The following is a 72089-nucleotide window of genomic DNA, read 5'->3' on the forward strand; positions in this document are numbered from 1 at the left end:
CGAACCAAATAGACCGCTTGTTGACTTGTTCGAGGATTAAAATCTGTAATATTGCCTAAGACACTACAGGGTTGCCCATGGCAACTGGCAACGCCATAACTTTTGACAGAGATGTCACATCGCTTAATGACATACCGCGTTTAAAGCGTCAGTCCAAGCAGATTTTTACCATGAACCAATACACCCGCTCTGAAATAGTTGAAATTTACATTCAACAGAAGAAGTCAATTGTGAAAACTCAACGTGCTTTTAAAACATTAAAAAATGTGAGATGTGCGCCTTCTAAGAACACCATTAAGCGTTTATACGAAAAATTTTCGACTGGTAAGGCTCTTTCTAATCCGAAGAGGCCATAAAAAAGTCGACCAAGGCGATCGGCCGAGAATATCACTGCCGTACGAGCCAGTGCTGAGATGTCCCCAAGAACATCCCAAAAACACCGTTCTCAGCAGTTGGGCATGGCTCGGTCCACTTTACAACGGATTATTCGCATTGATTTGCATTTGTTCCCGTACAAAATGGGCCCAAAAAAACATGGGCCCGTCGAATATGGGCATCCCTGTATATATCTAAAATACACGGATTTCGCCGAATCTTAATCCCAAACTTTTGAAAGTGTTGAAGAGCAGGGACCTTTTCCCCTCTATTTTGGTTACTTTTCGATCTACAATTTCAAAGAGACACAAGCAAAAACAGCTAAGTTCGGAATTTGAAAAAAATCAAAAAAATAAAAAAAATCCGTAGAAAATTACCTCTCAAATAAAACCTCAAATCCGTGATAAAAAATGCGGCAAAAGTCATCAAAATACCAAATATTGGGAGGTACAGTTATATACCAAAACGTGGGCCTATACATACAATGTTTCGCCACCGGAGCTAGAACACATCATGGCCAAAAAATTCTAATTTTTAGACGAATCCGTGAAAAAATGTGGCAAAAATCATCAAAATACCGAATATCGGGAGGTTCCGTTATATGGGAGCTACACCAAAACGTGGACCTATACATACAATGCTATTATAACCTACAATTACCGATTTTAGACAAATCCGTGAAAAATGTGGCAAAGATTATCAAAATACCGAATATCGGAAGGTACCGTTATATGGCGGCTATGCCAAAACGTGGACCTATACATACAATATTTCGCCACATGAGCAAGAACCTATTATGGCCTACAAATACCAATTTTTATACAAATCTGTGAACAAAACACCGAATATCGAAAGGTAACTTTTGAACAAAATTTGAAATAATTCCGGTAAATAATGATTAAGATCCCTTAAGATCTTCCAATACGGCATTTGAAACGATTTCGGTGAATAATGTTGCTGAAATCATCGAAATACCGACTATTGGCAGGTAACGTTATATGAGGGCTATACGAAAACGTGGACCGACATGGTCCACCGTTTACAAACTTAATCTGCCTACTGATAAACTATGCATGTATGCAAAATTTTAGCCTTCTATCTCAAGTTGTTCGAAAGTTCATAATTAAAACAGACAGACTGACATCACTGGATCGTCTTAGAACTTTACGCTGATCCAGAATATATATACTTTTAAGGGTCTATTATAAATATTTCTAGGAGTTATAAACGGAATGACAAAGAATTGTGGAGGTTATAAAAATATGAATAACTTAATGGGAATGATGTTTTTCTTTAGTAACGTTTAGTTACTAGTTAGTAACGTTTAGTAACGTTTTAGGGTCAAAGACGTACTTCATGTGAATTTTTGCCAAATTCTTCTACCAATCATAATTTTTGAAGTATGACAAAAAATACAATAATCTTGATTACAATGATCAATGAAAATTTTTCGAATATCATTATATACGAAGACACTAGTAAGGAAAAGTCAAAAGTCGGACTATATGCATAGTTCGCTTTAGAGCAGTCACTATTTGGTAAACGAATGTATGGGAGGCATATCCAATTCTGAATCGATTTTCACTAAATTAGACGGAGACATTTTAATCTTTAATACCAATTAACATTACTATAGAGTGCATGATATCGCATCGAGAAGTAAAGCAAATTCTATAGTCGTGTGTCACTCCATTCGGGTTGATATTAGCCATTATTTACGCAATTAACCTGAAATCGGATATCCAAATCTTAGCCCATCTCGACAGAAATTGGCTAATGTATATCCGAGCTGTGTCTAATATCTGGTACCAAATATCATTCTTGTGGAGTGCATATTACGAATGAGAGAAACTTAAGCACAAAATCGAAAAAAAAAACATATATATGGGAGCTAAAGCTATATCTGAACCGATTTCATCAAATTTGATATACTTGCTTCTAGACAGGATTTCATCGAATGTTCTAAAATCCAGTTTATTTGGACTGATATTGGTCATTTAGTGCATAATTAAGGTGAAATCGGTTGAAGATATATATGGGAGCTATATTTAAATTTTGAACCGATTCTCTCCAATTTCAATAGAGTTCGTCCTTGGGCCAAACTAATATTGTTTGGAAAACTCATCTAAAAAATAAGTGCGAACTGTATTTTGTTCACAAGAATACATGAACAGAGGGGCTGACATGCATAAATCGACTTAGAAAGTGATTCTATGAAGATCCTCAAAAGTAGCTGTGGGTCTATCTCGCTTCCTTCTCCATGTTACAAACAAATTCACAAAGACATAATAATACCTTTACCACTATTTTGTGCAGGGTATAACAAATCTAAACAATGTAGAAAAGGGGGAAAGTGTCTCGCTCTATTTAGGTTACCTTGTAATGTAAAATTTGGAAGAGCCGATAAACGTGCCTTCGATTTTTGGGTATATTTTCGTTACATACTGGGGTTTTCTTAGTTATATCGTGTGTCCTACATTAATGTGTCAGGCAGGTAGGGTATACCAACCCTACAACCGCTACAATCAAAACGAATTAAGATAAGATCTGTCTTTTGTTTGCAGGTAGGTCAAGTTCGAAGATGGGCTATATCGGTCCACGATATCGTATAGCCCCCTTATAACGGTACCTCCCGATATTTGGTATTTTGATGTTTTTAGCCACATTTTTCAATGGAATTGTCTGAAATTCTACACAAGGAGTTATTTATGAGTACCTTACCCCCTGAAAGAGAATTGTCTATATAGGTCCACGATATATAACGGTACCCCCCGATATTCGATATTTTGATGATTTTAGCCACATTTTCAATGGAATTGTCTGAAATTCTACACAAGGAGTTCTTTATGACTACTTTACCTCCTGAAAGATAATTGTCTATATAGGTCCACGATATAGAATATTCCCCATACAACGTCACCCCCTGATATTCGGTATTTTGATGATTTCAGACAATTTTTTTAGTGGAATTATCTGAAAATTCACACAAGAAGTTCCTTGTATGTATTTTATCCCCTAGAAGAGAATTGTCTATATAGGTCCACGATATCGTATAGCCCCCACATAAAGGTACACCCCGATATTCGGTATTTTGATGATTTCAGCAATATTATTCACCGGAATCGTTTCAAATTTCATATTGGAAGATCTTAATGGGTATTACAGCCTATGACAAAAAATTTCGTAAGCAGGTCACGTCTTCCTATAGCTCCCATATAACGGTTCCTCCTGATATTCGGTCTTTTCAAGATTTTAGTGACATTATTTACCGGAATTATTTCAAATTTCGTATTTAAACTTCGTAATGGGTACCACAGCCTATTACAAAACAAGTATGCAAAGGCTATTGGCGTGCGGGGCCGACCATGTGATATCCTACAACACTACAATATGTTAGAAGTCCATTTATGTCCAAATCCATTTTGGAAGATTTCGTTTTTGAATTTATGTCACGGAGCACTGACCAGATATTAACCTTTGCATTTTGAACATGGGCATTTGCCCAATATTTACACACTTCGTCATGCTGTTAGTTGTAGCTAAATAGAATCCAGTGGTCATCCAAATTGCTACAATTCTTCCCTCTCCTTAACTCTCTTCTTGGCTTCAATTGTGTGATCAGGAATCAATAGTGTTCTATTTTGGTTCTAGCCTCACCTCCATTCTAAATTTTGTGAAGATGGGGCCATAATTGCGACCTGTAGAGTGATTACATATTAACATGGACAGACGGACATACATAGCTAGATCGACTTAGCTCGGCGAGATAGGAAGATACTTTCCTATGTGGGAAAACAATATTTCGAAGTGTTACATAATTTTTGACCCAATCACACTTATAATAACCTCAACATATAGTGTTGTAGGGTATAAAAATCGTATGCAGGTTTACGTTTTCGTATATCCCCCATATAACGGTATCTCCCGATAGACGGTATTTTTAAGATTTGAGCAATATTCAATTCATCGGAATCGTTTCAAATTTCGTATTGGAAGATCTTAATGGGTACTACAGCCTACAACAACTTCGTACATTCCCCATATAACGGTTCTCATTTGAGTGGTAGTTTTCGTTTCTCTTTTTTATACCCTACACCACAAGGTGGTCAGGGTATTATGTCTTTGTGCATTTGTTTGTAACAGGCAGAAGGAAACGAGATAGACCCATAGATCCTTTTGATGATCTGCATAGAATCACATTCTGAGTCGATTTATGCATGTCCGTCCGTCCGTCTGTCCATGTATTTTTGTAAACAAAGTGCAGTTCGCATTTATTGCCCTATCCAGATGAAATTTTGCACAAATCATTTGTTTGGTCCAAGGACGAACCCTATTGAAATTGGAGATAATCGGTCAAAATTTAGATATAGCTCCCATATATATCTTCGTCCGATTTCCTTTTTATTGAGTACCAAACGTGTAATATCAGTCCGAATAGTATGGAATTTTGCACGTACGATCAGATTGGACCTCAAAATAAGTATGCCAAATTTGATCGAAATCGGTTCAGATATAGCTATGGCTTCCATATATATTGTTCATCCGATTTGTTATTTTTGTCCTCCGCAGCCGTAATATGCACTCTGTAACAACAATATTTGGGGAAATTTATCAAATACAGCTCAGAAATACATTTGCTAAATTTTATCGAGATCGGTTCAGATTTGGATATAGCTCCCATATATAACTTCGTCCGATTTAATTTGGATTGTGCACCAAACGTCTAATATTTGCCCAAATTGGATGAAATTTGCCACTTACGACCGAATTGAGTCTAGAAGTTAGTATGCCAAATTTGGTGAAGATCGGTTCAGATATAGCTATAGCTCCCATATATATTATTCATCCGATTTGTAATTTTTGTCCTCCGCAGACGTAATATGCACTCTGTAACTACAATATTTGGGGAAATATATCAAATACAGCTTAGAAATACATTTGCAAAATTTTATCGAGATCGGTTCAGATTTGGATATAGCTCCCATATATAACTTCGTCCGATTTACCTTTTACTGTACACCAAACGTCTAATATTTGCCCAAATAGGATGGAATTTGGCATATGCGACCGAATTGAGTCTAGAAGCTAGTATGACAAATTTGGTGAAGATCAGTTCAGATATAGCTATAGCTCCCATATATACTGTTCATCCGATTTGTCATATTTGTTACCCACAGCCGTAATATGCACTCCGTAAAACGATATTCAGGAAATATATCAAATACAGCTCAGAAATATCTTTGCCAAATTTTATCGAGATCGGTTCCGATTTGGATATAGCTCCCATATATATTTTTATCCGATTTCAAGTTAATTGTGCACCAAATGGGCAATACAAGTCCGAATTTAAAAGATACAAATGCTTCGGCATATTTAGTCCTTTGCACTTTAAATTATAATTATAATCATAGCGTGTATGATTGAATTCTCCCATAAAAACTGTTAATTGTTATGCGCAGCTCTACTAATTAGCAAAGTGGTGTAGGGTATCATAAAGACGGCCCCGCCCGACTTTAAGACTTTCTTTAATGTTTTTTTTTTTTTTTTGAAAATTCTCAAGTTCCTTCCAAATGGTGGAGGGTATTAAAAGATCGGCCCAGCTGAACTTAGCTGCTGTTTTACTCGTTCCTCCTTTTGTTTGAGATAAAGTTTTACATTAGCCAAGAATATTACCTACCTTAAATTGCCATCATTAAAACACATTGTTACTTGTAGCGAATACATTTATTACCATTAAATACGATTTAAGTTTTAAGTATTCTCTGAAGGCATTATGCATAAATGTTTAAAAGTATGTATGTTTTACATAAATAATGAATAATAAATAAATTAATACAATACGGACGTTGACACTTTGTATCCGGTTAATTTAATGCATAACTCCTCCTGCTTTGCAAAATCAATGAATTCGTTTGTATTCATCTCATTTTCTTAAAAGACATTAAATTGGATTAATGGAGTTTTGTAATAGCAAACATCATCTCTTAAGCATAATTATAACAAATAACAATAAATAGAAGTCTATAAATATTTCATGTTTTCTAAAAGCTCACAAAGGATCCATAATTTACATTCTACAGTTCAACATGGGTTGTTTGAAGGGATAGGAAAGGAGTTATCTAAACAATCTTGGAGTGTAATGAATAAATGCTAAAGTGGAATTACAATTAGGTATTTTGGTTTCTCTACTTCAAGTCCATACATACTTAACATTGGGAAATCCCATGTTCAACTGTAACATTATCTTTATCTCTGTCTTAACATTATTAAATAATTATTAAATTAAAAAAAAAAAAAACTATGAGATCTATGATATATATGTGTGTATATTTAAACATATTTGTTGCCATACATTTATCTCTCAGACTATAAATATAATTCATATAATTTGAAAAATAAATTAATGTAATGAGTTATACTTCTATCACCAATCATACGTTTCCACACAGTTTCTTAAAGGTATTGCGATTTTTCTAATTCGAGGTATTGAAAGTCTAAAGGTGCAAGTACGAAAAAAGCTTGAAGTCATGACTAGGCTAGGTCAAATTATTATGGAAAACGACGGGAGGATTTTAGTGCGGCTCTGTAATCCCTTTATGAAATATCACCAAATATTCCTAGCCATGACTTCAAGCTTGTTATGTACTTACACCTTAATTCATGAGGGACTCGAGTCTGCCAGAACTGGATTACCACTTTTAAGAATAGGTGTGTCTGGTTACCCTAAAATTTGTAACAATTGTTACAAATTCTTACTGGAAGTCGTCTGTTAACCCGAAAGAGAGCGGTTGGAGAGAGAAATTTTGACAGTTCTTTCAGTGAGAGTTTGCAAATTCTTGCTGGACGAATTTCTTCTTGCAATCTCTTGCAACTCTTCTTCTTCTCATTCATCGACATTCAATCAGATGTTTTCTATTGTTTATTTATTTCTTTTTGTGATTTTAATTTGAAAATATTGTTTTGGAATTAGCAAGACTAATTGTTTTTGGAAATGTTAATATGTAATAAGAAAATAAAAGACTATTTACATCATTTTTATTTAAAAAACTTGTAAAATTAGTATTGGTTCCTTTGTTTTAATTCTCCTTATGGGGGACAAATTTGTTTGTTTTGACAAATCAGCTGATTAGTTGCAAGCTTCTGCTGGAATAGCGTCTGTTTACTTTTCGCATTTTCCTTGCAAAAGAGAATAAAACTACCTTACTCTCTCAGAAAGAAGTTGCTGGACAATTCCTGCTGGAAAAGTAACCAGACACACCTAATATCAAAATTTCTGAACAGTTTGTAATTTACAAATACTTTGTACGTATTTTTGGGCAAGGTTGTGGCGCTGAGAAAACTCAATAATTAAAGCAAAAAATAAATCATACCATAGTTATTAATAATTTATTTAATTATTTCCAATAATTTCCAATTATGTTATAATTTAAATTCACATTTAGAACCTTGGAGGTGAATGAATTTTTGGATTTTCGGATGAAACTAAATGCTTATGATATTAGAAACATGATAACATGGAAAAATCCGGAACCTCAATTCATTTTTCAGGATTTCCTATTAAATTACGAAAAATTACGAAAAGGTATCAAATAAACATTTGTGGAATTTGCAATTTTGAATATCTTCTGAGTTGTGATTTTCCAATTTGGCCAACCTGTCATTTTCCAGATCTTTCCGAATTCAGTCATAATCTCTACACAATCTTCCCAAAGATATCGGATTTGGATACAAAACAGATACAAATGCTGTATGGCAGTCTCCTCTAATATCGGAAAGTAATGTCAAAGGAAATTCCAAAAAACAACACTGGAATTTTATACGAATATCGGTCAAAACTCGGAGAAAACCTATGAAGTTTTATGAAAAACTCTAAAATTAAGAAGTTAAAGTCATTTCAAACAAGCATACCTGTCTCTGTATTTTCTGTTTCTCAGATTTGTGTATTTACAAATGGATTGACAACATTTCATTGTCAAAATGTGTATTTATTTTGACAATGAGATGTTGTCGAACGAATAATTTTGAAAAAAATTGTTTGCATGGCTTTTATTTTTTGAGCTACAAAATAAGACACGTGTTTAGGCGTTTTAAAATTGACATCAAAATGTAAACAAATAGAGCTGAAAACCGCAAGTGGCTATCATTTGAGCACTCCAGCATTTAAATGTGAATAAATCTTTTGAGTCTCGTACCATCGCTCGTTACGGTGATACTAGTAGCTTGGTAGTGTAGCCAACGTCAAGAAAGCGGACTAAAGAAAACAGCAACATCAGCAGAAATAGTTCGAAAAGTAAAGAAGCGACTTGATCGAAACCCGCGTCGCAGTGGCCAAAAAATGGCTCAGGAGCTGAACGCAATATTCTATTCGGCAAATATTGAAAAATGAGCTCGGGGTGGAGCCATTGAAATTCCAAAAAGTGCAAGAACTTACACCGCAACAGAAAGAAAATAGACTCAAAAGAGCTTCTTCGCTTGGCCGAAAGTGGTGAACTGCCGAATTTGGTTTTCTCCGATGAGAAAACATTCGTTGTCCAGCAGTTTGTAAACAGACAAATTGATCGCGTTTACTTGCCAAAGAGGTCAGCTGAAAATGTGCACCTTCGGTTGGCCACGAGAACTTAAGCGCCAACCATGGTGATAGAGTGGGCCGCCATAACAGCCGATGGTCACTCTCCGCTCGTATTAATCGACCGTGGCATCAGAATAAAGGCCGAATATTATCGAATGGTTACAAAATGAGGTTCCTCACCTCATTTCCAGCGCACAATGGCCACCAAAATCTCCGGATACCAATCTGTTGGACTATTGTGTCTGGAGTATTTTGGAAAGCAAGGTTGGCACTAAAAAATACGAAAGTTTCGATAACATCAAGCAAGCGCTTCGCCGGGAATGAGCCAAAATACCGCAGAGCAACATTCGGTCAGCGTGTGACGGTTCCATTGGCCGTATGAAGGCCATAATTCGTGCCAAAGGTGACAAATCTAAACTTATTCTAAATCTTGATGCTATTTCCGACATTTTTTGCTTTTTTCAATAAAATTTCAAAAAAATGTGAAAATTATGGCGTTTGACTTTGTTGCAGTTTTTATCTCACCCTATATATGAATTCCTGATGATAAGATTTAGACTCTTGACGTCTTCCAGGACCTATAGTTGTTTTTTTATACAAATGATTTGGAAGAATATTTTGACATTTAAAAGAAGGTTTTAAAAGGTATTTAAAAAAAAGAACGCAAAAGATCCCTTTATTAACTCCTTTAGGGTTTGACTTTTTCTGTCGAAATCTTTGTCGTATTTTTATTTGCAATATTGCCGAAGACAGTATATACCTAAAATGTACGAATTCCGGGGAATCTTAACCCGAAAATGTCCAAAAGAGTTGAAAAGGGGGAAAATTGTCTCCTCAATTTGGGTTACATTTCGATGTAAACTTTCAAAACATCCAACACGTGTCTTCTTTTGTTAGCTCTACTTTCATAATCTGCTGGATTTTCCCCGAAATTATGTTTTGTGTTGCAAAGTGTAATTTTTCGGTAATTGTAAAATTTCTGGGAAAATCCAAAATAATTTCGAAATTTTTGGCATTTTATGCGGGTAAAGCTCGTGAGTCTTATACGAAATTTTTCGAAATTCTCAGTAATTTTAGAATTTGTTTGACTTATAGGCTCAGCTCACCTTTGAACTAGGACGCATATAGATTTCGTCAATGTCGTACCCAATCGTATATATTCTTATGATATAATCTTTTTTAGACGCTCTTGCTCTTATACTTTTGTTAAAACCAAAAGAAGGAAGAGTACACTGCAATAATGGTTTGACATAAATTATTATGTATTTTTACCCTCAGCCTAATGGCTATAGAGGGTATATATCATTTAAACCAGACGCCGAAAAACTCGCTAGAATTTGTTCAAAGAGAGAAAAAAATTGAGCAAACTCCATTTTTCAATGCTCGAATATGAGTGAGCATATTTCCTCGTTTTTGAGTGGGAGCGAAATTCTTTCAAAATTTGAGCAGATTCTACTCTTGCCGAGCACTCTTTTAATTTTTATTATAACGTTGTTGTGTATCTATGTATAAACTTTTTATGAAACTCGTACTCTTCAAGCACTCCCGTTCACGAGCAAGTTTCACTCCCAAGCAAAAACGAGCAAATCTGTGCTCTGGTTTTGAAAAATCAACTTCTATCTGCTTATCTCACTCTCCACGAAAAAAATTGCTGAAAAATTCTTGCCTGGAAAATATTTCCATTTCAACAACATTTCAACCTTATTTTCAGTCAATATCTCCCCGCTTTCATCTAAGCCTGAAACGATAATGGTGATTTTGCTATCCTATAATGTTTATGACGTTTTTTTTTTTTTTTTTTGAAATGAGAATCGTATTATATTTGAATATAGATTACCTTTTTTCTATGTGATCGCAGGTAGTTCGTGTGGAAGTTTAAGGGATTTACGTTCAAATACGATTTATACTACATATATATGTATGTAAGTTTGTAGGTGTGTGTAATTTCTTTGGGTATTCAAATCCAACAAAACAAGAGGTTAATGGGATGTTTTAAACGTTTCATATTCATTCAGTTTTTTTTTCTGTTATCGCCATGGGTATCTGATTTTATCAGGGACTTAAGCAATGTCTCATCTGCTTTCATTCCACGTGGGTGATTTCTTCAAAGAGATTTACATTTGATTTCGATTCCAATTGCCTTTCCAGCAAAAGAATGGTAAGCCACATACATCCACATTAACATCTTGTTTAAGCCGTTCCTAGTCTTGTCCAAATGCCAGAGATTGGGGAAATTGGGATTGGACGCCAGCGGCTGGGCCAAGTGTGGTTTGTTGCTGCTGCTGTTTACCCATTTGTGGCTGGGGCTGATGTTGCAGGGCTAGTTGCGGCTGCTGCTGTTGCACCCCCGCAGCAGCCATATTTGTTACAATGGTATATTGTGAGGGCAAGCTTTGTGGTTGCTGCTGCTGCTGCTGTTGTTGTTGCTGCTGCTGTTGCATGGCCAATTGTGGATTTAACATTACGGCATAACCCGACATTGCAGCTGTCGTCTGAACATTGGTATTAAACATTGAATGTTGTTGCTGAAAATGATGCGGATATCCATGTCCGCCCGAACCGCCGATGCCGCCCGCACCTGGTCCAAATGGGGAAGGCATGAAACCACTGGTTAGATTTATATAACCTTGCTGATTTATGGTCGTTGGCTGTATATAGAGCATGGGCTGTTGAGTGTGCACCATATCGATGGAGGGCGTCTGACGCATGGCCTTTTGAAATTTTTCATATTCCACATAGTGTTTCAGACGCAGTTCATCCTCTTCGATAAGTTGCCGTTGACGTAGCAAGAGTAGGCGTTGATGTTGTGTCGCTCCCAAACGGGTGCTGCACAATTGACTGACCAGTGAATCGAGGTTGTGTTTGATATCCGATTGTATAACCGTGGGCAAGAGATTGGGATGAGTGGCGGCCAGTGACATGGGTTCTTCCTGGGCTAGGGCTAGGCGCCCGGCCGATTCGACCAGATCTTGTGGTATATAGGGATAGGGATGAAGAGCTGTTGGTTGTTGCTGAATGGGTGTAACAAATGGCAAAGGTATTTGTGTGGTTGGGGCTAACTGTTGTTGTTGTTGTTGTTGCTGCTGCGGCTGTTGTTGGAGTTGGGATTGCTGCTGCTGTTGTTGGGACTGTTGATTTGTTTGACCTGCCGCCGTCGTTTGTTGACTGACAACATTGGCCATTGTTTGATTGAACAATTGTTGCTGCTGCTGCTGTTGTTGTTGTTGCAATTGTTGTTGTTGTAGCTGCAAATCAGCTTGTATGGCATTGGATCGTTGTATTTGTTGTTGTATCTGCTGTTGCAGTTGTTGCTGCAACTGGGCCGCCGGTTCCATGTTATAGACTGGAGCCGCAGTGGGGGCATGCGAAGGCACAACAACAGCGGCGGCAGCCCCTGCCGTGGCTGGTTTTTGTATTCCCACTGTCGAGCCCAAAGGCTGATAGTTTAGCGATGAGGGCGATAACAGTTCCGTGGGTGTATTATAGCTATTATTGGCTGTACTATTGGCGGCCTGTAAATCAATTGTGGGCCTTAGAATGGCCACTGTGACCGGCACCACAAATGGTTGTTCCTGTGTGGGTGTGGTATCCTGTTGTTCTTGTAATAGCTGTTGTTGTTGTTGTAATTGCTGCTGTTCGGCAGCTTGCTGCTCTTGTACCCGGCTTACACAAAAACGCGATACCTTGCGGGCATTCAGCTCCTGTTCAGTTCTCTGCTGTTCGTGAAAGACCTCATCGGTCATCTCAACATTCCTTAGGGCAGCCAATTTTTTCTCTAAATCTGCAATACTAGTTTGGCTTAGACCACACACCCGTTGGGTATTGGTGTTGGTGGTAATGGTGGAGTCAACACTGCCACCGGAGAGGGGTGGTAGTTGGGGTGTCTCCAAACTATTTTGTTTGGAGAGTTTTTGATGCAGCTCCATGTGTTCGAAAATATTGACAATGGGCTCAACACCGGCAGTTTGCAAGGGGAATTCTGAAAATTGTTGTTGCTGTTGTTGGGGCAAGAGCTGAGATGGTTGTTGTTGCTGCTGTAATATGGGCATTGTATTCTGCATGTCATTGCAGCCACTGTTGTCCAAAGAGGTACGCCTGGAATTGAAAGTGGAAGAGCTACGTGTGGAGCTGAGCGGGCCCGTGGGCGTATCATCATCTCCCTGCACATGTAGCTGTTGTTGTTGTAGCAGTGGTGTCAATTGCTGCTGCTGTGGTGGTTGTTGTTGCTGCTGATGTTCATTGTTGATTGAAGCCACAATGGCCGAGGCAAAGGCCTGGGCATGGGTTATATTTTCCAACTCAATTTTCAATTGTTCCAACGAATGATTCGTATTACCATTGGTGGCAGCCATGACAGCATTACTTGCCTCCTCTCCCGATGGAGTGACATAGAGAGGCACAGAAGCCGTTGTGCAACCTGTACCAGCCTTGGAACCACTGTGCTGCTGCTGTTCAATTTGTGTTGTACTCTTCGACTCCCCCAACGAATTACTATCCTCTGCAGCATTGGTGTTCGGCAAGACCACCGGATTTACAAAGAACCGGGAAATTTTACGCCCTGCCATACTATTTTCCGGGGTATTTGAATTGTTCGGTATGGAACCTCTGAAATCATAGGGCGGTGAGGAATTTTCTGTGGTACACTCATCACTGCTGATATTGCCCAAATCCTCCTTTTTAATGTCCTGCAACGAGTCCTTGATGATATTCACATTGGGATATTCATTTTGCAGGAAATCGACATACTGTGAGCGTGGTGGAAACACCGAATTAGGGGTAATGGTGTTTTCCGGTGAGTAATCCGATGTGATTGTGGTGTATTCCGAAGCGGTACTGGTCTTACGGGATGTGGAATCCGAATTGTTGGCATTCTCTTGATAACTGTTTGTCGACGATTCGGGGGCAATGGTGTTGGGTGGAAGTGCTTGGGTGGCAACTTCATTGTATTGGCTATTGGTCACCTGACCCGCGGTGGTGGTGGAGTTGTTAAGAGTTTCTTGATTTTCCAAAACACCATTGGAAATTGCATTCAATTTGGAATCCGTTGAGTTGGTTACATTGAGGGCTGGCATTCCATTGTTTATGGCCTCTGTAAATGTTGTCTGTGGTGGCTGGCCAGCCGACACCGGAGAGTCAACAACAGAGGTCTCTGGGAGGTTTTGAGAGGATTGAATATTTTGTTGTTGAAATATTTGCTGTTGTTGGGCTGGCGATTGTTGTTGTTGTTGCTGTGAGTCATATGGGATGTATTGCGTTTGGCCATTCATAATAAATTGTCCTGCAGAGGTGGTCGGAGCAGGTGTACCTCCCATTTGCATGGATTGTGTTTGATTTTGTTGGACATATTCCAATTGCTGTTGTTGCTGGGCTGTTGGCAGTGCCTGTTGACCACTGAAATCGATTTGGGTAGGCAATGTTTGTTGAACCTGTTGTTGTGGTTGCTGCTGTGAAGCTTGAGTTTGCTGGCCAACATATTCCACTTGAGAGATCTGTGACGCCGGAGTTTGCTGGGTTATGTATTCCACCTGTTGGGAAAGTTGTGATTGCTGCTGTGTTGCAGGACTTTGTTGGCTTATATATTCCATTTGGGTAGCAGGTTGTTGTTGTTGAGGGGCAGGACTTTGCTGGGTTATATATTCCAGCTGGGTAACCTGTGGTGTTTGTTGTTGCTGTGGCTGCGGAGCTGGACTTTGCTGCGTTATATATTCCATTTGTGGAGGGAGTTGTTGTTGCTGTTGTTGGCTTACATACTCCACTTGAGGCATTTGGGATTGTTGTTGTTGCTGTTGCTGCTGTGGAACCTGGCTTTGTTGGCTCATATATTCCACTTGACCAAGTTGGCTTGCCTGCTGGCTAGGTGTTTGAAAATCAGGCTGGATTTGTTGCTGTGGCGTCTGCTGGGCCGGTGGAGTTTGGATAGTAACAAAATCATGTTGTATTTGGGGCTGTTGTTGTTGTTGCTGCTGTTGTTGTTGTTGTTGTGGTATGAATTCAAGTTGGGTTTGAGCGATGTAAGTATTTTGTTGCGGTTGTGGCTGGCTAACCATTTGATTTTGTTGCGAGACAGTTTGATTGCTAATGAACTCAGTTTGACCAACATGTTGTATTGTCTGTTGGTTCGAAACGAACTCAGGCTGTGCAACTTGTTGGGTCTGAGCTGGTGGTGTTGTATGCTGTGGCTGCTGTTGCTGCTGAGCTACATATTCAATCGGCGTTGATGTTGCTGTTGAACCTGAACTTGTTGTATGTTGGAGCTTGTTGGGCTATAAACTCAACCTGTGGAATAAATTCCACTTGAGTTTGCTGTGGCTGTTGCGGGGCAACATATTCCCGGTTAATTTGATTTTGTTGTTGTATAGCTTGTGGTTGTTGTGGGTGGAGAAAATCAGGTTGGGTTTGATGTGCCTGTATCGGGGGAGTTTGATGTTGTGACACAAACTCCGGTTGGGTTTGATGTGTTTGTATGGGTGGAGTTTGTTGCTGTTGAGATACAAACTCGGGTTGGGTTTGTTGTGTTTGTATGGGAGGAGTTTGTTGCTGTTGTTGGGGTATAAACTCCGGTTGGGTTTGCTGCATTTGCATTGGAGGCGTTGGTTGGGGGACATATTCAATTGTGGGTTGTTGTTGTTGCTGTTGCTGTGTCATATATTCAATTTGTTGTTGCTGTTGTGGTTGGGTTATAACTTCCAACTGCCCCTGTTGGGGTTGCTGTTGAGTGACGTATTCAATTTGTCCTTGAGGTTGTTGTTGCACCAACTGTGCACTTTGTTGGCTTAAATATTCCACTTGAGCTTGTGATGGCTGCTGTTGAGTCACCTGTGGTTGTTGTTGTTGTGTCACAAAATCCATTTGTGATGGTTGCTGGTTTTGTTGAACCACCATTTCAGCCGCATTGCTTTGTCCAGCAGCTGTAAAGGTCATTTGTTGTTGTTGTACCTGTGGTTGGGAATAGCTCTGACCCGGCTGACTGGCCGGTTGTAATATGGCATTTAAAGAATTGGCCAATGAAATTTGACTAGAATTATAAAATTGCGGCTGTGTTGTGGGTGCCGTATTTGTGGTGGGTGATGTTATCTGATCCTCCTGTGACCCAGACGAAGATATGGGTGTCGATTGGAATTGTAAATATGTTTGAGGTCGGTTTGGATCATTCAGTGGCAACTGAGATTGCTGTTGATCCCCAACAAGCTGTGACGTTCCCGTTCCCGTATGCATATGATTCGATTGCTTTTGACTAGCCTTGGTGCCATCCTCATCTTCCTCCGAGTCCACTTCATCTTCTTCCTCTTCTTCTTCCACATTTTCCGGCAACATTTCACGTTGTTTCTGCAGAGCAATTTTCTCCAAACGGGATTTTTCATTTTGCAACTGGAACTGAGTTTGACGTTGGACCCGTTCTTTGAGCAGCGAAAATACTTGCACCTTCAACAAACGCACAATGGCTCGGGCATCTTCTTCGGTAATCAGGTTCTCCTGCATCATATCATCACAGACACGTTCACAATCGTCGTTGACCACATCGTATTCGAATTGTATGGCCTCGTTTTCTTTGTGTTTCGAGGAGCGTTTTTTCGGATCTAGGAAACGTAGACGAAATTCGATGACATTATTGTTGGGATTTTCCAAAAAGGCCTCAGTGGAGGTAGGTTCCACTCGAATGCCAATGTCCTCTTCAAAAAACTCAGAATTTAGCAGATCCTTGCATTTCGGACGATCCTCCTTTTTGAGTTCTATGCACTTCTCAATAATCTCCCTTACCTTGGGATCTTCCACCTTGGTTAAGGCCGCCGGTTTGATACCGGATATAACCTTCTTATAAATCTGGGCCGGACCCTTACACTCACTATAGGGATATTCGGAGACAGCCATTTCCAACATGCACATGCCAAAGGCATACACATCCACTGATTCGTCATAATGTTCCTCATACATTTCGGGTGCCATAAATTCCGGCGTGCCAATTACCGATTTGGCATGTGAACGATTCTTCAAAGTGGCCAGACCCAGATCACCGATTTTTACACTACCCGTGGTGCCGGTTATGAAAATGTTGTCACACTTCAAGTCACGATGTATAATGGGCAGGGGTCGGGTATGCAGAAAATGCAGACCCTTGAGTATTTGACGACACCATGACTTCAAGACTTTGGGATTGATTTTCTTGAAACGTTTCAAATAGGACTTCAGGGTGCCAGAAAGCATTAGCTCTGTGACCAAAACGATATTTTTCTTGCGGGCAACGCTAAACTCCCAATAGGTATAGAAACGTACGATATTGGGGTGTTGTAGCTTCTTCAACATATCGGCCTCTTCGCGAAAACGTTTCCTTTCGCTTTTCTTCACCTGTTTGTCGAGCAATTCACACCAGGCCACAGCCACACCAGTCTCAGTGTCCAGGCCACGGTAGACTGTCTTGAAACTTCCTCGACCCACTTCTTTGTCGTATTTAAAGAAACGACCACAAGGTGACATGGCCACCGGCTCATCGTCATCATCCTTTGTTGAAATTGTGGATGTGGTTGATGTTGAGACCGGCACAGGAGTAGCGGGAGCACTTGACGATGTTGTTGTTGTGGCTATTTTTGGTATTTGCAGATTATTTTTCTGTGAATCTGTTTGGGGACTTTCAGCATCAGCGACTGTGGTCTCCGAGGGCCCATCTGTTGTGGTAGTGGATGTTTCCGATTTCAGCTCTTGTCCCTTTTCTTCTTCTTCTACTCCTCCTTCCTTTTCCTTGGTTTGTTGTTGCTCATCTTGGGATTTTTCCTTCGATTTTTGTTTTTCTCGCTCCTCCGGGCCCACATCTTTCGCGCCACCATCTTCAACACGCGACAATTTCGAGGTACCTTTTGCCACTACACTACATTCAGCAACTTGTTCCTCCAGCTTCTCTTCAACCTTAAACCCTACACGTTTCGAGTGTTTTACACCGCGCGTTGATTTCGATTCTTTTTCCGGTGTACTGGGAGATTCTCGTAGTTTCAATTCAACACCCTCTGGTCTGACAATACGCGTCGGTGTTGGTGTCACTGGCCTTATAATTTCAACACCCGTTAAATCTGTATTGCTGGTACGTGTGGGTGTACGAAACTGTTCCTCCAGATGTTCAGCTTCACGCGATAACATTTCAATGTTGTCATCGTAATCTCGAGGAAATTCTGTTTCCAATTCCAAATAGTTTGTGGTAACATTGCGTGCGGGCGTTTCCACACTTTTTCGTATGAAACGCATATTGGGGTTATATTTTTGCATGGCCATGGAACTTTCACGGCTATTGCTACGTTCGCCATACTTGCTAGAATATAATTTGGATGATTTGCTCGATGATGTACGCGATTTCGATTCGGATCTTGATGATTTTCTGTCCTCCATTTTTGAATGAATGTCTCTTTTTTTAATTCTCTTTGCCAATTTTATAGCGAATTCTAGCAAGGAGTTTTATTATTTTTTGGTACTTAACTATGTATACGGATCTGTATTGAATTAAGAATATAATAATGGATTAACATTTTCACAATTATTTATGCACATTGAAATGAAAATCTCAAAGAAAGAACCACCAACGAATGCAACTAAAAGTGGGGGGAAAGAAGCAAAAAAAAACAAAAGAAATCGTGCTTGGAACATAAGAAGTACCTCAGTAAATTATGTATTTCTATCAATTTTTTGATTTTTGCACATTTTTTGGGAAGCAAAAAAGTTAAGTAGTAACAAGGAAAAGATTGAAACCAAAAGCATATTTGCTTAAATTTTTCAAAGAGCTTTTTAATCAAAAAAGTTCTCCCGCAGGTGCAAAATATCTATTGTGCAATTTTACCAAATATGCTGTACAAAAGACTCGAATTAAAAGCATTTGCAAAGGCATTACAAAAAAGGATACATACATAGCCACCAAGAAAAAAAACGGAAATAAAAAACAAAAGTAAATTTAAGAATTTTCTTTATTTGAAAAATAAAAAAATAAACAAATATTATTAATAATTAATAACACCAAACCAAATAAACTCTTAAACATAAAGAATATAAATAGATTAAAAAATATTAATCAATATCTATGTATAAACCCCTCGGTCATGGTCATGTTTTTAACATCCCTTTTTTAACATGAAAGACATATAAAGCTTTTCCTTTTCGCTAAAAATCCAAATAATATTTTAAGATCTGTCTACTTTGAGAAATTTAAAAAAAAATTATAAAAAAATATATTTGGGAGTTTAGCTATATCTAATCCAATTTTCAACAAAATCCATCATCGGTACACAATAAACATGAAATCAGATGAAAAATATATGGGAGACATACCCAATTCTGAATGGATTTCTAAAACGAGTAAAAAAGCTGTCAGCTGTACAATTCTGCTAAAATCATAAAAATACCGAATGTAGCCGTTATATTAAAGTTTATACGACGATGTACAATATTCAAATGCGAAACTTGAAAAAAAATCAGTAAATAATAAGCTAAAATCATGAAAATACCGAATATAGGGAGGTACAGTTATATGGGGGCTATACCAAAACGTGGACCTGCAAAGACAATTTTCCGTCATAGCCTGTAGTATCCATAACGAATTTCAAATACCAAATTTAAAATAATTCCGGGGAATAATGCCGCTATAACCATTAAAATACCGAATATGGGGAGGTGCGGTTATATGGGGGCTATAAGAAGACGTGGCCAACCAAACACCAAATTCGAAACAGTTCCGGTGAATAATGTAGCTAAAATCATGAAAATACCGAATGTGCTATACCAAAACGTGGACCTATATGGCCCATTTTCAATACCAAAAGTCCTGCAGACATAATATACATTTGAATAAAATTTTATCAATCTACTTCATTTCGTTCAGAAGCTAGAGTGATTTCCACAGACGAACAGACATCGCTAAATCAACATAGAATTTTATGTGGGGTCTAAAATTTATATTTCGAGGTGTTAAAAACGGAGTGACAAACTAAATATATCCTCCTTACTATGGTGGAGGGTATAAACAATTAGCAGAAGTATTTCTATGCTATATCTGATGGATGACAACGAATATAAGATATCAATGACAGCAAAAACCAAAATAGCAAATCGGATGAAAAATATATATGGGAACTATAGCTACATCTCAACCGATTTTCACCAAATTTGACACACCTTTTTCCAAGCTAAGTTCAGTCGCATATGTCTAAATCTATTGAGTTCGACGGGTTTATATTACCCACTTGATGCGCAATAAACTTGGTATCGGATGAAGATATACAGGGTGAGATGAAAAAAATGCATCCAACTTTCCAAAGGCATTCGGCAAATATTGAAAAATGAGCTCGGGGTAAAGCCACTAAAATTCCAAAAAGTGCAAGAACTTACACCGCAACAGAAAGAAAATACACTCAAAAGAGCTAAAGAGTTGCTTTGCTTGGCCGAAAGTGGTGAACCGCCGAACTTAGTTTTCTCCGATGAGAAAACATTCGTTGTCCAGCAGTTTGTAAACAAACAAATGATCGTGTTTACTTGCCAAAGAGGTCAGCTGAAAATGTGCACCTTCGGTTGGCCACCAGAACTCAAGTGCCGTCCATGGTGATGGCGTCGGCCGCCATAACGGCCAATGGTCACTCTCCGCTCGTATTAATCGACCGTGGCATCAGATTAAATGACGAATATTATGGCGACTATTATGCGACGTTAACTATTGTGTCTGGAGTATTTTGGAAAGCCAGGTTGGCACTAAAAAATACCCAGGTGTCGATCGCCTCAATCAAGCGCTTCGCCGGAAATGGGCCAAAATACCGCAGAGCAACATTCGGGCAGCGTGTGACGGTTTCATTGGCCGTTTGAAGGCCATAATTCGTATCAAAGGTGACCAATAGGAACAAATCTAAACTTATTCTAAAATTTGATGCTTTTTCCGACATTATTTGCCTTCATTCAATAAAATTAAAAAAAAGGTGTAAAAATTATGGCGTTTGACTTTATTGCAGTTTTTTTATATCACCCTGTACGTTCCAGGTATATCTATTCAAATTTTGGATCCCTTTTCCTTAGAAAACATTTAAATCCATACTTTGTTTCGAGAAGAATATTTTCTCTAGATGGATAAAAAGTTTTGCTTTGGTCATCTTTCAAATTAGGTCGAAGGCAGTCGCATATTATTGAAAAATAAATGTGGCGCAGGACGAATCTATTTTTAGATTGTCGCATTTTAATTAATGCCTTGAAGCAGAAATGGCAAAGGTAAGTGGGAAACCATTTACGACAACAAAAAAACTGCTTTACCAGTAAATGAAGGAACTACGAAATTATTTTGCGAATTTTAGAAAAACTTTTATGTATTCAAATGTCGTATGTAATCGCAAAAAGGGTCTGCATTTTATGCTAGCTACTATACTACCATGACCTCTTCTATACTAAGCCCTTTCTTAAGCTTTAGAACATTAACTTACAACAACAAAATACAAATAAAAATTGAAAATACATAAAATAAATACAAAGTGCAAAAAAGGAAAAATTAACATATAGTATAACAAAATGTACATCAATATCTTAGGCAATTGTATTTTCCTTAACTTGATGAAGACTTACTAGTTTATAATTGTATATTGCTTATAATAATTTCACACTATATACAAGGAATCCATTAAAATCCACACGACAATGAAGAAAGGATAGCAGTAGTAGTAACTTTCCAAAGGCCCGATGATTCAGAAATATGAAAATTTCAATCGCTCCATCAAACGTACCTCCTCCGATATAATTGGTTTATTTATAGATAGCAAGTGGACCGATTCCTTTATTGATTAATTCTTTCAGTTTAATTGCTAAGTGGTTATTAATTAATTATTTGGATTTTTTCTTCGCAAATTAATTTTTTCTGCAACGATTTGACCAATCCTCTTATTACCGAATTTTTTACTATAGGTGTGTCTGGTTACCCTAAAGTTTGTAACAATTGTTACAAATTGTTACTGGAAGTCGTCTGTTAACCCAAAAGTTCTGCAAAAGAGAGCGGTTGGAGAGAGAAATTTTGACAGTTCTTTCAGTGAGAGTTTGCAAATTCTTGCTGGAAAAAATTCTTCTTGCAATCTCTTGCAACTCTTCTTCTTCTCATTCATCGACATTCAATCAGATGTTTTCTATTGTTTATTTATTTCTTTTTGGGATTTTAATTTGAAAATATTGTTTTGGAATTAGCAAGACTACTAGACTAATGTGAAAAACGTAAATGTTAATATGTAATAAGAAAATAAAAGACTATTTCCAACATTTTTATTTAAAAAACTTGTAAAATTAGTATTGCTTCCTTTGTTTTAATTCTCCTTATGGGGGACAAATTGGTTTGTTTTGACAAATCAGCTGATTAGTTGCAAGCTTCTGCAGGAATACCGTCTGTTTACTTTTCGCAATTTTCTTGCAAAAGAGAATAAAACTATCTTACTCTCTCAGAAAGATGTTGCTGGACAATTCCTGCAGGAAAAGTAACCAGACACACCTTATATAAACAACCACCGAGAAAAAAACAAACGTCAAAGTGGAACAAAAAAAGACTAAACGTCAAATGTCATTTGTGTACACTGAAAAAAATAATGTAGTGGTGAAAATTGTAGCTCAGCTGATTAGATTTTACCAAGCATTTACACAGGATAAGAAAATGAAGTATGTCACAAAACCTGAAAGATTATAATGCCATGTTTACGTTAGAACTTTTTGTAGGGTTAACCTACTTTGAGAGGATTTATTTGAAGTAAAAGTAATGGGTATGACAATTTAAATCCAAATCCAGTGGGTTAACCCTCATATATATAAACGTACTATAAGTAAAGACATGGTAGAAGAATAAAGGTAGACGCATCGACACAGCTGCTGGGACAATAAACTGTCAAACCAATTTTGGAATTGAAAATGTTGAATGAAAAATTATTTAAATTTGTAAAAATTTTTGAAAAACGCGAATTATAATAACCTCCGAATAACGTCGTATAAGAAAACATATAAAAATCGACTTATATTTGAGCAAACATTCAATTTTTCAATTTTTGACATATCAATGCTCCCAAGCGTTGATGCATCTACCTGTATTCTTCTGCCATGGGTAGAACTAAGAAGGTCAAGTCATGTAATCATAAGTTTACAATTTTTTCAAATGTATATATTTGACATATCATAGTCAAAATTTATATTCATAATGAGAACTGTTTTTCATGCATTGAAATTTGACAAGTAAAATTACAGGAAATGCAGAGGTGGGAATGCTAATTTGAAATGAGGTTACCTTTATTTCATTGTGTCATGGGTAAAGTTGTAAAGGGGAATACTCAGGTACACGTGTGTTGTTTATAATATTGGTTTTACTTCTTACTCGTATTTGATAAAATAGCCAGGCGATTAAATGTACACAAGTATTTTGTTCCTTTTGTGTAAACAAGGCTCTCTTTGAACTATGTTTTTATTTTGTGTAAAGTAACAATTTTCGAGTAAAACATTCTTTCACGTAAAAGAACAGAAATCAAATGATTGACCTAGATGTTAAAGTTTTAATTTTTCAGTTTTTACATAAAACGTCCCGAATGCATACGATCAGAGTAATATATAAAATAATTTGTACAATTGTGAAAAATTGCAAACAATTGTTCTGTTCCGGAACTGTGAGAATGTAAAAGTTTTTGCCGATTTTTCCTTTATGATAGCGAAAAAATTACAAAACTTGTAGATTCCAACAGGTTCTGGAACAGATAAATTAATTTAACTTTTAACTTTTAGTTAAAGGTTTAAACATGGTAGAACCAAGAAGGCATAGTTATTTCAAATAAGCATTTCCATCTTTGCATTTTCTGTGAATGAGCTTGTCAAATACAATCGTTCATATGAACTGTCACAACAAAAACAAGACTCATGGTAGAAGAATACAGGTAGATGCATCAACAATTGGGAACACTGATATATATTATAGTTTCTTATACGACGTCATTCGGAGATTATTATAATATGGGTTTTTCAACAATTTATTTCAATTGACAACATTTCATTGTCAAAATTTTCATTGATAAATCCATTGTATACATACAAATCAGAGATGGGAACCTGTTTTCAATGACATGTAATTCGACAAGGTAAATTACAGAAAATGCAGAGCTGGGAGTGCTTATCTGAAAAGACTTTATCTTCTTAATTTTAACAAGAATTTTTTATTCAACCTATTCAATTCCAGACTTGGTTTGACAGTTCATTGTCGCATCAGCTGTGTCGATGCGTCTACCTATATTCTTCTACCATGACAAGACTTGTTTATTTACATTTATAAACCATTCAAATAATTAATAAATTTTTGCAAATATTCAGAATGGTTAAAGGTATTACGTAGCCGCCACCAATCATAATTCGCCCAAAATATGTGACATAAGTTGAAAATTCTTACCGAAAGTCGGTGTTTTTATTCTGATAAAAACAACACAACATTTTTTTGGGTCATTCGTTTTGAAAACCAACCAAAATATACATACACAAAATTGGCAGAAGTCGGGTACACTTAGAAGAAAAATTGTAATCAGCTGGTATATCTACCGTACCTTTTTATTGTACCATGTTTCAAAATAACTACTAATATTTGTGGAGATGGGACACATGCTTCTGGTTTCTCCCCAACATTTGAATAATAATATAAAAAGTAGAGAGAGAATTTTCTTCAAATTTCACACATCCCAATATTTCTACCAATACGAAATTTGGTATGAAAAACGGATCCTTCTTGCGCCTCAACCAAAACGGGTGGAGGTGTTGTACACTCATAAACCTTTCAAAACTTTGCACATCCCAGCACGTCTGTATACACAAAATCTGACGTAAAGATGGGATTCAGCTCTATATATATATATTTCGCGTAAAAACATGGTAGAATTAGAATCATATGTCAATTTTTTTTAATTATTCTCTTGACAACATCTTATTTTCAAAATGCATATTTATAAATCGAAATATACACAAATCCGAGATGGGAGCCTAATTTCTATGTAGTAAAATTTGACAAGAAATACAGAACATGCAAAGATAAGCATATCCTTATTCGAAACGACTTTACCTTTTTAATTTTTCCATGGAACATACATTTTTAAAATTAAGATGGTAAAATCATTTCAAATAAGCATACCCAAATCTGCATTTTCTGTAATTTACCTTGTCACATTTCACTACATAAAAAACAGGTTCCCATCTCTGGTTTGTGTATGTAAAATGGATTTATACATATGCATATTGATAATGAGATGTCAAATAAATAATTTTGAAAAAATGATAAACATATGATTGCATTACTTTACCTCCTTCATTCGACCATGGAACAGAGCATGGCAATACCAATTTGATCGTACACTTCCTCTAATACCACAAATCCAATTAGATTTGGTACACAAGAAAATGTAAACAATCGAAAACCCTTGTCAAACTTTGGACACAACGGCAACTCTGCAGCTGATTGACAATTATATATTTTTTATGTGGTTGATGGAGATAAAAAGAAAAGTTAAAAAGTGCAGAAATTTTAGAATTAAAAATTTAATAGAAAACAGGAAAATGCAAATCCGCAATGAATAATCAATACCTAGTTTTCCTCTAACAATAAAACCAATTAAAACGTGTTAATTATTAACAAACGAGCACTGGAAACAAGTCGAAAAACACCGAGAGTGTGTGTCAAACGTAGAAGAAAAAACATCAATTTTTTTCTCATTGACGGACAAGTAACAAGATAAATGTGAAAAAATGTAAAAATAGATTGCAAAACAAGCCCAAGAGCAAAACTAGAAATGTGTTAAGAGAATTTGAAGAAAATTCTAAGCCGAGTTATTGTGGAAAATTACGCAAAAATTTACTATATATCTCCACACCCACTTATCGGAACCCGTGAAAAAACAACAACAACAAAATATAGAAAACAAGATTCCTTTGGTCATGTGTGAGTGTGTGTGTTGTGTGATGGATGATTTTTCTCCCCACTTCTACTCAATAATGTGTGCTGCGTAAGCCAAAGTATGTGTGTGTAAATGCAATTTTTTCTATTTAGCTGCTATCACAGATTAATTATAATTATCTGGAAAGAAAAAAAACATAAAAAGCAGATTAGTAAGCTTCTAAAATGCCAAATAATTTAATATGTGAATAAAAATTGTAAAAGCCAACTCCCTTTGAATAGCGAAGTGGCCAAGAGAAAGAAAAGAAAAAGGGCATCTATTGAACACAAACAAAAACAAATCGAAACGGCCCATCAAGCAAATACCGATCGAAACCAACTACAAAAAGTTGCTGACGGCGAACAAGAGAAAAACAACAGAACCTAAGAAGTCGCAAAAGTACGAAGGTGGACTAGGTATCATATTTTCCCCCTCTAAATAAAAGTTGCCGTAATGGCAACGCAACTGGATCCTAATGTCAAAGATGACCTGAAGACACAGTTTATAACACGAGAGGGTACCTATCGACTTCTTACCCTCTCCGAGTACTCACGACCCAATCGTGTGGCTATACCAATAATCAGAGTTCACCACAAGTGCGAGTTTCGATTGTTACCTTGCCAAATCCACCGGCTGGCGCTGCTAGTAATGGTAATGGTGGTTCCTTGGCGGGGGCCGGCTCTTCTGCAAATCCTGTAAATGGTACAAATGGTCGAAACGTCAACGTAAGCAATTCATCATCATCAACAGCGACCACATCTTCAAATGGAGCTGGTGGCAATAATAATAGTTCAGCAAATGGTGGTGATACCTATGATGTTGGCCTGCAATCGTCATCGTCACTGAATGGACCGGTATTATCATCGCAATCCCAGTATGTTGTACCCTCATCAATGGATGCACGTTTGGGTGCCGGCATGTCAATGCACACCATGATGAATGGGTCCGGTGGTGTGGGCGGTGGTGCTAATGGTGGTATCGATCAGAATGGTATGCCTGTAAACCAGGTGTTGGGTGGTGATCGCATATGTTTCAATTTCGGCCGAGAATTATATGTCTATGCATTTCGTGGTGTAAAGAAGGTAAGTGTTGTATCAGATATATATTTTTTGCAAAATTATTTTTTTTGTTTATCCGCGTTTCAAGGTTGGATTAGAAACTATATTGGATTTTTAACTCTGTAATTCGTTTAACAATAAAAATAAAAAATGCTTTTGACTGCTAGAAAAGTCTGTCTCAAAGAAACATTGAGGCTGTCAGGTATAAAAATCCTCATAGTTGTTGATTTGTAGCCAAGGCGAAGAAGTTTCAAACGTCAGCAGCTGCTTCTATGTTTGCAGGAATATGATGACTTTCAAGTATCGCTTGACCTTTATTGAAACCTGACAAATATCGGGATTATCTAAATGGCCCAAGAAAAGAAAAGCCGTACTTTGTCTGTCACAATTAGTTGCATTGAAAAATTAGGGATACGTTTAGAATGTGATGAGGTCACTAGGAATGATTGTTTATAGAGGCTGATTTCTCCCACATTTAGCTCTATCTGTTAAACTTATTAATTTATAAAATATTGTGGTGGCTTTATCGGTCGACTTAAATATGTTTTCACATATGACCCTTAAAACGTTTTTCGCTTAGATATAGATTGCCAAGTTATCAATAAGATGCGTTACTAAAACGTATTACTACATTGCGATATGTCTTGAAAAGCTTTAATCTTTAAAAAGGGCATATAGGGTAAGTGTGCCTAAGTTCGGCATGTCCCAGTAGTCGGCACTTTTTATTTTTAAGCCCAAATAAATGAAACTATTATAACTAAATGTATTTTGTTTACTTCAAATATATTGTCAGCTATCTCTGTGTACAATTTCGCAAAGAAAAGATGAATTATTCTAATAAAAATTAAATGTTTGTCTGTGAAGGTCCTCAACAATTCATATTTTTAAGAAAAGTACAATAAAGACGTCGAATCAGTTTAACTAAACAAAAATATTATATTTTAATGAATTAATTTATTATTATTATTAATTATTCTTACAAAAAATTGGTATGCCGACTGTTGGAAAATGCCATACCGACAATTGGCAAGTGGTGCCGACTACTGGCAAAAAAGCATTGTTTTAATAAAACTACAAATTTATGAAATTTAATAAAAAGTTATTAAAACTTTATTTAGTATTGCAAAAACTACACAAAATTTCGAATCTGAATAAATTAACTTTGTAATAATTGAAATGTTCCACTCAGAATGGTGAGCGATTAAAAACGCGAAAATCCTAAAAGTGCCGACTACTGGTACACTTACCCTATGTCTGACTATTTTGCTACAAGAAAATAGCAAAATTTTAAAAACTAAACGTATTACTGCATTACGATACGACTTGAAAATCTTTAATCTTTAAAAAGGTCTACTTTGCTGCAAGAATATAGAAAATTTTTAAAAACTTCTCCATAAGTGTATTGGTTGTATGCTTTCGAAATAAACCTTAGTAGTTTATCAAATAGTGCCACAGACGTCATTAATAATCTCATATTATTAAACGTTTAAAGTGGTCCTTTATAATTGCTTCATAAGATTACCTAACTAGACAATGCCATGTCGTTAGCATCCAAAATGAAACGACACAAGTTCAATTAGGTATACCAACTATCTTATCTGTAAATGTAATTGTGGATGATAACAAATCTGGCTGGCACAGAGACTAACAAAAAAGTTAAGTTTTCTTGAAATTATTCCAAATTTTCCTCGAACACTATCAGTTTATAAATGTAAATAGATGTACATAGTAGTTTCCGGAAAAAAGCAAACTACAGTGTCTAGCTGCAATAATATTACTAAAGAGTAGGATTTGTCAAAAAGTAAAAGAAGGAACAACATTTCATAAAAAATATAAAAAGAATGAAAAATATGTTTCTAAGTCGTGTTTTTGGGTTAAAATCAATTATATTTCAATTATCTATCGACACAATTTTTTACTAGTAGTGTTGGATAGGTTTGGCAGGACCATTGAAGAGATGCAGTCTATTGTGCTTTTAGCACATATTAAACTATTCGCGACCTTTACCAATTGAGACGACTGCATCAACCTGAACGTAGGTAGTCCAAATCTACACTGGTTTGTCTAGGCTATCATCGTTTTTTTGTAAGCAATGGATGTGGGGTGAATTCCTATGGCGATATTCCACTTAGACCCGTTTGATAGGATTTTTGATATAAAAGCTCTCCTTTATAACGTTTGACCTCACTCTCTAGCTCGTGTAGATCCTTCCTGACACGCCAACAGATATTTACTGCACCGAGAGCATGTATTTATGATGACGTAGGGGAGTAACATTCCCCTTCTCATGTCGATATTGCATTGATGTCATAAGGAGGCATCGTCTTGCAGTTCTCGGGCAGAATTCTTTTCAGGTATTATTCCTCATCCTTTGCGCAGCACTAGTATCGCAGACTACACTGGAGCCGCTTAGCTAACCAAGAACCGACTCATCGTCTTATAAGAGATCAACAAGGTTACCTTTTTAGTCCAAGATTTTCTATAGCCCCCATATAATCATGCCTCCTGATATTCGATATTTTGTTGATATAAATCAACATTTTCAACGGAATCAAATTTGACAACCCAACCAATTGTAGGTTCAATTTATAGTAAAAACGTAGGAATTCACGGTACTTTTATTTTTTAAGGCCCTCTTTTCCTCATGATGGAGGGTGCTAAAAGTTCATCCATGCCACACTTCATGTTTACTTGTTTTTTGACAGCCACACCTAACATTAAGATTAAGATTGACCATCTGAATGCCTACATGGGCCCGTGTTCATCATCTAACTTTTGAATATTTCTTTGACACTTAAGATAGATACTATAGATAGAAATCTTTACTTAAAATACTCGCCTAGAATTCTCCATTTTGATTCTATGACAAAGCAATCAGTTTTTTGTTTGCAGCCATTGACGTGATTTGCTTAACTTTCCAGCCCAATCTAAAATATTAGCAATTGTGAGCTTTACCGACTAAAATAGTTGATGCATCAACATTTTTTCAATGCAACTGTAAAAGACGTGTAGTAGTAGGGGAAGTCCCGATTTTGCCCATAACGACATTCATGGGATTCAAGATTTTATCTTGCTAGAATAACGATTTGGTTTCTGTGCAGAGTTTCCATCCACACCATCCACAATAGGTGGGACAAATATGGTAGTATTCCTCTTGCTGAGTTTTTGAACATTAAATGTATGGGTACATAAGCAGCTTAAAGTCTTCACATGGCATATTTTGTGATATATCACAAAGGCCGCACTTGGATACTGCCGTCGTTTTTCCTTATAATTTGAAATTAATAAGCCTAGCCATGATGCCAAGCTGCTTATGAACCCACACCTTAACTCTGTTTGATGAAAAGGTTTCGACAAGTTCCTTTTCGTGTAGCCTCTGATTGTACCTCACCTAACCTAAGGCCAACTTCATGTCAAACAAAAGCTTCATTCGAGTATTCCTCAAGGCCAACATTGGTATGCTTTATCTAGTGCAAAATTTTTTTTCACTCTTTCATAATTTCCTATCGGGATACTGTATACAGATGCATACTTCAGTTATTGCTGCAAATTAAATAACAATCGCGTTCGTTTTATTTGTGTCTCTAACGACTGCAATTATGAACTTGTCTATGCACATGAGATACTCTATATAAACCATTTTGTTTAGTTTATCTTATCATTTGATTAAATTGTTGAAAAAAAAGGAAGAGCAACAATAGTAGCGACAGCGGCGGTTCAAATTGTAAATAAATTAAAAACACAAAGAGCAACACTTGTGATTAGCTTGGGTATGGTTACGTTAAAAGTAGCTTAGTGAGAAATTTACAGAATTTATATGAAAAAATACATATGAACGTGACATATAAGAAGTAAATATTCCAGGTTCCGGTGGATAATGTAATATTACTCTTGAAAGGCTCCGTAGACGCGACGCATAACAGGTTAGATGATGTTTTCCCATCAATAATGGATAAGTCATTGACCACAGTTTAGATACACGTTCTACTGTCAATCGGAAGGGGGAGGGAAGGTGAAGAATCAAAATCAAACACATTTCTAGCTTAAAAAATGACTGGGTTTGGCAGCAAAATAAGAAAATTTCTTTGAAATTTGGCTGGTCTCTTGGTTTGTGAGAAGGGAGACCATATATTCTCCCACTCCAGCTTAATTAATAATGCTAAGAGGGACACATATAAAAAGCGACTTGGCATATTTAGTAGTTCATATTACAACTTTGAGATGATTAAAAGGTGAAGTCAGGTTGAACTAGTATATATGACAGCTATATCTTAATCTGAAATAACTTCCACTATATCTGATATCCTCTAATTCTATTGCATGTGATTCTCTTACCAAATATCAACGATATAGAGTACATATCATGATTTTGAGGAGGCTTAACATTAAGACATAATACCCTGCACCACAATGTGGCTGCTTCACTCATATCCACTCGCCCATTAGTCGAAGACTCAACCTAATTATCCACAAGTCCTCACCCCATCCAGCCGTCTTGATTTGTATCGGGTGCGAATTTAAAAAAATGTGTGAAACGTCTCTCCGGCATGTTATAGAGGGCTGCACACTATGCTGTATGCATTCAGTTGCCCTGGGAAACCTACCCAACTGAATCCCAAATATAGGCTAAAGCCTATAAAGGTAGCCATGTTTTAAATTTGGAGCTGGAGCTAAAACCAATTAGTAGAACTCAACACCCAGCATGTATTGGTTGTTATAACAACAAAAGTTAAAAAGCCTGCTTGGACGTCATTTAAACAATTATAGGGTGGATAAGGAAGGACCTAATGATCCAGCGTCATAAAGAATGAATGATGCAGACACCGATGCTGAATGTCATCCCCAGAATCCAAACCCTATCCAGCCGTCTTGATTTGTATTGGGTGTTAATTGAATAAATTATACGAAACATCTCTCCAGCATGTCATAGAGGCCTGCTTACTACTATAAACTACTCAATTTACTCTTGAAGATATTTGGCTACAACATATAAAGCTAGCTGAATTGTTAAATTTGAGGATTTGCTGAACACCACACGCAATATACTAAAGTTACAACAACAATATCATAAATGGATTCTCCTAAGAGCCAAATGGGTGCAGTCACATCTTTGTGGGTAAAGTTTTTCAGACCTTGGCTCACAAGGAAAAGAAACTTCACGCTTAAGGAACAATGGGGATTTCTGAAGCTGCAAAATAGAATTAATATCTATGACAGACATAATGATATATACATTTCTATTCTGCTTATTTAATACCGGCATCATACTGAGGGAGGGATTGTTAATTCGATTGCTCGTTTAGTTTTCTTTCTACAGCTTGTTAATTGTTCGAAGTTCAAGTGTATCCTACAGTTTGATATTTTTCTTGTCTTCGAATGATTTTGGAATGAACGAAAACCAAATATTTATTATTTCCAAGTGACTATTAGATTTCAATTGAAAGTTGAATATCTAGATTTAATATAAGAAATTTTAATAATCGCGTTTTATAAGCTACGGTGTTCTTCATTCCCTCCCATCAAAGAGAACTTCATAGACTATTTCTAAATTGATATGCAACGTTTTTTTCTGCATATCATTTATATGATTCTATTTACTAAATGTGGATGTACATCTAAATCTGGCACAGATGCCTCGAACAACGACAAAAGCAGAGAAAAATATTCAGTTCATCAAGCTGTCCAAAAGTCATCATCACAAAAGTCTTGTCAAAAGAGATGTGATATTACACAAAGGTGGCAAAAAGGATTTATTTATTTTGGTTCGCTATGTGTGTGTATGTTGTTAGAGTGAACATACGTACCTACATAGCTATACTCAATCTTTTCACATACAATTTGTATACATTTGTACACACATATGTTCATTTACATTTGCAATAAAGGTTTGATATACAGATTGACACACTGACTGATATCTGGTTCGAAGTACACACAATGTGGAGAAAAAGCCCAGTTTTGTTTTTGCATAACACACTGTTAATTGAATATGACTTTGTTAAATGTTTGGTGACACATGAATGGCTCACATGTTTCTGTTGTTGCTACTGCTGCAGTTGTGGTATGTTACTCAGTATTCATTCGCGTTTTATTAATTTCAGATAATATTTCCTTTTAAACCAATCCATTCCTTAGGAATGAAAAAGATTTCACAATTTATGTCACATTTTAAATGCCCTCCTTGCTTTGCATTTGGGATATTTTTAGTTTTATGTAACACCAAATTTTTGTTAATCTATTGGCTCGGAAAACTGTTCAGATCCTTCCTGATATCTCTTCTGATTTAAAGGTCTTTTCCTACATCTTTTGTTGTTATAACAGCAAAAACATGCTGGGTGTTGAGTTTTAATAATCTGGTTGTAGTTCCAATCCCAAATTTAAAAGCTCGGCTACCTTCATAATCTTTAAACATATATGGGTTGGTGTGGCAGGGCGATTGAAAAGATACAGCCTGGTGTGCGGAACTGTATCACAATATCATACTACAATGAAAGCATATACAGTGTGAGATAAAAAACTGCAAAAAAGTCAAACGCCATAATTTTTAATTTTTTTTTTTTTTAAATTTTATTGAATGATAGCAAAATATTTGGGAAACGGCCAATGAAACTATCACACGCTGCCCAAATGTTGATCTGCGGTATTTTGGCCCATTCCCGGCGAAGCGCCTGCTTGAGGCGATTCACACTTTGGTATTTTTAGTGCCAATCTTGCTTTACAAGATACTCCAGACACAATAGTTCAAAGGATTGGTATCCGGATATTTTGGTGGCCATTGTGTGCTGGAAATTAAGCGAGGAACCTCATTTTATAACCATTCTTGGGTGGCGCGTGCTGAGTGCTGGTGCTGAGTCCTGTTGGAATGTCCAAGGTCTGCGGCGCAAATGTTCGTGTGTCCAAAGTTTAAATACACCCTCCAAAATATTTTCGCGATAATATTCGGCATTTATTCTGATGCCACGGTCGATTATTACGAACGGAGAGTGACCATCGGCTGTTATGACGGCCCACACCATCACCGGCCGGCGCTTGAATTTTGATGGCCAACCGAAGGTGCACATTTTCAGCTGACCTCTTTGGCAAGTAAACACGATCAGCTGACCTCTTTGGCAAGTAAACACGATCATTTTGTTTGTTTACAAAATGCTAGACAACGAATGGTTTCTCATCGGAGAAAACCAAATTCGGCAGTTTACCGCTTTCGGCCAGGCGAAGCAACTCTTTAACTCTTTTGAGTCAATTTTCTTTCTGTTGCGGTGTAAGTTCTTGCACTTTTTGGAATTTCAATGGCTCATTTTTCAATATTTGCCGAATGGAATATTGCGATATGTTCAGCTCACGAGCAATTTTTCGGCCACTACGACGCGGGTTTCGATCAAGGCGCTTCTTTACATTTCGAACCATTTCTGCTGATGTTACTGTTTTCTTCCGTCCTCCTCCTTGACGTCGGGCAACGCTACCAGTATCACGGTAACGAGCGATGGAACGAGGCACAAAAGATTTATTCACATTTAAATGCTGGAGGGCTCTAACGATAGCCACTTGTGGTTTTCCAGCCAAATATATAGAAATTACACTATCACGCTTAAATTCCATGACGAATAACTTTTATCGTGGAAAATTCTCTCCAAAATGCCTTTGTACGCTTGTATAAAAAATATAACGAGCTGCAACTGGAATAATTTTGACAGCTGTCGGACGAGTGGCTTAAAAATGACAGCCGTCTGAGGTTGGTTGCAGTTTTTTCATCTCACCCTGTACATCTTCGCCCGATTTCACTTATATTGTATTTCAAATGCGTAATTTCGGACCAAATTGAATAGATTTAGGCACATACGACAGCATTCATTCATGAAATATGATGAAAATCGTTTGATATAGTTATAACAATCGATTTGACAGTCAAGACTCTCAAACGCAATGACGTTCGGTAGAAGACTTTGGATACAGCCTAGAAATATGTTTTCTAAATTTTGTCGAAAACGGTTCAGATTTATATTTTGCTCCTATACATATGTTTGACCCTCACTCTTTATTATTTATATTTATTACGACAAGTCACATATAGTAGAAATAATTCTAAATTTAGTGGAATCGATTCAGATTTTGCACTATTTTGCCACATGTAGATATATAGTTTGAGCAAATCAATGTTATATTATAAACAAATAATCTTAATTATTTGTGCAAATGTGAAAATAATCAACACATATTTTCTTCTATCGACAGGGTGCCGAATTAAGTAAGCCAATTGATAGGAAATTCTACAAAGGTACCAATCCTAGCTGTCATGATTTTAATGCCACCACAGCAACACCTACTGGCGCGCCTTTACTGGTGGGCTTTACAACGGGACAAATACAATTGGTTTCACCACAGCCAGGACCACGTGAATATCGAAAACTTTACAATGAAGATGTAAGTCTATACAACATCAACAATTTATTTCGTTTAATTAAAACGCATTTTGATATCTTTTTACAGCGTCTTATTGACAAAACCAAAGTGACCTGCTTAAAATGGCTGCCAAATTCACCAAATCTCTTTTTGGCCTCACACGCGTCGGGACACCTGTATCTATACAACGAGAATCTACAATGTCCACCGACGGCGCCCGTCTATCAGTCCTTCAAAATGGGCGATGGCTACTCAATACTAACCTGCAAATCGAAATCGAGTAGAAATCCCCTCTACAAATGGGTTTTCAACACCGAGAACTGTTGTATAAATGAGTTTTGCTTCTCACCATGTGGTTCAAATTTAGCAATAGTATCTCAAGATGGCTTTCTCAGAGTGTTTCATTATGACACAATGGAATTGTTGGGTATAGCACGTTCCTATTTTGGTGGTTTTTTATGTGTATGCTGGTCACCGGATGGCAAATATATTGTGGTGGGTGGGGAAGATGACTTAGTCACAGTGTGGTCATTTCATGAGCGACGGGTTGTGGCCCGGGGTCAGGGCCACAGATCGTGGGTTTCAGTGGTGGCTTTTGACCCATACACCACTTCATATACCTCGTGGGATGGTGGAGACTTTTCGGATGATGAGAATCAAATAATGGAGTATTCAACGGCAGGGTCTCGATATGCGGGTGATCAGTCGTCGGCAGTGAATGGTTACGATTCGTATGGTGGAGCTGCGGGTGGTCACGATAAAAACTCAACGCCCATTCACACACGACAGAGGCCCCAGTCGGCGTCATTTCGTTCGGAGGCCTCTTCATTGGCTCCAGATAAATTAGCCATAAGTTATCGTTTGGGTTCTGTTAGTCAAGACACTCAAATATGTTTGTGGGACATCACCGAGGATATACTAAGGCATCCTTTGTCCCTGCGCCAGCGTGTGAATAGTTCTAATTTGAACGACTCTAGTTTTATGAATGGCGGCACAGACGCCGATGGTGTGAAAGTCATACGACCAGTGGCCATAGGCCATCCTAACTTCCCCCAGCCACAGCACTGTAGTAGTCCTACCAAAGATATGCAGACCAGCAATATAACGACCACACCACAGACATCAGCAGCTTCAGGAGAACAAAATAGTAATAGTAGTTCTAGTAAATTTTCCACAGCCAATTGTACGATATCATCGCAATCTTCTAATGCCAATACGCCACCCGACGATAGCTCGGTAACGGCGTCCACGTCGACAAAAGCCAATTCGAAAGCGATTTCAAATGCCATTAGTAGCAGTGGTGGCGGTGGAGGGTCAATAAAATTTCCTAATTGCATAACAACCACTAAGTCGGACTCAATAGATGGTAACATAACTGGAAATCATGTCAACACACTCTCTTCATCCTCGGGCTACAATAGCAAAACATCGAACAGCAGCAAATCTTCAGATTCGGGAATGTCGGCATTCAACTCGCTAACCCAACGTCTATCAAATTTCTCATTTCTCAACTCATCCGACAAGAAATCTCTAAATCTAGAGGGTGGCAGTACACGGGCGAATCGTCGCACCCTAAGTCTACTCAAATCGTATAATCATCATAATTCCTCCACACTAAATCATCATCACCATCATAGCAATCACCAGCATATGGCAAATTCAACACAAATTGAAACAAATGCAAATTCAACGTCAACATCGTCGCACAGTTTCGGTTCTCTCAAGCTGGGCAAATCGTCGTCGTCACATCAACATCACCACAATTCATTGTCACACAACATGTCGAATTGCTCGCCATCGTCAACAACCAATTCAATTATAACATCATATGACCCACTGAAATTGATTGGTACACCAGCGTGTCCCCGTTTCGATGAGTGTCCACTGTTGGAGCCGTTGGTGTGCAAAAAGATCGCTCATGAGCGTTTGAGTGCATTAATATTTCGTGAAGATTGTTTTCTAACGGCATGTCAGGATGGATTTATTTATACATGGGCTAGACCGGGTTATTCAACGGTAAGTTTTACTTTGTATTCAAATGACAAGTTACATTGTGTTAAAGAGTACTCTCCGTAATTGCAAAAATACTTTTACATGGCAAACGGGGGTGGCTTTACCACACTGTGGTACGGCGTATAATATGAATTTGCTTGTAACATGCAGAAGGAAACCTTTAGTTCCTTTTCGTGCTCTCTATAGAATCACATTCTGAGTTGATTTATGCATGTCGTCTCTCCCTCCGTCCGATTGATGCAAAACTAGGTACAGTCCTTTTTTTGGTCGTTTTTTTTTTACCTGTCGTTTTATTTTCAGAAACTTCAAAAAAGTCCAAAATTCTTTTGCTTTTATGAACCTATATTCGGAAAATACTCCCTTAGATATTTCAATTGAGTTCAGCCTCCATGTCTCATTGCTAATTTCGTGTACATTGGGTCCTTTTATCTGTAATTTTACCAAAGTTGAGGGATACATTTTCAGAAAATCCAAAAATGTCAAAAAATACTGAGTCAACATTTTTTGCTAATATGGACCTATATTCGGAAGCTACTCCCTAAGGTCTTTTATTTGAGGTCAGCTAGACCCTGCCTCATTCTTAATTGTTGTGCAGTGTACCCTTTTATCTGTGTTCGAAATTGTTTTTGCCTATTCTGTCCTTATGTTGGGAAAGTGATCCCCGAGTCCTATTATTGGAGCACCGCCCTTTATTGTTCGTTTTTGTACAGTGGCCTCCTTTATCTGTGATTTAACTTTTTTAATTTTTTTTTTAAATTTTATTGAATGAAAGCAAGAGATGTCGGAAATAGCATCAAATTTTAGAGTAAGTTTAGTTTTGTTCGAATTGGTCACCTTTGGAACGAATTATGGGCTTCAAACGGCCAATGAGACCGTCACAGGCTGCCCGAATGTTGCTCTGCCGTATTTTGGCCCATTCCGCGCGAAGCACTTGCTTGAGGTTTAGTATTTTTTAGTGCCAACCTTGCTTTCAAAAATACTCCAGACACAATAGTCCAACGGTACCCGGAGATTTTGGTGGCTATTGTTCGCTGGAAATGAAGCGAGGAAACTCATTGTGATGGTGCTGTGTCCTCTTGGAATGTCCATGGTCTGCGGTCAAAATTTTTGCGTTCCTAAGACTTTAATACACCCTCCAGAATATTTAATATATTTAATATAAATAATATTCGACATTTATTCTGATCCATCGGCTGTTATGGCGGCCCACACCATCACTATGACCGGGGCTTGAGGGTGGCCAACCGAAGGTGCACACTTTCAGTTGACCTCTGCGGCAAGTAAACACGATCATTTTATTTGTTTACAAACTGCTGGACAAGGAATGTTTTCTCATCGGAGAAAACCAAATTCGGCAGTTCACCATTTTCGGCCAAGCGAAGCAACTCTTTAGCTCTTTTGAGTCTATTTTCTTCTGTTGTGGTGTAATTTCTTGCACTTCTTTCGAACTTGAATGGCTTTACCCCGAGCTCATTTTTCAATATTTGTCGAATGGAATATTGTGATATGTTAAGCTAAAGAGCAATTTTTCGGCCACTGCGATGCGGGTTTCGATCTAGTCGCTTCTTTTCGAACCATTTCTGCTGATGTTACTGTTTTTTTTTTTCGTCCACTTCATTGACGTCGGGCTACGCTGCAAGTATCACGGTAACGAGTGATGGTACGAGACTCAAAAGATTTATTCACATTTAAATGCTGGAGTGCTCTAACGATAGCCACTTGTGGTTTTCCAGCCAAATTTAAAGAAATTACGCTGGAATTCCATCACGAATAACTTTTTTCTGGAAAATTCGGACCAAAATGCTTTTGTACGCCTGTAAACAACATAATGAGCTGTCATTGGAATAATTTTAAAAGATGTCGGACTAGTGGCTTAGAAATGACAGCAGTCCGAATTTTGTTGCAGTTTTTTTCATCTCACCCGGTATTTTACAATATTTTTAAACTACTTCTATTTTCATTTTTTTACCTTTGATGTGTTTTAATACAGATGTGTTAATACTTGATTTGAAATGGATGCTTATCTCTTTTTCGTTTTCTATTTCAGAATGTTCCGCAACATTTATCGCCAACGCAAACAGCACCGCCCGGCGGTACGGTAATATAGTTCGATAAAATTAATATAAAACAGTATCATAAGAATTTAGAGAAATTAAATCACTATACTCCAAGTCATCCTACAATTACTACTTCTACTGTTAGTACTATAATCACTTCTACTACTGCTACTCCCTCCTGTACTACTCTTGTAACAACAACAACAGCAGCAACTACTATGGTAACTTTAGCGCCAACAACAACAACAAATATTCTCTGTTTAACCACAGGTGAGCAAAGAGTGTAAAAACAAAAGAAATCTGATGATAATATTATTTAGGAAACAAAAAATAAAAACGGTTTTTATAAAAAACTTTTTTTATACAATTCCTTTATTTTTGATATGTAAAAAAACGAAACTAATAATAACAACAAAATGCATATTATTACATAACAATAAAAGGCATAAATATGCATCATAAACCAATTAACCGAGAAAATAATATGTTATAGCCTCTTCTCTCATACCCTACTTTCTTATTAGTTTTTTGTTAAATATTTTTAAAAAGTTAATACATAAATAATATTAAATAACAACAAAAAAGTTTATAGTAATATTAAAACATAAATTAAATAAATTACAAAATAAGTAAACATAACCTACAAAAATATTTTTTTTTTTCATAAATTTATTTCTAAAGCAAAAGTGTATAATAATTTTTTGGAATGGAAATAATCGTTAGCCCATGAATGAGTGAATGAATGAAATTATGTAGTCAGAGACTCATGTTGTATATTTTTTTTTTTTGTTTTGTTTTAATTTGCTTTCCAGACTTTAAGATAATTGAAAATACGCGTTAATATTCCGTAAAATGTGAATTTAAAAACAAAACATGTTGTGATAACTTTAGTTGTGTTATATAACTGTTTTCAATGTTTCGAAAATTTAAAATATGTATGTTTTATCTTTAAGGAGGATGTTTTAGCTAAAAAAAAATTAATTTGTATGGCGAATAAGGAACCTATTTCAATCTAGAATTTCTCCAAAGTTTTTAGTCCCTGCTGACAACATTTTGAGGTTTCAGATTTACTACATAAATGAATTAAGATTTGTAAATATTTTCAAGTATTGCTCAACATGTCTAATGGAAAACAAGTAAGCAACAGCTATAGTTGTGCGGGGCCGACCATGTGATACCCCACAGTCCTCCGTGGTGTTGTTAGTTGTTGTGGTCCATTTTATAGCTAAATATAATCCAATGGTCATTCAAAATTCTAGAATTCTTCCCTGTCCTTAACTCTCTTCTGAGGCGTGTCGATTGGCTTCAATTGGGTGATCAGATTTTTTTTCTCTTTTTGGTTCATTTTAACCCATAAATATTTTGCGATCATCTCCAAAAACAAGAGGCCCATCTGTATCTCCAAATTTAGACTCATCTATACGAATAACTTGTCTACGATATTTGGCTACATTCGTCAACGAAATCAGCATAAAAAGCCAGATGTTCGCCTTTTGTGTATTTCGGATATCGCCTGTAAGTAATGTTGGTATTTTTTCACACTAAAGTAGTGGTCCATTCTAGCCGCTGTCCACTCAGAATTGACATTTCCGTCTATTTGTGATTTTGACGTGATTAAAAATATTATCGGTTTAATGGGAAATTTGACTTGTACACAAATGTTATGGTCTATTATGGTCACCAAATAAATATTACCCGATGACCATCAAAATGCTGAATCACCCTAAGCTCAGTCACATTCTGACTCGATTTATGCATGTCAGTCCGTCTGTCCATATATTTTTATAAACAAAGTACAGGTCGCATTTATTGCCCAATTCAGATACAATTTTGCACAAATAATTTTTCCAAGGACGAACCGTATTGAAATTGTAATATCAGCCCAAATAGTATGGATTTGCACATATGACCAGATTGAGCCTGAAAATAAGTATGCCAAATTTGATCGATATCGGTTCATATATAGATATAGCTCCCATATATATTGTTTATCCGATTTGTTATTTTTTTCCTCCGCAGCCGTAGTATGCACTCTGTAACAACGATATTTGGGGAAATATATCAAGTAGAACTCAGATATACCCTTGTTCAATTTTATGGAGATCGGTTAATATTTGGATATAGCTCCCATATATATCTTCGTCCGATTTGCCTTTTATTGTGCACCAAACGTGTAACATTAGCCCAAATGGAATGGAATTTTTGTATTTGGTGGAAAAGGGTTCAGATATAGCTAAAGCTCCCATATATCCGATTTGTTGAATTTGCCCTGCATAGCCGTAATATGGATTCCGTAGTGACGATATTCGGGGAAATATATCAAATACAGCACAGAAATACCTTATTTTTGTCCTCCGCAGCCGTAATATACACTCTGTAACAACGATATTTGGGGAAATATATCAAATAGAGCTCAGAAATACCCTTGTTCAATTTTATGGAGATCGGTTAATATTTGGATATAGCTCCCATATATATCTTCGTCCGATTTGCCTTTTATTGTGCACCAAACGTGTAACATTAGCCCAAATGGAATGGAATTTTTGTATTTGGTGGAAAAGGGTTCAGATATAGCTAAAGCTCCCATATATCCGATTTGTTGAATTTGCCCTGCATAGCCGTAATATGGATTCCGTAGTGACGATATTCGGGGAAATATATCAAATACAGCACAGAAATACCTTTGCCAAATTTTATAGAGATCGGTTCAAATATAGCTCTCATATATATCTATCCGATTTCAGGTTAATTGTGCACCAACTGGATAATACAAGCCTGATTGAAAAGGTGCAAATGCTTCGACAAATTTAGTAAAAATCGATTCAGAGGAGGATATTCCTCATATATATTACTTCCTTTACTATAAAATATAGAAATACTATAAATTATTACTATAATCATAGTTGGTATGATTTAACTCTCACAAATTCGCCATTAAAACTTTTATTTGTTATGTGAAGCTCTACTAAATATGCAAAGTGGTGTAGTGTATTATAAAGTCGGCCCGCCCGACTTTAATACTTTCTTTACTGGTTTTAATTCGAGATTCACTGAAAATTTTGGAAGATCAACAAAACTTCTTGGTAAGAGGAGCGAAGGGGAGTTTCCTCTTGGCATATTTTTTTACATCGATAATTTTTTGTGTATCTGAAAAATTATTTCGCCAAAAAAACATTAAAAATTAATGTAAATTTTAAAAATTATCAAGGTATTTGAATGCTTTTAACTATTTCGAGCCTATATGGGGGCTATAAGCTATATAAGGTCAAAATAAATGACTATAAAATGTATTTATTTAGTATTTGGAAGTTGTTAAATCTACTATATGTAAAAAACAGTTATGTATTTTAAACAGCAAAAGAAAAGTTTGTTAGACTTGAACATTTGAAAGGTTTCTCAAAAGAAAATAAAAACTGAATCTCAAATTGTTTATGTTTTGGAAATAATTTCAGTAATTAATTACTTTTTTTGGAATTCACCAAAGATTTGTATTGTTTGTAAAAATTACAAGGATAGCAGCCTTTATGATTCTTAATTTAAAAAATAATTATTATTATTCATATATTATATCACATTACGATTATTCAAGAAAATATGTGTTATGTATAAAGAAAAAAATATTACAATATTTACTTCCTAAATAATTTTGCCTTATAGTTAATTTATCCATTTATTATAAGTTAACACTTTTTAAAATAAAAAAAATAAAAACAAATCAAAATAAATCTTTTTTAAATACAGCGTGTTCCCAATTTATTATTACAAAAAAAAAAAAACATGAAAAGAAAACGTGTAAATGTTAAATAACAATTCAACTATAAATTGATATCAAATAAAATATTATAAAAAACAAAACTACTGTTATATAACAACTACCATCTTTAAAAAACTAAGAAAAAAACAAATAAATATATTTAAATGTTATTACAACATACAACAAAAATGAATCATTCAAGTTTTGGAGCAAGTAACACAAAGCAATACTCGTGGAAGAACAATCTTTATTGAAAAGAATTTACATTCTAAAACCAACCAACAAAGATTAGCCCCTTTTGCCGAAAACCCTACCCATGTATTTGCAATTATAAATTGTTTTTTAATTTTTTTTTTTTATTTTTGTTTAACCTCTTTAATGTATTTTATAAAAAGAGATTTTTTATTATATGTATATGATTTTAGTATTAATGCATCGTAATTGACATTGTTTGTTCCCATAGTGAAATTGTTTACTTAGTTTTTAAGTTTTAAAACACACATATATTTCAAATTTAATGCAAAGAGTTAATAGGGATCCGAACGTTTTACTGTGACAATTTGATCTTTGATTAGCCTTACACTCCTTGCAAAATGTTTTTCATATATGTCTAGATATGAGCTAATTAATTATTTATAATAATATAATTAATTATTTTCCTTAAAAACTTATTTTCCCCATGGCGACTAATTTTCAAATGGAACTCTCTGCTTTACCTCCAGAATACTACAATGCCAGTTAGAAAGGCACGCTCGACTTCGTACAACATTATTTCCCCTATTAATCCAAAAAGAAACTAAACGGAAAATCAGTAAAAATTTCAAAATTAATTGCAATCCTTCAAAAAAACAGTTTTTGTCCTATGGCTGGTGCGCACGATAACTCTCCAAGGGAGTATCCGAATTGGTCCAAACTTGGTACATCGTAATATTATTATCAAACTTAGATCGAGTTCGAAGATGGGCAATATCGGTCCATTCCTTCTGATACCTCTCCCACAAAAAGAGAAACAATCATTCAATTTTGTGAAAATTTTGAAAATCCTACTATTTGTATTAGTGCTAGCAGCTGCGAGAAGGGAACAATTTTAAATAATTATAACTCTTATTAAAATGTGAAATAAAAGTCCGAGTATCTTCAAATTTCGCACATCTCAATATTTCCACTAAAATAAGGTTTGGTGTGGAGATCGTAGATATCGGCTCACTTCTTCTGGTACCTTCTTCACAGAGGTTAAAAATATTGAATAAGTTTGAATATCATAAAACTCAAATGTGTATCTGATTCCTTTTAAACTCGGCACATCCCAAAATTTCTATGAACAAAAGATCTGGTGTGAAGATGGAATACAGGGTGATATAAAAGAACTGCAACAAAGTTGAACGGCATTACTTTTACATTTTTTTAAAATTTTATTGAATGAAAGCAAAAATGTCGGAAAAAGCATCAAATTTTAGAATAAGTTTAGATTTGTTCGAATTGGTCACCTTTGGCACGAATTATGACATTCAAATGGCCAATGAAACTGTCACACACTGCCCGAATGTTGCTCTGCGGTATTTTGGCCCATTCCCGGCGATGCGCTTGCTTGTGGTGATCGACACTTTTGTTGTTGTTGTTGTTGTAGCAGTAGTACATGTGTGTGTTTGTGTTCTGCTAATCTGGTTCCAGCTCCAGGTTTAGAAATTCGGCTACTTTAACGGGCTGTAGCCAGAGATCCTCTGGAGTGAGTTGGGTAGGTTTGGCTGAGCAATTAAAAAGGTGTAGCGTATTGTGCGGGCCTGTATCACACGCCGGGCAGGCGTCACGCACATCTTCATCAATTCGTGCCCAATACGAATTGAGGCGACTACACCATCCTGAACGTAATTGCGCCAAAACTACCCTGGTTTGTCTAGGCAGCTGACGTTCTTCGGCTGCAATGGATGGGGGGTGGACTCCGAGGACGGCATTCACTTTGTAACTGCTAATAGCATCCGCGACTGCATCGGTGTGAATGCCACTCAGACCTGCCTGATAGGCTTCTTGATCTAGAGGCTCTCTCTTGTAGCGCTGGACCTCCCTCTCTAGATCATGTATGTCCTTCCTGACACGCCTGGGTGGGGGAGAGTTATCCACCATGTGATGGTTGGGATGGCTCTCACGGTAACACCCAAGCAGGTACTGCAACGAAAGCATATGATTATGCTGACGTAAGGGAAGGACTTTCGCCTCCTCATGTAGATGGTCCACTGGTGTCATGAGGAGGCACCCTGTCGCAGTTCTCAGGGCAGCGTTCTGGCAGGTCTGGATATTCTTCCACTGCGTAGCACTAGTATTCGCAGACCACACTGGAGCCGCATAGTTGACCACAGACCGACCTATCGCGTTATAAGAGGTCAACAAGGTTTCTTTGTCCGCACCCCAAGAGCTGCCGGCTAGCGCCTTGAGGACCTTGTTCCTACTTTTCATCTTGTCGCAGATAGCTGTGGCTTGCGCGGACGACTTGAACATGCTGTCGAACGTTACCCCAAGAATCTTGGGGTAGTTCGTGGTCGGTATTAAATTCCCCTCGACCTGAACATTCAGCTGTGTTCTCATCTCCGCAGACCATGTGGTAAAGAGTGTGGCCGTTGATTTCGTGGCGGATATTTTCATATTCCTCGCGTGGAAGTATGCGGCAAGCTCCGCGAGATAGGGGTTCAACCTTTCGCATATGTCATCGACCACTGGACCCGACGCCATGATCGTACAATCATCCGCATACGTTACGATCTCAATGCCGTCTGGAGGGCGAGGAATTCCGGAAAGGTAGAGGTTAAACAGTTCCGGAGATATCACCCCACCTTGGGGAACTCCCTGTTTCACTCTACGGGCTTTGGACTTCTTGTTCCGGAATTCCACGTACGACTGGCGTCCACACATATAGTTGATTATCCAACGTTTCAAACTTGGCCGGAGGGTAGTTCTCTGTACGTCCTCAAACAGTGTGGCATGATTGACCGTATCAAATGCCTTTGATAGGTCAAGGGCTACCAACACTGTTCTGTCACACGGCCTGTTCTGGTTTAGTCCTCTACTAATATGTGTGGAAATGGCGTGTAATGCTGTTGTGGTACTATGTTGTGGACGGAATCCATGCTGGTGGTTGGCAACTGCATAGCTTCCTCTAATGCTGGGGAGGAGTAAAGCCTCAAGAGTCTTTGCTACTGGCGACAAAAGCGAAATCGGCCTGTACGATTCGCCTTTACTGGCATCCTTGCCTGGCTTCAGTAGCGGGACCACCCGGCCCATTTTCCAGGTTTCGGGCACTATGTAGGTGGCTAGCGACAAATTGAGAACTTTTGTTAAGTACTCGACTCCCGGCGTATCCAGCTGCTTCAACATTACCATTGAGATTCCGTCCGGGCCCAACGCTTTGGATGACTTAGCGTTACGGATGACATTTGCAACATCACCCATCGTAAACTGTGGTGGTTCCTCCTCGGCGGGAAGAGATCTGATACGACGTAGTACTCTTCGCTTCGCCCTATCACTCTCGGGGTGCTCGACAAATTGTCGGTTAAAATATTCCGCGCACCTCTTCGGATCAGTCACCGTTACGTCGTTAAAAGTGACTGAGGTCCTATCATCCTTTTTTCCAGGGTTCGAGAGCGACTTAACCGTTACCCACAGCTTACTCATATCGGTTCCAATGTTGCAGCACTTCAGATGGTCTAGCCACTTTTTCCTCTTATGCTCCTGCACCAACCGGTTGACTTCCACTGTCAAATCACTGATTCTAGGATCAGTAGGGTTGGTACGACGGAGATCATCACGCTCGTTTGCTAATCCCGCTGCCTCTGCTGGGAAGTTTGGTCTTATCTCGGGTATTCGACCAGCAGGTATATAGCGAGCGGCTGCAGCTCTGATGATGTTTCGGAAAATCCTTTCTGCTACCCGAACATCAGAAGGGTTGGGCAGTTCTCTGAAGCGGCGGTTGGTGAATTCTCTGAACTCTGGCCAGTGAGCTTTCCCATGGTTAAGGAAAGTGCGGCGTTCAGAGGTTATGAAATCGGGCGACCTGCTTATGGAGACGATTATCGGGAGATGGTCTGAGCCAAGAGAAATGACGGGTTGCCAAGTCACGTCATTTATCAGACCGGGTGACACTATGGTTAAATCTGGCGAACTGTGACACTCTCCTCTTATTCGGGTGGGGGCATCCTCGTTAACCGTGCAGAATGTGGAGCAGTCAATCTGCTCTGCCAGCGCTGATCCCCTCTGGTCATTACCTAGGACGGAATGCCACAACTCATGGTGGGCATTAAAATCCCCTAGTACCAGGCGGTTATTGCCTACCAATAATGGGCTAATATCAGGCAAATAACGTGGTTCACAGCTATTAATCGGCGGGATATACACATTAAGCACCTCTACCTCGGCAGTTCCACACTTGACTGCTACCCCCATACATTCCATGTATGGGTCACTAGAGACTAGCTCAAGCGAGATAGGTCTGTACTGAACAGAATGGTGTAACAGGAACGCTAATCCCCCACCTCCACTTCTGGTGCGATCCTTCCTTAGTACGTTGTAACCATAACAACGTTGTAGGCTGCAATTTTCATTCAGCTTGGTTTCCTGCACCGCTGCGATCTTAATATTCCTCCGACTCATAAATTCCACTATCTCATCTATTTTGCCTCGAAGTCCGTTGCAATTGAATTGCAAGAATGATGCACAATCCGGAGTTGGAACAGCAACATGTGGCGTTAGGTGCTGCGGTGTTGGTTGCTGTTCTGGAGACTGCGGTGGAGTGCCATACTCCGACGACGTCTCTGACGAGGACGACGAAGAAGAGGACTCGCTGGGGACTACGTTACTGCAGCAAGTCGCAACATAATCCCTTTCGCTGTAGTCTCGCAAACGCCTTAATCCGGAACAGTTCTTGAAGTGCACCCACTCTCTGCATCCATTACATCGCACCGAGACAGATCTGTGGTGGATGACGTTCTGACAAACCGAGCAGAACCAAGGTCCGGGGTTTTCCTCAATCCCGGCACGGACCAATAAAATCCGGAGCAAGCATTCCGGGATATGCTGCTCCCAATGCAGAAAAATAAACAAACACAAACATGTACATACTGGGTTGGCAGCCGCTGGCCGAAACAGGAAACTTGTTGTTTCGGGTCAATCCGGTATCGTAGAACCCGCTGCCGTGGGATTGTCGACACTTGTATTTTTTGTATTTGTATTTTTTGTATTTTTTAGTGCCAACCTTGCTTTCCAAAATACTCCGGACACAATAGTCCAACGGATTGGTATCCGGAGATTTTTGTTGCCATTGTGCGCCACTATTCTTGGGTGGCGCGTGCTGAGTGCGATGGTGCCGAGTCCTGTTGAAATGTCCAACGTCTGCGGACAAAATTTTTGCGTGCCTAAGGCTTTAATATACCCTCCAAAATATTTTCGCGATAACATTTGGCATTTATTCTGATGCCACGGTCGATTAATGGCGGCCCACACCATCACCATGACCGCCGCTTGAGTTATGTTGGCCAACCGAAGGTACACACTTTCAGCTTACCTCTTTGGCAAGTAAACACGATCATTTTGTTTGTTTACAAACTGCTGGACAACAAATGTTTTCTCATCAGAGAAATCCAAATTCAGTTCGCAGTTCACCACTTTCGGCCAAGCGAGGCAACTCTTTAGCTCTTTTGTTTCTATGTTCTTTCTGTTGCGGTGTAAGTTCTTGCATTTCTTTGGAACTTGAACGCCTTTACCCCGAACTCATTTTTCAAGATTTGCCGAATTGAATATGGCGATATGTTCAGCTTACGAGCCATTTTTCGGTCACTGCGACGAGTGTTTCGATCAAGTCGCTTCTTTACTTTTCGAACTATTTCTGCTGATGTTGCTATTTTTTCCGGGCTACGCTACCAGTATCACGGTAACGAGCGATGGAACGAGACACAAAAGATTTATTCACATTAAAATGCTGAAGTGATCTAACGATAGCCTTTTCTTTAATTCTTTCAACAACTCAGCCAATACCTCTTGTTTTGATTTCTTACAAATTTCACATAATTTCTGTGTAATCAATAAAATCCAGATCATTCAAAAAAGCAAAGAGACATCAGATATTTGAAAACAAATTAATTCAAAAAAAGGCAAAACTTCCCACAAATTATTGAGGTTTTTATGTGTTTACGACTTTTTCTTTTCTTTTTCTTTTTCTGATAACAAATTTTCCACATACTCTTTGTGTTTATATTATTATTGTAGCGCTATGTAAATATATAAAACATATATGTATTTAAATTATTACAACAACTGTAATTAAAAAATGCTTTTAATTTATTAAAATCTAAGTTGACATCCATGCATAACACATGGGTCAAATAGTCTTGAACCTAAGATACAACCTACACCAGTTGTGTGACTTTTAGCCCATGTGTGATGACCTATAAATATATTAAAAAAACACTAAACTAAAAATGTCATTATTGTAATTTTCTAAAAATTGCATTCAATGTAAAGTACTTGCAAACAAAATTTTACTATTTAAAATAGAAAGAACTTAGGAAATATATAAATAAATAAATGTAAATGGTTGATAATGGTTATAAATTAATGGACAACATTCGTAGAAATCTCTACACTTCTATAGCTATCTGTCTGTCTGTTATCCCTATTTTCCTCTTACTATCTATACCCAATTCTATGTACTCTTTAAATCCTCCCCTCTCCCCCTCTTTTAAACTATACCTAACATAAGTAATATGGAAATAAGAAAAATGTTGATCATCTATAAAATATCGAAAATAATAAAAAAAAAAATTATATTTTATATTTAAAATAAAAATGGATAGCAAAAGCTATTGTGTAAACCGAAATAGTGTTAATAAACAAATGAATGAATGAACAAATCATTATGAAAATCCAACAGGCATCTAGTGTTAAAAATTGAACAAAAATATTTAATAATGGAAATGAACTTTAATTACATAATTGTGTATATAGAAAACAAGAACAAAAAAAAAATAAATCAGTTGCAAACAAATGATATGTTATATCAAATGAAAGAAGGAAAAAACTTAACTAAATCAACACAGGTATAAATTTGCAAATATCTATGAAAATAGCAACAACAACAAAGAGACTAAAGAATAATAAATAAAATTAAATAAAAAATATTACAAAAAAAATAATAATGGTTCCTAAATTGTATTTATCGTTATATGGGGGCTATACGAAGACGTGGACCTGTACAGACAATTTTTTGCCTTAGGCTGTAGTATTCATTACGAAGTTCAAAAAATACCAAATTTGTAATAATTCCGGTGTATAATTTTGCTAAAAATCATCAAAGTACCGAATATCGGGAGGAACCGTCATATGGGGGTTATACGAAGCAGTGGACCTGTACAGACAATTTTCTGTCTTAGGCTGTAGTATTCATTACGAACTTCAAATACCGAATTTGAAACAATCCCGTTGAAAATTGTCGCTAAAATCATCAAAGTACCGAGTATCGGGAGGTACCGTTTTACGGGGGCTATACGAAGACGTGGGCTTGCACAGGCAATTTTCTGTCATAGGCCGTAGCATCCGTTAAGAACTTCAAATACCAAATTTGAAACATTTCCGGTAAATAATGTCGCTTAAATCACCAAAATACCGAAAAAAGGGAGGTAATATTATATGGTGGCTATAACAAAACGTGGACCTTCATGGCTTTATGCTGATCAAGAATATATGTACTTTGTGGGGTCTAAAAAGTATATTTCAAACGGAATGACGAACTTAATATACCCTCCATGCTATGGTGGAAGGTATAAAAAAGGTAAGGTCTGACTAAAATTTCCTAAATGTTCAATATTCCTACCCTCCCAAAAGTATGCTTTGAAATTAATGACGTTTTTAAATATAAAATTTCTGAGTACATCGCTTACTTAAAAATCGGTATGTTCCTATAGAAACACGTTAACCCATTATTTTCTAAATCTGACAAAATGATGAGAAACGGCTGGCATTCCCCAGAGACCTTGAAATCATTGTCTCAAGTGGTCAACCCTGTTTCTTCCAAGAGCCACGATAAACTGGTACAACGAACAAGTCTATCAAAATCATCGCCCCAAGTTAGGAGAAATTAGGAATATTTTACACTGGCCATAATCGCATAATTCTGATGCCGACTACTGCAGGCTAGTGGGAGGACTAGGATGTTGTCGAGTTGTTGTCGCAGGCCCGCCGAAATCGAATTTTGTGAGGTTTACAGACTCCTTTATAAAAGCCAATATGAAACAGTGACAGTTATGAAAACAAAAATTGTGCAAACAGAATTGTTATTACATTAGAAGTTTTGATCAAGTTCAGAAAAATACAGGGTAAGATGAAAAAACTGCAAGCAACTTCAAACTGCTGTCATTTCTAATTCATTTATCCGACAGCTGTTAAAATTATACTTACAAAAGCATTTTGGTGAGAATTTTTCAGAAAAAAAGCTATTCTTGATGGAATTCAAGCGTGATTTCTTTATATTTAGAAGTGGCTATCGTTAGCGACTTGATCGAAACTCGCGTCGCAGTGGCCGAAAATGTCTCGTGAGTTGAACATATCTCAATATTCATTTCGGCAAATATAGAAAAATGAGCCATTGAAATTCCAAAAAGTACAAGAACTTACACCGCAACAGAAAGAAAATAGACTCAAAAGAGCTAAAGAGTTGCTTCGAACTTTCGCTTACATTTTGTCGCCCTATCATTCAAATCCTAAACAAATGAACATGTGTGAGTAATATCTTGTATATTATATTGTATACATTTTGCAGAATCAACACAATTGCTCGGCCTTCAAGAGAAACAATCAGTTTGGATACATTTCGTTCATAATGTTATTTTTATTGTTATTCTCATTTTGTTTTTTTCATTATAAAAAGTATGATTTTATGTTTTCGAATTAACAAAAAATGTTTTAAGAAAATATACATATTTTGCAATTATAAACTAAATTGGAGAGTCTCAAATTAAAATTGATAATCTATGTATATTACAACACCAAAAAAAAGAATAGATCTGTAAAATAAACAGATTTAAGTATGATCCCTTTTTTGTAATATAAAACTAAAGGAAAAACTAATTATCAATCAAGGCGTATTTAACATAAAATCGTTATGTGGGTGACATCGTGTTTGAGGGTGACAACAATCAGAAATATTCAACCACATGTTGTTGATATTATCATTATAATGGAACAGCAACGAATGTTATGTTTACATAAGGAAACGTGATAGTATGGTTCATATTTTAGCTTTATTTTTTCTTGTGGAAAATTAAACTAAAAATAGTTGTTGTTTTTATGCACAGAATAGAAAACAAATAAGAGTATTCACTTAAAATTGTAGATTTCTAGCTTCTAAGGTGGCCGCATCGGGGAAATATAAATGTTTCGACAATAAAAAGGACAAAAAGGCTTGCCCTCCAACAACTAAGAAAAGGAAATATAATTTTCGTTTTCTGCCACCAGTGTAATCCAACTGTTGGGGATTACCATAGGGATCGTAGTTAATGGCTCCTGTAGCAGCTGCTGGTGAGGTTTCGTGTAGGACTTTGGTTTTCAAAGTACGTAACTAAAATGGAATTTCATAAAAGATAATCAAAATCGTTATAAATCGATCATTGCGTCCACTTACCAAAAAGAATCCCAACGATAAACTGCAGTATGCCAATGCCAAATAATATCCAAAACCATGGAACATTGTGCTCACCAATAGACATGCTGTTATTGTGACAAACTTATATCCGGCAAACGCCATTAAGTCCAATGTTTTTAGATTCGTTTTGATGTTGACCACATACAGTGTGATTGTATATACCACCAATTCAAAAATACAATAGGCCAAAGCACTGGACGCTTGTATACTGAGGGCTTCGGGCGAGAAACGTTTTTGAAGACCCAACATGAGACCGGCCACAACGACAAATGTTATAAAAGCCATGGTGGGTATATACAAGTCTGGAGCATTTATGTCATATCTGGGTTGTACAGGTTGTTCTTGATCGTATTTGAGGGACCAATCCTAAAATACAGAATAAATGTAAACAATGTTGGAATATTTTGGGGTTTAGAGGTGTACTTACCTTATGTGTGAATGGGAAGAATAACAACCTCAATTTGTTGATCACATAATTGTTGTCGACTGAAAAATAGTATTTCAATTTGGCAACTGGTACCCATTTAGTAAATTGGTTCTCCACCAACTGCTTGCCCTGGTCGGCCAGTCGTTGACCATATTGCATGGCCATATCTTGTACAATTGGCTGTTGAAACATGGCAAACTGGGGAAACTGTCCAGGTGGCCCTCCAGCTACACCTGTCTGTTGTTGTTGTGGACCAACCCCACCGCCAAATGGTTGCTGTTGTGGCTGTCCTCCGGGAACAGAACTGTATTGTTGCGGTTGTGGTGATGGGGCAGAATATCCATAATTTTGATTGGGCATGGGCATACCTCCATTGTTGAAGCCACCACCACCCATTGGTTGGGGAGATTGGTGTTGAGGCATGCCAAAGCCACTGGGAGCAGCATTGCCACCTAGCATTGGATCCAGGACAGTTGGTCCGTTTGTCGGTTGCAAGTATGGAGAGGAACTGGCCATGGGAGCTGCCGGTCCCATAGCATTAACATCTCGAACATGTTTAATTTTACGTCCCGGGCCAGAAGCTTTATGGAAACACAAATTAGAATTATTTTCCATTTCAACATCAATATTTGATAAAGCAAAGAAACAATGGAAACTTGCAAGCTACAGACGTACATGGTGTGCATTTCATGTCTCAATTGGTGGCATATAGCCACTAACACACACTCACACATTGTCTACACAAATTACAACGAAACAGATCACAAACTGATATAGTTTCGGTGGACACATAACAATAAAAACAGACTGATAGCAACAGCGGCAAAAGGCGTATGAATTTGAGAGGGCAGTGGTTAGTATTCTTCATCGAACAGAATTATTAGAAAGAATAAGACAGCATCAATACGTCAGTTTGTGGTATAGCCAAACAGATATTATGAAAAATTCAAGCCCCTTCGCATGAAACCTTTGAACTACTAGCTATAATGACATCTATGTTATCAGCATAGATGCGAGCACGCACTCCTTTTTGGGGCAGGGACTTTCATTTTTATGCGTTTTCTTCTGCTTCGAAACGAAACTCATTGTGTACTTGCGTGTTTCCTTGTCTTCCTTACAATTTTCCCACTTACGATTCCTTATGCCAGCATTCGGATTGTTATACATATTGTCTAGCCGCTACAGCAGATGTTGTTGTTAATTTGTAGTTAAATTATATATTTCTTTAATATTTAATATTAAAAACAAAAAACTTAATCCTTTTGCAAATGTAGATTCATTTATAACCACATCACCAATCCAATAGCCCGTCAAATACAGTGCTGTATAAATGCGTAATATTATTGTGTTACTACAATACTGGTCGAACAGCTGTTTTGTTATGAGACTCTTTTTTTACGTTTACCAACACTGAACTGTGCTGACTGTTTTATTCGGTAATAGGTTCGTCTCTGTACATTTCCCATAAGATTTATTCAATTCTTACGAGATAGTATGAATTATGGTACAATAAAAAGGTAAGGTAAAACTACCAGGTGATTATAATTTTTTTTTAAAGTGTGCCCGACTTCTGCCAAGAAGAATAAGAACAAAATATATTCAAAATCAATGATTGGAAGAAACTTCAATTGCGGGGCGCGCAGTAATAATATTAAGCAGATTTAAGATTGATCACTTAGGATCATATTTTTTAGAGGACATCCAGGCATTTCATTCGTCTTTCGCGCTATTTGGCTCATTTTAAAAAATAAACAATAATACAAAATAAATGAAAACATGTTGCACATAATTTTGAGTAATTCTGACAGGAAGCGGGCATAGCCTCAGGGCTGTATTTCTCTAGTTTTACGAAGCTGTTCTACCTCCTTGTTGTACCATGGTATGAACTGTGCCATGTTAGAACTGTCAAAGTGATTTGGAAATTGAAAGTCCTGAATGAAAAATTATTGAAATTTATAAAATTTGTTGAAAAATACATATTATAACAAACTCCGATTTGCATCGTATAAGAATTCATATAATAATCTAGTTATTTTTTAGAAAACACTTTAAAATTTTTGATATATCAATGTTCCCAAGCATTGATGCATCCACCTATATTCTTCTACCATGGAAGTGCACGATGTTAAAAGAATACAGGTTGATGCATCAACACTTTCAAAATTGGGTTGACAGCTCATTGTCCCAGCAGCTGTGTTGATGCGACTACCTGTATTCTTCTACCATGAAGCATTATAGAAATAGTATTAAGCGATCGGAGCGCGTCGAAAATCGTTATTTGAAATATCGCTCCAAGAGGAAATGAGAGATAGAATTTAGATACAAATAAAACCATTATAAAACCAGAAAAGTAACTTTACCAGAGTCTTATTGTGTAAAATGAACTGCGAAAGCATTGAGTAGTTGAATTGAGTTTGTTCTTATTACAATTTTTTAATCATATTTATATAAAGGGTAATTTAATTCAAAATACAAAGGCAAAATTGTTTTATTTCAAAATTGAAATTTTTACCTTTTAATGCCAACTTTTTGTTGCAATTGAAATTAAGGTTTTTTTTAATTAGTTTTCCCTACTATTTGAACAGAATAAGGACACTAATTCCTCTTATTACTGTACCATGTAAAAAAATTAAATAAAGTTGTATAAAAATCGTATTCAGGTGATTCCCATGGTAGAATCATGTAATAATATGTTTACAATTACATACAGAAAATGCAGAGATGGGAATGCTTATTTGAAATGACTATCTTCTTAATTTTTACAATGAACCTTAGCCTTAAAATATTCTAGAGGTTTTACTAGTTTTTTTTTTTTGTCAAGGACCTTTTCCTTTTTTACCTTTTTCAGGTGTAATTCGAAACATTTTAATTGCAATTCATAACATTTTATTTTAAATTTAAAAATTTCAGTTGAAATTCGTAAAATTGCAATTAAAATTCAAGAACTTCATTTGTAATTCGAAACATTTCACATGTAAATTGAGAATTTAATTTGTGATTCGTAAAATTCCATTTAAAATTCGAATTATTCCATTTGTAATTCGAATTATTCCATATACAATTCAAATTATTTCAAAACAAGCAAATATGAAGCCAATGAAAAAAATATATTTATTTTTTTTTTGTTTGTTTCGAATTTTAAATGGAATAATTTGAATTACAAATGGAATAATTCGAATTTCAAATAAATATATATTAAAATGTAATGTTACAAATAACTAATGGAAATCTCGAATTACAATTAAAATATTACGAAAAACAAATGGAAATCTCAAATTACAAATTAAATATCATGAATTACAAAAGGAATTCTCGAATTCCAAATAAAATGTTTCGAACTACCTCTGGAAAAGGGTAGACTTTTCGAAAAATTACAAAATTTGTAGAACCCTTAATTCTACAAAACAAAAGTTACAAGCATGGCACAATTACAGAAGGTTAATTGTACAATTTTTTTTGATAAAACTTTATTGTTCTACTATTTTAGATTCCATCTCCCGACATTCCATTCTTTTTTCCCGGTTTTTTCCCAATATAACAATTTTGTTCAAAAAAAAAAAAAAATAAATAAAAATAAACAAAGCCAAATGTTGCATATTTAAGAGTCTATTTGACACTATAAGACTCCAGCACAGAATTGAATTTTTCCAGTTTCTTTGAAGTTGAGCAACCTTTCTTATTGAGCCATGGTTTTAGGCATGGTACCATGGTAGAAGAATGTAGGTAGACGCGTCGACACAGCTGCTGGGACAATGAACTGTCAAACCAATTTTGAAATTGAAAATGTTGAATGAAAAATTATTTAAATTTATAAAAATGGCTTAATATGTCAACTTTTTTTGTGTGTTTATATTTTTCAATAACAAAAAAAAAAAAAAAAAATGCTCAGAAAATATTCAAATTCGGATGATTTCAAAATGCTTATTGCAACGTATGCATCTACAGAATCTACAGTTTTTGTAGCGAAATAAACCTTCAGAGTTATGTAGAACATGATTTTGAAAAGAAATTTTGGTCTTTCATTCAGTTTTTACGGTTTTCAATTATTTATTCAAAATCAATGCAAAAAGTTGTTTGGGTTTTTAACTGTTTGGTAGTAATTCTGACATTACAAGCCAAACAGGTAGACCTCTATGCATGGAATTTTTTCAAAGTTACAAAAGGAGTTCTCGAATTCCAAATAAAATGTTTTGAACTACCTCTGGAAAAGAGAAGACTATTCTAAAAATTACAAAATTTGTAGATCCTTTAATTCTACAAACAAACGTTTCAAGCATGGCACAATTACAGAAGGTAGAAAAAAACTACCCCCTAAAATATTTTTTTCTTTTTGTGCCCTTATTCTGTCAAAACATATACACATTTTGTGTATGTGTGTGTATTGTTTTGAAAAAAAAAAAAAATACAATGATTTGAAATTATTTTAAACTTGGTTGCAAAATATGTGTACATTTTCGACGTGAATGGGTAACAAATTGTACAATTTTTTGATAAAACTTTATTGTTCTACTATTTTAGATTCCATCTCCCGAAATTCCATTCTTGTTTCCCTGTTTTTTTTTTCAATATAAGAATTTTGTAAAAAATAATTTAAAAATAAATAAACCCAACTGTTGCTTATTTAAGAGTCTATTTTACACTATAAGATTCCAGCACAGAATTGCATTTTTCTAGTTTCTTTGAAGTTGAGCAACCTTTCTTATTGAGCCATTGATTTTAATTTTCCATTTTCTTGGCTTAATATGTCAACTTTTTTTGTTTGTGTGTGTTTATTCTATTCAATAACAAAAAAATTGCTCAGAAAATATTCAAATTCGGATTATTTCAAAATGCTTATTGCAACGTATGCATCTACATAATCTACAGTTTTTGTAGTGGAATACACCTTCAGAGATATATAGAACATGATTTTGAAAAGAAATTATGGCCTTTTATTCATTTTTCGCTGTTATCAATTATTTATTCAAAATCAATGCAACAAGTTAATTGGGGTTTTAACTGTTTTGATAGTAATTCTGACATTACAAGCCAAACAGGTAGACCTTCATTAATCTTCATTGTACCATGGTTTCAAAAAAATTCGAAGATGGCTAATATACAGTTCAAATTCAAACCATAAAATTTCAAGAATGATACTAGGTTTTCCTGTTTCACTTATTTTTAAATGTTTACTACCGACAATTTTCACCCATTATATCCAAATAACGACTTTATAGCCTCAAAATCCACACAATATTTAACTTACGCATTTTTATTTAAAAAAATCAAATTAAATTTATGTTGTTTAACGAAACAGAAGATCGAAAACGTTTATATACAACTCTGCTAACTCTATAAGTCCATGCGAACCTAGTTCTATTATTCTGTTAATGCAAATGTTAAATTGTTTTCAGGTTATGTTAATTTTATGTTAACATTTCAATTTCTCTGTTAACATAAATGTTAAATTCATTTTTGATTTTATTTTATTTCAAATTGTCGGTGACTCGGGTGTGTTTGTGTTTTGTTGTGGCGGAAAGTTTGTAGTTTCTGTTGGATCCAAAACAAAATTTAGCAAAAAAAAGCCGGTTGGTAAGTAAAGATAACAAGCATATCAGTGTTCGGTTTCGGTAAACAAGCCTAATACTTTTATTTATTAATTTTGTTTTTAAAACCTCTTTTTTATAAGGCAGTTATGTTGTACATTTAGGGGGATCCATTACGTCAAGCTCTCGTATCCATGCACGTGGGTTCCAGACAATCGAGTTTAATGTTTTTTTCTTAGTTTGTGCATGTGTGTGTGTTACTGTCTGGAGATTATTATTTTTTTGTTCTTAAAATAGAATAGAGTACATATGTACATACATACTTAACATCGGACGTCTCAAGTATATCAACAGGTTTTTTGATCAATTAATTTACTTACGCACATGTGCTACATAACACACATAACACAAGAGAGCCGAAATGATTTTTGAATTTCAGTATAGGTCTGCGACTAACACCAACACTGTCTGGAATTAATATAACAAGTCTTGAATTGATCTTTTGTGGTTGCTATATGTAGGTTTTTAAGGGATCAATTTACATGGGTTAATGTATGTTACCATACCCCCCACTTGTTGTACTGTCAAGCATCTATCTAAATAGATAACTAATTACTCCGCTTACAGTCCGGGTATGGAAGATCTCTTTTGAAAAAAAATCCTGATCGGAATATTATAAGAACACTGAAAAATTGATTCGACAAAAGTTGAATTCTTTGATTTTTGTAACGCGATAAATATTTTGCAGAAGATTCTATGGGTAACTTATTGAAATAATCATTTAAGACTCCATATATACTTTATATTGTTGATCAATGTAAAATGCTAAGAAGATTTGAACATGTCCCTCGGTCTAACTTTGACATTATGACTACAATTTTAAAGGGATTGAAAATTGGGTGTATCGATTCAGCTTTTCGCATAAAAGGTAGAAAAGTTTTTCAAAAGAAAAAAAAAAAATAATAATAATAGTTAAAATAAAAAACAAGTAAAATAGCGGTAAGTTCGGCTGGGCTGAACTTTGAATATCCTTCACCATTTGGAACGAATTTGGCAATTTCAAAAAAATAATAATAATAATAAAAAAACCGTTAAAAATTCTGTTAAAATCTTAAAAATACCAAATGTAGCCGTCATATTAGGGCCTAAACGACGACGTGGACCTGCGTAGGCAACTTTTGTCATAAGCCATTACAATATTCAAATGCGAAATTTAAAAAAAAAAAACCGTAAATAATGTAGCTAAAATCGTCAATATGGGGGCTAGACCAAAATGTAGATCTGCACAGACAATATTCTGCCTGAAGCTGCAGTATCCATTACGAACTTCAAATACCAAATTTGAAACAATTCCGATGAATAATGTCGCTAAAATTATCAAAATACCAAATATAGGGAGGTACCTTTATATGGGGGCTATAGGGGGACGTGGACCTGCACATACAATTTTCTTTCATAGGCTGTAGTATTCATTACGAACTTCAAATGCCAAATTTGAAACAACTTCGAACTTGATCTAAGTATAGACCTAAAATGAGATTCGAATTTTATGCTGATCATGAATAAATAAACTTTGTTGGGTCCAAAGTGATTACTTCGGTGAGTTACAAATGGAACGACAATTTTAATTACCCTCCACACTATGTAAAATTCCGCTATAATATTTAAAATTCCGCATATCTGGCGTTACAGTAATGTGGGCCTGTGCGAATACATGGACCTCTGAAACCAATTATCTCCCAGAGAAGGTGGTGTTTATTAGGAACCCCAAACACCGATTTTGAGATAATTTGGTTGCATTATGACGCTAAAAACCTAAATATTGAGAGATACCGTCAAAAGGGTGCTATATGAAGATGTCGATCTGTCATGGGAAGTAGTACCCATAGTGAACTCAATTCGAATTTGAAGTAATTCAAGAAATTGCGAAAACTTTTAAGCTCTATAGCCAATTATTTGACAGCGAAAGCGGAAACCATTAGAAATTTCAAATACTAAATTTGAGGCGATTCTGTTGAAAAATGTAGGCAACAACATTTAAATACCGAATATTACAAGGTATCCTAATATGGAGACTATTCGAAGGCGTAGATATGTACTGGAAATTTTCTGTCATAGGAGATAGTATCCATTGCGAACTCCAAATTTGAAACAAATTCCGGCAAAAAGTGTGGCACAAATCGAAATACCGAATATCTGGAGGTACAGTTTAATGGGGACTAAACCGAAGCTTGGACTTATATGGATGATCCATGCTAGGATGTTTCCTTCATGCTGGGAACACAAACAGCTAAAATACAACAAAGTCGGGTTAACATTGTGATTAAAACCAAAAAAATTTGCCGGTATAGTAGTATTGGCCTTTAACAAATAGGTGGACCAATATATTCCATTTTCAGTACCCAAATATACATTCCTGATCAGCATAAAATGGAATGTCGATTTAGCGATGTCCGTCCGTCTGTCTTTCCGTCAAACGGAAAACAAACTTAGTCGATAATATGATGGGGGGTATAAAAAGCTCATCTCCGTTTCACAAAACTTGTTCTTGGTTAGTTTGAAAATCCAACTCGATGTTTTCCGTTTGTCGCTTGCAATCATTTTATAATCTGTTGTACAGAAATAATTTCTTCTGAGTTAGTAAAAAAAGTGATTTGTTTGTTCTCCGTAATATTGGCTTCACAGTCCGAAGATTTTCTGTCAGTAGAAATTCTCAAAATATAATTTAAATTATTATTATTATATTATTAGGCATTTTCCCTATTAGAAAGAAACCCTACAGATAATACAGCTTTTAAAGAAAGAAACTCTTCTACATGAGTTTGTCAGGAACTTGTCGGGTTTTAGCGACGATTGGCGATTTTCCAAGATCTTCTATAGAATTTGGATAAGAATACTTTTTCTATATATTTTCATAATTCATCATACTAAATGGAAGACTTTTTATATTGACAGATCTTTCGATCTAGTGCTTGATAATCATACTAGGCAACTACGATTAGTGTTAAACATAATCTATCTGATTATTTGTTGTTTTTACTCTTAATTTGACGTAAAAAAGGACATAGTAACACTGCAATTTACTATGGGCACCCTTACACAAACATATTAAGTTGGTGGAAAAGATTCAAAAACTGCGACTGATAAGTGTTCGCTGGGGGCAGTTGGGAGGTCAACGATGTAAACAAATTTGCAAAATGTTAATACCCTATACGGTAGACAAAAAACAACACGGTTTATCAGTTGGGCTAAGGTCACTCAATATTTGAGATTAAAAGACTGATGCAAATGCTATTTTGAAATATTGAAGACTTAATGAGGTTTTTGCAATTCTTTCACATTTCAGTTCACTTTTGTACGTCACAACACCCAGAGCACAGCTACGCCTTAGCATACATCCGCAAACAGTAAAGTAATAAAATGGCCAGCAAACGTTTTGGTAAGTGATGGCTTATTTCAAGTTTGAACATTTGTCATATATTATAATTATATTTATCTTTGCAGCCCTTCTTAGTGTTTCCGACAAAACCGGTCTTGTTGACCTCGGCAAAAGCCTTTCTGCCTTGGGCTTTCAATTGGTTGCCAGTGGCGGCACTGCTACAGCTTTGCGTAATGCCGGTCTAGCCGTTAAGGATGTTTCCGACATTACCGGGGCTCCTGAAATGTTGGGTGGTCGCGTCAAAACATTACACCCTGCTGTGCATGGTGGAATTTTGGCCCGTCTCACCCCATCCGATCTGGCCGATATGCAAAAACAAAATTTCGATTACATCAATTTGGTGGTCTGCAATCTGTATCCTTTTGTCAATACTGTCTCAAAGCCAGATGTCACCGTGGCTGATGCTGTGGAAAACATTGATATCGGTGGTGTGACTTTGCTCAGGGCTGCAGCCAAAAATCATGATCGTGTCACTGTGATTTGTGAAGCCTCTGATTATGCCAAGGTTTTGCAAGAAATCCAACAGAATGGTGATACCACTTTGGAGACCCGCAAATTGTTGGCCCTCAAAGCCTTTACGCACACAGCCACTTATGATGATGCCATTTCCGATTATTTCCGTAAACAATACTCAAGTGGCGTGGCTCAATTGAATTTGAGATATGGCATGAATCCCCATCAAAAACCCGCCCAAATATTTACTCAATTGGAGAAATTGCCATTGCGTGTGGTGAATGCATCCCCTGGTTTTATTAATCTCTGTGATGCCTTGAACGGTTGGCAATTGGTTAGAGAATTGAAAAAGGCTTTGGGTTTGCCGGCAGCGACAAGTTTCAAACATGTCTCGCCAGCTGGTGCTGCTGTGGGCAATCCCTTAACCAGGGAACAAGCAAAATTGTGTATGGTTGATGATTTATATGATTCGTTGACCCCCTTGGCCACAGCTTATGCTCGGGCAAGAGGTGCAGATCGCATGTCATCATTTGGTGATTTTGTTGCATTGTCCGATGTCTGTGATGTTGTAACGGCAAAAATTATATCACGTGAGGTGTCCGATGGTATTATTGCTCCAGGTTATGAGCCGGCTGCATTGGAAATTCTTAAGAAGAAAAAGAATGGTGCCTACTGCATTTTGGAGGTAAGGATTGTTTTTTTTTCAGTTGAATGTTACGATATATCGCGTATAGTATTTTAAATTAAATTTATTTTAAGCTGCTAACTGTAGTCATGCCAGGCTATTGACGTAATTGGATAGTAATACTTTTCTCTATTATGTCTTTATCAAATGATTACATCATTTAGCTCAAAATAATGCAAATTTCTAGTATAATTGATGCCCATAAGGCTCTGTGTGTCTTTTAAAGCCTAACCTAATTTTAAATAATTTAGCATGACCGCATTTTCGTATGTTCCGGTCAAGAGGACAACCGACTTCCAAACTTTTGTATTTCTGATAATATCTGTGGATAACCAAGTAATTGCTAAAGTTATTTTATAAGTTAATAAGAACGACAATGTTTTTGTCTAAAGCGAAAGCCAAGATTATTTTGTGCAGCGAGTCATGGGAATTCAATTTGTTTCAGAAATCTACAGCATTTGACTTTCCAATCACACAACCTCAGGCCTTAAATCTGACTACTCAACTAACTAAAGACTGTTCTCTATCATAGCCTCACAGTGGAATTTTTGGACAAGGGTTACTTGAGAGAACCAAAACATAAGTCTGGTACTGAATCTGCATTTCAATGATTAAGAACTGTCGGCCTTAAACTGTGGACCATTAGAGGAGGGTGCAGCCGGTATAACTGGATCCCATTAGGAATTTTAGGTCTGTAGTTTCTTGGGAGTAACGCAGTGAGAGTGATCTGTTGCTGGGATCATTACTTCAAATACTTGATTTTATCGTCAATATTTGAAGAGATGGTATCGTAACAGACTTGTCAAGGAATAGAAGTGGTTGTTTTTATGAAAAAGATATGTTCCCGAGAGAATGTCTAAAGAAATGCACCGACCATCGATAGTTCATTAGAATTCGATTTACTTCGGTCTCGAAAGTCTAGCCCTACTGGCTTAGACCGACATTGGATGCTTATTGGACTGACGAATGTTATATTCGTTCTAGTGATGGGATGTACCAGATATCATTAAAAATGTTTTTTCGTTTAGACGCAGAGATCCCCTTTTAATATTGAGGGCTAACAACTGTCTACTCTGCATAGATCACGCCTCGTTACTTGTGTCAAAGTTGGGTGTTGGCAGGCCATCCCATAGTTAAGGATTGGGTTGAGGTGGGAATATTTTTATTGTGATTTTGTTTTTGAATCTATGTGGGAACTGATAACAGTGGAAGCGACGAGGTCAACCGTGGCAAGAAATTGGTCATTAAAGTCAACTTCCTGACAATTTTTTTTGCTGTCTAAAGGTGCCTTTATTTGTTGTTTGACAACATCATGGGATGATCACATCTTGGCAAAGTTTTAATCTGATTGTGGAGAGGGAATCTGTGAAGATTCTACAAATCTTATATAAAAGGCGAGTTTATTTATAAAAGAAGTGTCAGTTTATATGTGACTGGGTAACAAGTACTTCTAGCGTCATCAAAAACGTTGCAAGGGTATCGAGGATATACTGACATATTCTTAAGAAAATATAATGAGAAATGACAGCTGAAATTATTTTCGAAGCACAAATGCAACTGATCATATTTTCTTTTTTTACTTTCAGATGGATCCCAACTACGAACCCTCGGCTTTGGAACGTAAAACCATTTTCGGTTTGACACTGGAGCAAAAACGCAATGATGCCGTCATTGATCCCTCGCTTTTCTCGAATGTTGTTACCAAACAAAAACAATTACCCGAATCCGCTGTACGTGATTTAATTGTGGCCACAATTGCTCTCAAGTTTACCCAATCGAATTCGGTGTGTTATGCTCGTGATGGCCAAGTTATTGGCATTGGTGCTGGGCAACAATCACGTATCCATTGCACCCGTTTGGCTGGTGAGAAGGCTGATAACTGGTGGCTGAGACAACATCCTCGTGTTGCCGGTATGAAATTCAAGGCTGGCGTTAAGCGTGCTGAAATCTCAAATGCCATTGATAATTATGTTAACGGTACTGTGGGCAAAGATATGCCATTCGCCCAGTTCGAGGCCATGTATGAAGAGGTGCCGCAGCAATTGACCCAAGAGGAAAAACTCGATTGGCTCAAGCAATTGAATGGTGTGGCCTTGGGTTCGGATGCCTTCTTCCCCTTTCGTGACAATATTGATCGGGCTCGTTTGGTGGGTTAAGACATGTTATGTTATAATTTATATTTTTTTTATTAATTTTTGTTTTTATTTTACAGAGTGGCGTCTCTTATATTGCCAGTCCCGCAGGTTCCACCAATGATGCGGGCGTTATTGCCGCCTGTGATGAACATGGTATTATTATGGCCCACACTAATTTGCGTTTGTTCCACCATTAATATAACAAAAGTGCATTTCATCTTTTATTTTAGTTTATAAGCTAATTGTTTTTCATAAAAGACACAAATATATATGATTTATATTATAACCGGAATAATGTACTTTTTAAGGTCGTAGCCTCAGAATGTTAAACGACAAGGCCATAAAGCATTATTTTATTTATTCTTTACACGACCCGAAATTGTCACAATTCCTGTCTTTGGATCAGCATTATTTAGATTTAAGGTAAATTCCCAGGAACCATCTGGCAAAATGGGCGGATAACACTCCTCATCGATTGTGTAATTACGCGCCGTATAGAGGACATTCTAGAAGGAAATTTAGTTAATTACATAAAATGTGACAACAATTGATTTGTCTACCTCAACAAAAGGACATTTACGCGGTAGATTAGACTTGTCAAGCAGCTCATTTAGGAACACACCAATAAATTTATTCCAACGTTTATCTCGAAATGATTCACACACATCGAAAGTGGTGTGCTGCAGTGAAATACGTTTCTTGCTTTTTGTTAGCATATACACGGATAATTTAACCGGCCATTTGGTTATATTACGCTTCATCATTAAATCCATATTGGCAGCCTTTTTATTTGTTAGGGAAAAGTTCAGACGTTTTATGAATGGTATGTCCGTGACGGCTGGTGTAATGTAGTCTAGTTCTAGGATATAGTCTCGCTGAAATTATTTCCTTTTTAGTTGGTTGTACTTTTAATATTTATTTGGTGTCATACCTTGGACTCCACTAATATAGATGTAGCGAAGATCATCATGGTTAACAGAAATATATCTTTACCGCTCATTGTCTCACTTTGATCATTGGTTGTTGGTAACTGTTGCAGAATATTCGTTGATTTCGTTATTCGTTGCTTTGTAATCGTTTCGATTTGTAATGGTTTGCTGTAAAATGTATTCGATTTATATAACACAATTATTTACAAATTAGACAAATTAAGAAAATGGATTTGTAGTTTGACTGAAATACATAATTCTCTAATACAAGGAGACACATATCTAATGCGGTGTATATACAAGGTGAGATAAAAAAACTGCAACAAAGTCAAACGCCATAATTTTTACATTTTTTTTAAATTTTATTAAATGAAAGCAAAAATGTAGGAGTTGACCACCTTTGGCACGAATTATGGCCTTCAAACGGCCAATGAAACAGTCACACGCTGTCCGAATGTTGCTCTGCGGTATTTTGGCCCATTCCCGGCAAAGCGCTTGCTTGAGGTGTTATTTTTTGGTGCCAACCTTGCTTTCCAAAATAATCCAAACACAATGGTCCAACGGATTGGTATTCGGATATTTTGGTGGCCATTTTGCCCTAGAAATGAAGCGAGGAACCTCATTTTGTAACCATTCTAGGGTGGCGCGTGTTGAGTGCGATGTTGCGAGTCCTGTTGGAATGTCCAAGGTCAGCGGCCAAAATGTTTGCGTGCCTACCCTCCAAAATATTTTTGCGATAATATTCGGCATTTATTCTGATGCCACGGTCGATTAATACGAGCGGCGAGTGACCATCGGCTGTTATGGCGGCCCACTCCATCACCATGGCTGGCGCTTAAGTTCTCGTGGCCAACCGAAGGTGCACATTTTCAGCTGACCTCTTTGGCAAGTAAACACGATCGTTTTGTTTGTTTACAAACTGCTGGACAACGAATGTTTTCTCATCGGAGAAACCCAAATTCGGCAGTTCACCACTTTCGGCCAAGCGAAACAACTCTTGAGTTCTACTGAGTCTATTTTCTTTCTGCTGCGGTGTAAGTTCTTGCACTTTTTGGAATTTCTATGGCGTAACCCCGAGCTCATTTTTCAATATTTGCCGAATGGAATATTGCGATATGTTCAGCTCACGAGCCATTTTTCGTCCATTTTTCGATTAAGTCGCTTCTTTACTTTTCCAACCATTTCTGCAAATGTTGCTGTTTTCCTCCGTCCACTTCCTTGACATCGGACTACGCTACCAGTATCACGGTAACGAGCGATGAAACGAGATTCATTCACATTTAAATGCTGGAGTGCTCCAACGAAAGCCACTTGTGGTTTTCCATCCAAATATAAAAAAAGCACACTATCACGCTTGAATTCCAGCACGAATAACTTTTTTTCTGGAAAATTCTAACCAAAATGCTTTTGCACGCTTATAAACAATATAATGAGCTGTCTCTGGAATAATTTTATCAGCTGTCGGACGAGTGGCTTAGAAATAACAGCAGTTTGAAGTTGGTTCTAGTTTTTTCAACTTACCCTGTATATGGGAGCTATATCTAAATTGGACCGACTCGCACTAGTTTCACGAGGGGTTGTCCTTTGGCCAATTAAATAATTTGCAGAAAATTGCATCTTATTCGGACTATAAATGGGACCTGTACATTATTTCGAAAAAAATCTAAACTTATTCTAAAATTTTATGCTATTTCCGACATTTTTTGCTTTCATTCAATAAAATTAAAAAAAATGTAAAAATTATGACATTTGACTTTGTTGCAGTTTTTTTTTTAATCTCACCCTGTATATCAGCCGAAAATGTTGACTGTTAAAATTTCAGTTCGAAAAAAAATTATGAATTAGGGACCACACCAATTTTTCAGAATTTTGCAATTGTTGTGCCAGACCAGGAGGTCTACTCTGTAACATTTTAGCAACTGTACTCATTGCTTGTTTTTCAAAAACGTCATTTGCTTGTTTGGTATTTGTTACAATAACAAAAGAAATACGAAAATGTTGATCCATGTATAGGCCCACATAGCTTAAGCGATAGTTTTTCCCGAACTTTTATCTCTTTCATTACAGGATTTTTGTGATAAATTTGTACACATGTTTTCATATTTACTTACATTTAACTTTAGTAGCTGAGCGAAGCTGTGTTATGTGTTTGATTGACCGTTGTTGGTGTGAATTTGAACTAAACTTCTTCAACCCAGATATCTCCTGCCGCTGACAATCAGATGTCATAATCTATTTTTAATGACAAATAACTTAATTTGAATTTAATACAATATTAAAAGCATATTTAAGCAATGACTAGGTAAAATATTGTGGAAATGGAAACAAATTTGAAAATGATTCGAAAAATTAATGAAACAATTTAGGACTACGAATATGTGTCATATATATTATGGAAAAAATAAAAGATAGGACTGAATACATTGTAGTTTAAGGGTTTTATGGAATGCATAAGCTATGTCCGAAAGGGAGTGTAGAATTCTAAGTATTCTAATTCTATAGAAAGTCTTCTATTAATAGAAGATCAATTGAGGGCCCATAAGAACCATGCATGATATTTATGTCCTCCGCTACACTGTGGTATAGAATATGGAGAAGAAAACAAAATAGACAATAGACCCATTTATTGTTCGAATGAGATAAAGTTTTCGCAAAGTATTTAATTTGCCAAAGGACAACCCCTATTGAACCTGCTGCGAGTCTGTCCAATTTAAATAAAGCTCAATTAGAAAAGAGTCGGCTTGTTTGTTCGGGATACTATAGTATTTTGTTTTTGCAAAATGGTCAGGCTTAATCCCTTTATTGTTGTTTTTATAAAAACAACGTTTGTTTATTAGTGGATAACGATGGTAATGCTTACCAGGGGGTAAGGCAGGGAATACCTAGGTTTCGGAAAGAGCCACCAATCCTCATCAGTTACCTTGTTTTTTGTCTGGGATATTCTCCCCAGAAGTTATGTTAAAAATAATTTCTATGCCAAAAACATTTTTTACCCAAGGGACGAGATCGTAAGCTCAATAGAAGAGGAACCAAAGAATTAAATAAAACTAATTTTTTGGAATATCTTCTAAATCTTACAACCGCACTTATAAACATTTACATCTTTCTCAAATATATATCTTCATCAGATTTCAACTATGTTATTTGTGTAATATTCGTCAAAATAGGATTATTGCGGCACATTCGACCTAATTCAGCCTAGAAACAAGTGCTTGAAATTTGGTAAAAATCGGTTCATCGGTATTGCTAGAGCTCCTATATATATGCTTCATCCGAGTTGACGTTTAAGCCCCTTCCATTCGTAATATGAACTCCAATACAATAATATTTTGTACCAGATATCACATGCAGCTCAGAAATATGCCTGCGAAATATTATCGAGATCAGTTCAGATTGATGGATATAGCTTTTATATAAAGAGTTTCCAAAATAGAAAGTAATTTTTATACCCGCAACAATTCTATGGAGGGTATATTAGCTTTATCATTCCGTTTGTAACTCCTCGAAGTATTCATAATAGACCCTACAAAGTATATATATATTCTTGATCAGCGTAAAATTCTAAGACGATCTAGCGATGTCTGTCTATCTGATGTAATTACGCTATCTTTCGAACGAATTGAGATAGAAGGCTAACATTTTAAATACATGCATAGTTTATCAGTAGGCAGGTTAAGTTCGTAAATGGGTCATATCGGTCCACGTTTTTGTATAGCCCCCATATAACAATACCTCCCGTGAATATGAAAAACATTTTGTATGCAGGTCCACGTCTTTGTATAGCCCCCGTATAACGGTACCTCCCGATATTCGGTATTTTGATGATTTCAGAAACATTATTCACCGGAATCCTTTCAAATTTCGGATTGGTAGATCTTAATGAGTTCTACAATCTATTGCAAAAAATGCGTATGCCTGTCCACGTCTTCGTATAGCCTCCATATAATGGTCACCTCGTTTTAAGCATTTCGATGACTTTCGTCAAATTTTTAAACGGAAATATCTGCAATTTATTATTTGAAGGTTGTTACGGGTTCCTAACCACCTTTAGCTTTGCCGTCCGACCGTCTGTTGTAATCACGCTATCTTCCTAAGGTATTGATATAGGGTGCTGAAATTTGCTACGTATGCGATTTGAGTCTGCACTTAGATCACATTTCAAGATGGGCTATATCAGCCAACCTTTTCATATATACCTACCGGCATATTTTTCAACGGAATTGTCTGGAATTTGTTCAACATTGTTAATATGTATGTGTCCACATTGTGGTATACCTCCCATATCCATCCCAAATTCATTCTGTTAATAGCAGACATTCCATAGCTTAATTAACTTAATTATAGGAAATATTTAATACTTTATTTTAAAATAATCGATTTGAAAAATTTCCAGATTATTCCTGACATTTGAATAATTATGAAATTATGTATGAATGAATGATTCAATAACTATCTATTGATGGCTATAAAGAGCCACTTTATATTGAACAATCCAACTGTTAGGATTATGACGGGAAAATTGTTGCTCATAGCAATTTGTCTGCTACCGATTTATGTGGAGACTAAGGTGAGGGGAAATTAATATTCAAATTATCTATTCAATATTCCTTCCTTCATTTCATTTCAGCGTAATTATAATATTGATATCGAATATATCACCCCCGTTGTCACTGATGTCTTCTATGTCAAGTCCTTGAATTTGTCCTTAACAAATAATAAGGCGGCCAATATGGATTTGATTTTAAATCGAAATCTCACTAAATTGCCCATAAGAGCATCGGTATATTTGTTGACAAAGGGTAAACGTCGCATTTCCTTATTCCAGGTGGACTTTGAAGCTTGTCAGGCCCTTAAGGACACGGCTCCGAATAAGTTTTTGGCGGTATTCAAAAAGGAACTTTTGAGAACATCGAATATTCCAAACCAATGTCCGCTCATTGAGGTATAAACAAGAAGCCATTATTTTAACAAGGCCATGTAGGAGGAAATAATTAATTATTCTTTGGCCAAAAATATATCAACATATATAATGACATCTTACTTTCGGTGACATGACCTTATTAAAATAAGGGATTCGTAATCCGACTTGTAATGAGTATTTTTCCGGGATTGGATTGGGTAATCAAAAATATTTTTTCTCTACTTCTTTTAGAACGTTGTCTACAGGGCCCGCAACTATACCGTCAATGAAGATGCCTTTCCAGCTATATTACCCGACACAGCTTGGCAATTTCAATTGAATTTGAATATGAAAGATTTTAGTACTGGCTTCATAAGAATTTCCGGTCGTGTTCGCAGCACTGGGTAGATGGTTTCAATACGATTTGGAAATACAACATTGTTGTAGAGGTGAAGAACGTATATTAAAGGATAATATATTTTTGGAGGCAAAAAAAGATAAGTGTTTTTTTCGCTTTGCTATCAATAGGATTTATTTTTAATAGAAGAGAGGACGAATATCGGCTAAATACTATAAAATATGGCCAAAACACTAGAAACATAGGGTAAATGTACATGTCCATTTTTTATACCCTCCACCATAGAAAGGAGCGTATATTAACTTTGTCAAAGTATATATATTCATAATCAGCATAAAATTCTAAGTCGATTTAACGATGTCCGTCTGTCGGTCGATCCCTCCGTCTGTTGAAATCACGATACAGCCC

The 72089-nt window shown here is 36.5% G+C and overlaps 6 protein-coding genes and 1 long non-coding RNA gene across 9 annotated transcripts; 4 read left to right on the top strand and 3 right to left on the bottom strand.

The window, feature by feature from the left end:
* Nucleotides 1-7185: 7185 nt before the first annotated feature.
* On the bottom strand, nucleotides 7186-18367 carry LOC131801172 (uncharacterized). Its single transcript, XM_059119362.1, has 2 exons — nucleotides 15200-18367; nucleotides 7186-15132 (listed from the first exon to the last, which is right to left on the bottom strand). Exons 1-2 carry the CDS (start codon nucleotides 18314-18316, stop codon nucleotides 11146-11148), a joined length of 7104 nt encoding a protein of 2367 aa, XP_058975345.1. The 5' UTR covers nucleotides 18317-18367; the 3' UTR covers nucleotides 7186-11145.
* Nucleotides 18368-25378: 7011 nt separating this feature from the next.
* Nucleotides 25379-39864, top strand: LOC101893426 (WD repeat-containing protein 20). Its single transcript, XM_020037283.2, is given in 6 exon segments — nucleotides 25379-25877; nucleotides 25986-26434; nucleotides 26437-26954; nucleotides 35160-35348; nucleotides 35415-37343; nucleotides 39388-39864. Coding segments are annotated over 5 exon segments (2805 nt in total). The 5' UTR covers nucleotides 25379-25877; nucleotides 25986-26325; the 3' UTR covers nucleotides 39448-39864.
* Nucleotides 39865-51056: 11192 nt separating this feature from the next.
* LOC131801168 (uncharacterized) lies at nucleotides 51057-51983 on the top strand. Its single transcript, XR_009341724.1, has 3 exons — nucleotides 51057-51505; nucleotides 51569-51599; nucleotides 51664-51983. It is a non-coding gene; the product is annotated as an uncharacterized LOC131801168 (long non-coding RNA).
* A 427-nt stretch (nucleotides 51984-52410) lies between these two features.
* On the bottom strand, nucleotides 52411-54551 carry LOC101893149 (protein YIF1B-A). Of its 2 annotated transcripts, none has more exons than XM_005185008.4 (4): nucleotides 54391-54551; nucleotides 53258-53838; nucleotides 52810-53196; nucleotides 52411-52746 (listed from the first exon to the last, which is right to left on the bottom strand). In XM_005185008.4, exons 1-4 carry the CDS (start codon nucleotides 54422-54424, stop codon nucleotides 52510-52512), a joined length of 1239 nt encoding a protein of 412 aa, XP_005185065.1. In that variant the 5' UTR covers nucleotides 54425-54551; the 3' UTR covers nucleotides 52411-52509. The 2 variants fall into 2 exon arrangements, with proteins under 2 accessions (XP_005185065.1, XP_005185064.1); XM_005185007.4 differs by having other exon boundaries at nucleotides 54376-54548.
* A 4126-nt stretch (nucleotides 54552-58677) lies between these two features.
* On the top strand, nucleotides 58678-65780 carry LOC131801169 (bifunctional purine biosynthesis protein ATIC-like). Its single transcript, XM_059119358.1, has 5 exons — nucleotides 58678-58828; nucleotides 62129-62221; nucleotides 62287-63359; nucleotides 64946-65506; nucleotides 65572-65780. Exons 2-5 carry the CDS (start codon nucleotides 62203-62205, stop codon nucleotides 65689-65691), a joined length of 1773 nt encoding a protein of 590 aa, XP_058975341.1. The 5' UTR covers nucleotides 58678-58828; nucleotides 62129-62202; the 3' UTR covers nucleotides 65692-65780.
* LOC105261901 (uncharacterized) lies at nucleotides 65703-68733 on the bottom strand. Of its 2 annotated transcripts, none has more exons than XM_020037284.2 (4): nucleotides 68535-68733; nucleotides 66426-66591; nucleotides 66055-66369; nucleotides 65703-66000 (listed from the first exon to the last, which is right to left on the bottom strand). In XM_020037284.2, exons 2-4 carry the CDS (start codon nucleotides 66492-66494, stop codon nucleotides 65848-65850), a joined length of 537 nt encoding a protein of 178 aa, XP_019892843.2. In that variant the 5' UTR covers nucleotides 66495-66591; nucleotides 68535-68733; the 3' UTR covers nucleotides 65703-65847. The 2 variants fall into 2 exon arrangements, with proteins under 2 accessions (XP_019892843.2, XP_011293156.2); XM_011294854.3 differs by lacking the exon at nucleotides 68535-68733 and adding an exon at nucleotides 67945-68078.
* A 2108-nt stretch (nucleotides 68734-70841) lies between these two features.
* Nucleotides 70842-71806, top strand: LOC105261900 (uncharacterized). The gene is made up of 3 exons (XM_020037274.2): nucleotides 70842-70990; nucleotides 71051-71365; nucleotides 71576-71806. Exons 1-3 carry the CDS (start codon nucleotides 70883-70885, stop codon nucleotides 71729-71731), a joined length of 579 nt encoding a protein of 192 aa, XP_019892833.2. The 5' UTR covers nucleotides 70842-70882; the 3' UTR covers nucleotides 71732-71806.
* The last annotated feature ends 283 nt before the right edge of the window (nucleotides 71807-72089 follow it).

The sequence above is a fragment of the Musca domestica genome, unplaced genomic scaffold (genome assembly GCF_030504385.1).
Source record: "Musca domestica strain aabys unplaced genomic scaffold, Musca_domestica.polishedcontigs.V.1.1 143, whole genome shotgun sequence".
Classification (NCBI taxonomy): Eukaryota; Metazoa; Arthropoda; class Insecta; order Diptera; family Muscidae; genus Musca; species Musca domestica.

Coding starts and splice junctions, on each gene's coding strand:
- LOC105261900 (XM_020037274.2), top strand. CDS start 70,883: ATGGCTATAAAGAGCCACTTTATATTGAACAATCCAACTGTTAGGATT. Junction 70,991..71,050: donor CGATTTATGTGGAGACTAAG/GTGAGGGGAAAT, acceptor ATTTCATTTCAG/CGTAATTATAATATTGATAT. Junction 71,366..71,575: donor ACCAATGTCCGCTCATTGAG/GTATAAACAAGA, acceptor TACTTCTTTTAG/AACGTTGTCTACAGGGCCCG.
- LOC105261901 (XM_020037284.2), bottom strand. CDS start 66,494: ATGAGCGGTAAAGATATATTTCTGTTAACCATGATGATCTTCGCTACA. Junction 66,370..66,425: donor CTATATTAGTGGAGTCCAAG/GTATGACACCAA, acceptor AAATAATTTCAG/CGAGACTATATCCTAGAACT. Junction 66,001..66,054: donor GTAAATGTCCTTTTGTTGAG/GTAGACAAATCA, acceptor ATTTCCTTCTAG/AATGTCCTCTATACGGCGCG.
- LOC131801172 (XM_059119362.1), bottom strand. CDS start 18,316: ATGGAGGACAGAAAATCATCAAGATCCGAATCGAAATCGCGTACATCA. Junction 15,133..15,199: donor TTGAGTTTATAGCCCAACAA/GCTCCAACATAC, acceptor GTAGCTCAGCAG/CAACAGCAGCCACAGCATAC.
- LOC131801169 (XM_059119358.1), top strand. Junction 63,360..64,945: donor GTGCCTACTGCATTTTGGAG/GTAAGGATTGTT, acceptor TTTTACTTTCAG/ATGGATCCCAACTACGAACC. Junction 65,507..65,571: donor ATATTGATCGGGCTCGTTTG/GTGGGTTAAGAC, acceptor TTTATTTTACAG/AGTGGCGTCTCTTATATTGC.
- LOC101893149 (XM_005185007.4), bottom strand. CDS start 54,424: ATGTATAACAATCCGAATGCTGGCATAAGGAATCGTAAGTGGGAAAAT. Junction 53,197..53,257: donor TCTTCCCATTCACACATAAG/GTAAGTACACCT, acceptor TCTGTATTTTAG/GATTGGTCCCTCAAATACGA. Junction 52,747..52,809: donor TATCGTTGGGATTCTTTTTG/GTAAGTGGACGC, acceptor ATTCCATTTTAG/TTACGTACTTTGAAAACCAA.